Source organism: Bufo gargarizans, chromosome 1, assembly GCF_014858855.1.
Source record: "Bufo gargarizans isolate SCDJY-AF-19 chromosome 1, ASM1485885v1, whole genome shotgun sequence".
Taxonomy (NCBI): Eukaryota; Metazoa; Chordata; class Amphibia; order Anura; family Bufonidae; genus Bufo; species Bufo gargarizans.
Window position 1 is genome coordinate 22,534,396 of NC_058080.1, and position 72,089 is coordinate 22,606,484.

The 72,089-nt window shown below is 45.2% G+C and overlaps 1 protein-coding gene across 1 annotated transcript; it reads left to right on the forward strand.

Moving 5' to 3' along the window:
• Positions 1-20,498: 20,498 nt before the first annotated feature.
• Positions 20,499-54,324, forward strand: LOC122922228 (vomeronasal type-2 receptor 26-like). Its single transcript, XM_044272817.1, has 2 exons — positions 20,499-20,594; positions 53,590-54,324. Exons 1-2 carry the CDS (start codon positions 20,499-20,501, stop codon positions 54,322-54,324), a joined length of 831 nt encoding a protein of 276 aa, XP_044128752.1.
• Positions 54,325-72,089: the final 17,765 nt, after the last annotated feature.

The following is a 72,089-nucleotide window of genomic DNA, read 5'->3' on the forward strand; positions in this document are numbered from 1 at the left end:
GACTGGGTGGGAGATAATGTGAACGTGCTGGATCCACTGTCGGCCACCCAATTGACTAATGCCTGTACCTGCTCAGGCCTTACCATCCTTAGAACGGCATTGGGCCCCACCAAATATCGCTGTAAATTATGGCGCCTACTGGGACCTGAGATAGTTGGTACACTAGGACGTGTGGCTGTGGCAGAACGGCCACGTCCTCTCCCAGCACCAGAGGGTCCACTAACACCACCACGACCATGTCCACCGTCCTTTACTAGATGTTTTCCTCATTGTTATCGTTCACCACAACAACAAAAATATCGGGGGGGGCGTGGCCGGATGCCGGGAGGAGAGGACGCTTAGAGCTTGAGCTCCGTCCGTGGATCCCCATACAGCGGCCTAAAGCGAACGAAGCAAGCAATTATTTTTACACTTACCTGTCCCTGGACGCTCCTTGTCCCCTGCAGATCGTCTGATGATGACGAGAGGGAAGAAAAAGGGAACGCAGCCACAGAAAATGACTGCGTTTTTTCACCCTGCTCCTGGCTCGTTCCAAAATGGCGCCGATTCCCGCCACACAGAGGGAGAGCTCCGTGTATCTCCGGCAGCGACGCCGGACCAGCGTTCTTCAGGGACTCCCTCCTCAGCAGGCTCCAGTCCTTCAGCTTCACAGGAGCCTAAAAAACAAAAAATGGTGAGTGAGCAACATTCATTTATTCCTCCCCTTGATACTTACCCTGCTTCACCAGGCATAGATCCTGGACTCACTGTCAATGCAATGCAAGACATGCTGGCAGACTTAAAAAGATCCATTCATGGAGATTTCAAAGAGACAATCTCGGTCATCCATGCAGATATAGTAGCTATAGGAGAAAGAACAGCACATTTAGAAGAAAAAATGGAAGAATTTGTTTCAGCGCACAATTCACTAGTGGACAATCACAGCGTGGTTGAGGATGATATAGCAGCCATTAAGCTTAAAATTGCTGATCTGGAAGACCGCTCCAGAAGAAACAACATCAGATTTAGAAATATCCCTGAAAACGTTTCAGATTCTCAGCTGCAAGAATTTATTTCGGATCTTATTATATCATATCTTCCAGATACCCCAGAGTCAGAGCTAATCATTGACCGGGTACACCGGGTTCCTAAGCCCAAAGCTCTCCCTGCCTCTGTTCCCAGGGACGTCCTTGCTAGGATCCACTTTTACCACTTGAAAGATTCCCTGATGAGGGAAGCTCAAAGAAAGAAGAAAGATATTCCTGATAGATTCAGTAATGTCCTCCTATTCACAGATTTATCCCCAGCGACACTAAGCAGAAGACGGGAGTTTCAAATTTACACCAAAGCGCTAAGGGATAACAATATCCCCTACAAATGGGGCTTTCCTGTCAAACTTATTGTGAGACATCAAAACTCATCACATGTTCTAGCTTCTCCTCAGGAAGCATCAGAAGCTTTTTCCAAATGGAACATTATTTTGCCACCAGAGGGCACCAAAGACAAAGACAAAGCCATGACCGCTTCTCCTACTAAACCACCTGCGGATAAGAGTCATCTCAACTTAACTCCAGAATGGACAAGAGTAGGAAGAACCCCACCATGACTTCATCCCGGGACAGTAAATATAGCTGCTTTTCCTTTTGTCTAAATTGCTTGTTCTACAAGCCTTGTGGGGATCCACACCCTGCTGCTCTATTTCTCAGGACACTTTTTCCATCTAAGTGTTCACGATCCCTAATCCATTGTTCACTTTACGCCTCTTATACTAAGTGATAGACATCACTATTCATACGGTCACTGTTAGACCCTTACTATGTTATTGTTATTTATTATTTATGTTATGTTTTACATTTTGACTTATTGTTTTTTAAGGTTACAAATAGGGGGTCTATTCTCACCTCGTCACGAATATGAAAACAAAGAAATATTTCCATGCTCCCCTCAATCATCCAATGGTAACTTTGGGGTACTTTGCTTTGTATTACCTGTTCTTTTTCTTTCTTTTTCTTCTCTTCTGCAATTTCCTCAGGATACTGTTCTCAGCAGGATTACTTAATCTAAAGATCCAAGATGGCTAATAATGGCATAAAGTTCTTATCGGCAAATGTTAAAGGTTTGAATAGCCCCTATAAACGCTCCACATACTGGAATGAAGTGAGAAGACAGAGAGCTGACATTATTTGCATTCAGGAGTCTCACCTTAATGAGGAGGATTCCCGCAGATTCTGTCACCCCTCTTTCCCACACATATTTATGTCTCCAGCTACAAAAAAAAAGAGAGGTGTGATTATAGGTTTTAAAAATACTATCGCATTTCAGTGTCACAATATCTTATTAGATAAGGAGGGTAGATATATTATAATCATATGTGACATAAACAACTCCAGATACACGATAGTGAATCTATATGCTCCTAACTCTGATCAGATAAATTTTATCAAGCGCACTATTAGATTGGCTCAAGAATCTAAACAAGGTTCTCTGCTGGTCTGTGGGGACTTTAATATGTGCCCTGACTCTTCTATTGATAGGCTTCCTGTTCATTCCCCTTCCAATAAATCCTCTCGACTACAAGACTTTTTATTTCAAGAAGGTCTACATGATATTTGGAGAGTACATCATGCAAACGAAAAATACTTCTCGTTTTTTTCACATCCACATAATGCATACTCTAGAATTGATCTGTTTGTCTCAGATAAATGGCTCCTCCAAAAAGTATTAGAGGTATCCATCTCTAGTATAACATGGTCAGATCATGCATTTATAACCCTTATACTGGATGATATGTACAACAATAGAGTTTATTCCCCTTGGAGACTCAATAACTCACTTCTCCAGAATTCGAGTATTCGTGTGGATGTGGAAAATTCGCTTAAAGAATACTTTAGGACTAATGATAATAACCAGACATCAGACACCACACTTTGGAGTGCACACAAGGCGTTCATAAGAGGGATACTGTTAAAACACGCGGCCATCCAAAAAAGAAATAGAAAGAAAACCTTGGATAAACTTTTAACTGATATTAAATCCCTTGAGGATTCATTTAAATCCTCTCTAGACCCGAAAATCCTTAGCAAGTTAAAAACGGCCAGACACCACCTATATCTTTACTTACATGAGAAGCATGAATTCCACTTACGTAAAATCAAAGCAGACCATTACTCACAAGGCAACAGGGCTTCAAAAATCCTAGCAAAGAGAATAAAAAAGAGAGAAGTTAAAACTAGAATCCCCTTTTTGTATGACACTCAAGGCAAAAAATTATTTAACCCTAAACAAATAGCAGATGAATTTGCAAACTACTATGCAAATTTATACAACTTAGGAAACTCAACAGACAATCTTCAACCCACATCTAATTATATTAACGAGTTCCTTGACGGGGTTTCCCTCCCTTCATTATCATCAAGTCAAAATCAATCTCTAAATGCTGAAATTACGCATTCAGAAATCTCAGAAGCAATCCATTCCCTCAAAAACAACAAATCCCCTGGACCAGACGGCCTTACAAATGAGTATTATAAGACTCTTTCGCATATTTTAAACCCTTTCCTAAATAGAACCTTTAACTCAATAGCAGCACAAAAATCAATCCCAAAAGACATGTTGAGTGCTCTGATCATAACTTTACCAAAGCCTGGTAAACCAGCAGACACTCCAGCTAATTTCAGACCCATATCACTTTTAAACTCCGATATTAAGATTTTTGCGAAAATACTAGCGAAAAGGCTGTCCAATATCTTACCCTCATTAATCTCCAATGACCAGATAGGATTTGTTTCTAATAGGCAATCATCAGATGGTACTAGAAGATTTATATATTTACTGGATGTGGCACATTATACTCGAACCCCTTCTCTGCTTCTATCCTTGGATGCAGAGAAGGCATTTGACAGAATACACTGGGATTATATTTCCGCAACATTGAAAAAGTTTGGGTTTGGGGACTTTTACTTATCTGCAGTTATGTCTTTATACTCTAATCCAAGTGCCTCTATATACTCGTCTAGTTTTCTTTCCGCCCCTTTTAATATCAACAATGGAACCAGACAGGGATGCCCTATGTCACCCTTGATATTTGCGCTTGCAATGGAGCCTTTCGCAGAACATATTAGATCCTCTTCACTTATTAAAGGGATACAAGTAGGAGAAGTAGACCATCGCATTGGCCTCTTTGCAGATGATGTCTTAATTATCACATCAAACCCAACTATAGCTTTACCTGCCATCAATGACATCATCTCGAAATTTGGTAAAGCTTCCTTCTATAAGGTAAACGTAAATAAATCTCAAATTCTGGACTTGGGTTTACCCCCTTCTACTAAGCGTCTAATTTCCAGATTATATAAATTTCCCTGGGCACATGAGTCCTTGACATATCTGGGTATTCAACTTGCCTTTCCGACTAACAAACTATTTAAGGTCAATTTTTGGCCCTTATATGATAAAATTAATAGCTCCTTGAATAGCTTAAGGATGGAATCCATTTCTTGGCTAGGGAGAATAGCTGCTGTGAAAATGGTTATTCTTCCCAAAATTATCTATATGTTTCGTAATATCCCTATATCTATTCCCTCTGGATACATAATTAAGCTCCAATCACTAATTAATCGCCACATTTGGGGTAAACTTAGACCCAGAGTGAAAACCCTCATACTTAACAAGCCACTCAAAACAGGAGGCCTTAATGTACCTTCTATTAAGCATTATCATGCCTCATCTATACTTGACCAACTGAGATATCTGCTTAAGGATGACTCCACAAAAAAATGGGTAGCACTAGAAAAAACTATTATGGGTCCCTACAATATAAATCTGTGCCTTTCTGCCGTTGCGGCTTTTGGTATCAAACACAACTCCCCATTATTAACCTTGACAACAATACTAAACACCTGGTATTCTGTTGCTAGAATAGATAAATTAATTAGTACCTCTAACTTAGCAATGCCCCTGAAGGTTTGTGAGCTAGCCATCCCAGACATTAGACTAGACAATTGGGTGGGGTTGGGCATTACCGTAGTCAAATAGCTATGGAAGGATGATGTGTTTGTAGAGTTTGCCCAACTACGTAAAAACTTTAATATCCCCAACTCAGATTTCTACAAATATCTAAGGTTAAGACATTTAATGAAATCCCCAAAATGTTTTACACATAATACAAACAACCAAGCTTTCTTACAATGGATACACATGACCCAAACATTGGACAAAGGCATTACTAAAGGTTATACCTTATTGAAAGAGTCATACGCTAATCCCTTACAGCATATCTTAGACCTCTGGAATCAGGAATTGGGTTCTTCCCTATCGGACTCAGAGTGGTCTGAAGCCTTCACCTCTGTTTCCAAGCTGTCTAAATGCTCCGATCATTTAGAAGGGGCAAGAAAAATACTCTATAGATGGTATAGAACACCTGTATATCTTAACAAAATCTTTCCTGATTCATCCCCAGAGTGTTGGAGATGCGGTCATATTCCAGGTAGTTTCTTACATATGTGGTGGGATTGCCCGACTGTTAAATTCCTATGGATCTCAATATTTAAATTCATATCATCACTAGCTTGCTACCCCATTGAACCTTCATCTAAGATGGCCTTGTTGTCTGTAGGGCTGATAGACCTTCCGTGTCACTTTAGATTCGTAACTAGTCACTTAATATTTATAACTCGCTTGAAAATTGCTGCTTGTTGGAAATCTGGGAACCTTCCCAACGTTAGTAGGATTTGCAGATCCCTAGACAATAGCTGCTTATATGAGGGTCTATGGGCATCTTCTAATAATACGAAAAATACATTTCTGAAGAGATAAGAAGTTTGGTTGAATCACAAAAGATGTAATTTACCTCCTAATGCCTCCATTAGAATGTAAGGTTTTTTGGTCCCATGCTTATGTTAGCTATAGCTTTACCGAGTAATTACTCCTTTTCATTGTCTTCTCTCTTCGCTCGCCTTTATTTGTACCCGTATATTTTTTCTACCTTTTCCAAGCTCAATACTTGCAACCGTATGCTTTGAAAATAATGTATCTATATATTAGCTACATATATGCCATAATGTTACCTATTATTTGATGCACATGTGAATGCTTTTCACTTGCTTTGTAACCTATTGTTTTAAAACTCCTTAATAAAAATTATTGTTAAAAAAAATAATATATATATCATTTGGCCCAATGTATTGAATTCAAATTCAGGCCTTTTTTTAAAGACACCTAACACTATCTGGCCATCTATTTAGGTACCGTTTTACACTAATACAGGCACAGCAGTAACCACAGATTTAGCTGACTATAAATTTGAGGCCTATTATTTAGGCGCTGGGTGACAGGTTTAGGTTTACAGACAGAATTAGACTGGGATATGCACAGTAGCGTGTGTGAAGTTATTGAGAATGACCCTATCTGCACCTTGAATCTAATATACCCTTTTAGGGATAAATTTAAAGTAGGTCTGATACAGCAGAAACCACTAATTTAGAGAATTGCTAAATTGGGAATTGTATTTCAACCCAGAACAAAAACTGTGCTTTGACGGACACTAAATAACTTGACCAGCTACAGCAATAATGACAGATTTGGATGAATATAAATTTGAGGCCTATTATTTAGGCGCTGGGTGACAGTTATACGTTTACAGTCATAATTAGACTGGGATATGGCCAAAAAATAACCACACTATTGATGGTTAAATGCACTTGGTGTGACAGCTTTACCCTGATGTAGGATATAGCCAAAAAAACAACCACACTATTGAGGGTTAAATGCACTTGGTGACAGCTTGCCCCTGATGTAGTATATGGCCAAAAAATAACCACACTATTGATGGTTAAATGCACTTGGTGTGACAGCTTGACCCTGATGTAGGATATAGCCAAAAAACAACCACACTATTGAGGGTTAAATGCACTTGGTGACAGCTTGCCCCTGATGTAGTATATGGCCAAAAAATAACGAGACTATTGATGGTTAAATGCACTTGGTGTGACAGCTTCACCCTGATGTAGGATATAGCCAAAAAACAACCACACTATTGAGGGTTAAATGCACTTGGTGGCAGCTTGTGCTGGCGCACCACAAGACACAAAATGGCCACCGACCACCCCAGAAAAAAGTGACTGAAAAACGCTCTGGGCAGCCTAAAAACAGTGAGCAATTCAATAGCAGCAGTTCAATCATCCACAGCTGCAGATCGATCTCTGAATGAAGTCTTTTAGAGGAGTTAATCACTGCCTAATCTTGCCCTAACGTCGCGGCTGCAACCTCTCCCTATACTGATCAGAGCAGAGTGACGTGCGGCGCTACGTGACTCCAGCTTAAATAGAGGCTGGGTCACATGCTGCACTGGCCAATCACAGCCATGCCAATAGTAGGCATGGCTGTGACGGCCTCTTGGGGCAAGTAGTATGACGCTTGTTGATTGGCTGCTTTGCAGCCTTTCAAAAAGCGCCAAGAAAGCGACGAACACCGAACTTTTACGAAAATGTCCGGGTTCAGGTCCGTGTCACGGACACCCCTATACAGTTCGGGTTCGCTCATCCCTACTCATAACCAATGGTGGTCCGAAATATTTTCTGTGGCAAACAGTATATGTTGTACCTCCATCCAGCCCTCACCCCAACTGGTCTTACTGTCCATCTATCAGGGAACGACTCCTTCACGACTCCCCTTTGTCTTCACTCAAATGCTACTAGCTGCTCGCCTCATACTCCCTAACTACTGGTTGCAAACCCAAACCCCCTCTTTAGAAAAGTGGATACTAAAAGTGGATCAGGGTAATCTCCCCATGTCCAGCTCCCTAAGCTCCCTGGGCAAGGCCAAAATGTTACTAGTCACACTCGCCTTGGTCTTCTCATCGAGATTTCTACCCCATCCATTGACTACCACCCTATCATAACGTTAGGCCTCTCACATACCATACCTCCCACTAGTCGACCACTAAGCTTCACTTCGTAACCTGTGGCCTACGGTTGTGACCCACATCCACTACCCCCCCTCAAGTCACCACCCATCTCACAGGATGCTATACCCACTCCTAAACCGCCGGTATAACCGGCTACCCTCAATATATATGTCTAAATATGCCATGTACTTGATTGTATTTGTACCTTTTTTGTACCTGCTTGCATGGCCTGCGTGCCTGTACCTGTAACCCTGTTACTTCCTGTTCTTTATTGAAAACCAATAAAAAAGTTAAATAAAAAAAAAAAAAAACAGCGTCTAATATACCTGTTAGGGGTTAAAGAAATCGCATCTCTAGCCTGCCAGCGAACGATCGCCGCTGGCAGGCTGGAGATCCCCTCGCTTACCTTCAGTTCTTGTGAACACGCGCGCCTGTGTGCGCGCGTTCACAGGAAATCTCGCCTCTCGCGAGATGACGCACGGATGCGTCCAGGAGGAATGAATCGACCGCCTCCAGGACGCATCCGTGCGTTAGGTGGTCCTGGAGCGGATATACAGACACCTTCTTATACCAGCGTCTGTTGCGTCGGGAAACTAAATACGGAGCCAACATCTGGTCATTGAAGTCCACCCCTCCCATGTGAAGGTTATAGTCGTGGACTGAGAGGGGCTTTTCAATGACACTGGTTGCTCGCTCAATTTGGATTGTCGTGTCTGCGTGAATGGAGGAGAGCATGTAAACGTCACGCTTGTCTCTCCATTTCACCGCGAGCAGTTCTTGGTTACACAAGGCAGCCCTCTCCCCCCTTGCAAGACGGGTGGTAACGAGCCGTTGGGAGAAGCCCGCGCGACTAGTTCGCGCGGTGCCACAGCAGCCAATCTGTTCCAAAAACAAATGCCTGAAGAGGGCCACACTTGTGTAGAAATTGTCCACATAAAGATGATACCCCTTGCCAAATAAGGGTGACATCAAGTCCTAGACTGTCTTCCCACTGCTCCCCAGGTAGTCAGGGCAACCGACCGGCTCCAGGGTCTGATCTTTTCCCTCATAGATCCGAAATTTGTGGGTATAACCTGTGGCCCTTTCCAGAGCTTATACAATTTGACCCCATACTGGGCGCGCTTGCTTGGGATGTATTGTTAGAAGCCAAGGCGCCCGGTAAAATGTATTAGGGACTCGTCTACGCAGATGTTTTGCTCAGGGGTATACAAATTTGCAAATTTCTGATTGAAGTGGTCTATGAGGGGCCGAATTTTGTGGAGCCGGTCAAAAGCTGGGTGGCCTCTGGGACGGGAGGTGGTGTTGTCGCTAAAGTGCAGGAAATGCAGGATGGTCTCAAATCGTGTCCTGGACATAGCAGCAGAGAACATGGGCATGTGATGAATCGGGTTCGTGGACCAATATGACCGCAATTCATGCTATTTGGTTAGACCAATGTTGAGGAGAAGGCCCAGAAAAATTTTAATTTCGGAAACTTGGACTAGTTTCCACCGGAAAGGTTGGGCATAAAAGCTTTCCGGGTTGGCGGATATAAATTGTGTGGCATACCGATTTGTTTCTGCCACAACTAAGTCCAAGAGCTCGGCAGTCAAGAACAGCTCAAAAAATCCCAGGGCCGAACCGATCTGAGCTGTCTCAACCCGAACTCCAGACTGGGCGGTGAAAGGGGGAACTACAGGTGCGGCTGAAGTTGGGGACTGCCAATCAGGGTTTGCCCTCATCTCAGGGATTCTAGGGGCTCTACGGGCATGTCTGTGCGGTGGCTGCGATGGGGTAACTACTGCACGTGCCACCATACCAGCTTCAACTGCCCTTCTGGTGCTCGCCACTTCACCATGTTGTACGGCAGTGCTGGTACTAGGTCCAGGATGGGCTGCGCTGCTGGTGTATGCCTCACCACGTAATCCGACAGCGCCAGCCCCACTCTGCTGCCCTTGAAGCGGATCCTGCACAACCTGTGGTCTAGCGACACAGGGCCGGGTACGCCTGGTGCTATCAGGGACCTCAACCTCCTCGTCCGAACTTTGAGTCAGACTGCCACTGCTTTCTACAGGTTCATATTCTGACCCGCTAGATTCATCAGATGAGGGTTCCCATTCCTCATCCGACTTGGTCAGAAGCCTATAGGACTCTTCAGAAGAATACCCCCTGTTTGACATTTGGGCTACAAAATTTTGGGGTATTCCCTGAGACTACCCAAGAAAAAAAGCAAGCGCTTGTAAAGTGATTGTGCAGTGATCAAAAAAAATAATATTTTTGTCACTGCGGCGGGGCGGGCATGGGTGAATGCACGTGTGGGTGACTGATCAGGCCTGATCGGGCAAACACTGCATTTTGGGTGGAGGGCGAGCTAAGGTGACACTAATACTATTATAGATCTGGCTGTGATCAGTTTTGATCACTTACAGATACTATAAAAGTACAAATGCTGATTAGCGATACGCTAATCAGCGAATCAGTGACTGCGGTGCGGTGGGCTGGGTGCTAAACGATCGCTAAACTACCTAACCAAGGGGCCTAAACTATCCCTAAAACCTGACAGTCAATACCAGTGAAAAAAAAAGTGACAGTTTACACTGATCACTTTTTTCCCTTTCACTAGTGATTGACAGGGGCAAGAAGGGGTGATCAAGGGGTTAATTGGGGTGCAGGGGGGTGATCTGCGGGCTAACTGTGGTGTTGGTGCTACTCACTGTGATGCCTGCTCCTCTGCTGAGACCAACCGACCAAAAGGACCAGCAGAGGAGCAGGGAAGCCATTTAACACATTATATTTACTAATATAATGTGTTAACTGGCTTCTGATTTGTGATTTTAAAAATTGCCAGCCTGCCAGCCACGATCATTGGCTGGCAGGCTGGTGACGAAATGGTGCTTGTAATTTTGCCGGCCCGCGATGCGCATGCGCGGGCCGGCTCAGTCCAAAATCTGGCGTCTCGCGAGATGACGCACGGATGCGTCCAGGAGGAATAAATCGACCGCCTCCCGGACGCATCCGTGCGTTATGCAGTCCGGAGGAGGTTAAATGCTTTATTTTTGTCAATTATTGGTTTCGTTACATTACTATTTATCTACATTGGTTTCTTCTAGTTTCTCAACCCTTTATTAGTATAAGGCATGTACCTCTCACAATTAGATTTTAGGATACTTTAAAAAATATCCCATTTTGTGGTGGTATTTTTATATTTGTCCCAGTTAGTTACGCCTATGGCGTAAGCTAAATTTAGCTTTTTTGAAGTTTGGTATTTTTGTTCCTCCTGTAGAAACTGCTCTTTTGAATGATAATTGGAAGGTTATTACTTTGTGGTCACTATTTCCCAGGTGTCCCCCAACCTGCACGTCTGTTGTTCTGTCAGGCCTATTGGTTAATACTAAGTCCAGTATGGCCGTCCCTCTAGTCGGGTCCTGAACCAGTTGGGAAAGGTAATTGGTATATTAGGTGGCTTATAGTAAACTCCTATTAGTAATTTATTACTGTTTTTGCCTCCATGTATCTCTACCCACAGTGACTCCACATGTTCATGTCCATCACTTATATCTTCGCGGAGTGTGGGCTTTAGACAGGACTTTACATAAAGGCAGACCCCTCCCCCTCTCCGGTTTTGACGATCCTTTCTAAACAGACTGTAACCCTGTACATTAACTGCCCAGTCATAGCTATCATCCAGCCATGTCTCAGTTATTCCCACTATGTCATAGTCCTCCTCACACATCACTAATTCCAGTTCCTCAGTTTTATTAGTCAGGCTTCTGGCATTAGTATACATACATTTGAGAGGTTTATGTATACTTTTTACCCTACACCTTTCCTTCTGAACTGTTCTAGTCCCTCCTTCCATTCCTCCCCCAGTCCCACTACCTTGCCCCCAGTCTCTATCTGCACTATCCTCCCCTCCTATAACGTAATTACCCTCCCCCCCAATCGCTAGTTTAAACACTCCTCCAACCTTCTAGCCATCTTCTCCCCCAACACAGCTGCCCCTTCCCTTTTGAGGAGGTAATTTGCTCACATTTTGAACAATGATATACACCCTCAAACGACTGTTCTAGGACTGCATACATCAGACAAGATGCGCACTGGACTGCGCTGTCAATAATGGAACACATACTATTGGGGATTACACAATGAAAGCAAAAAATACAATATAATGCAGTAATAAGAAACTGATTTACTGCAGTCCCCCACTGAAGTCCCTGAATCTGAAGTCACTTAATCTAAAGTCGCACACTTATACAAACACACGACACGCAAACTCGCGTTATATACCTGCTTATATAAATGGAGCTCTCAGAACGAGCCTGTTTTGTTTCCTCTGGATACAAAGGACTGGCTTTTACCTTCTCCTAATTAGACAGCCACACCCTAATTGCACACCCTGGAGAAGAGAAAAAAAAATGTAATCACAGTATTTTCTCTGCTGCTTTACAGAGAACCTTGCAGCAGAAGCAAGTCACAGTGTACAATAAAGTCAGATACAGACACTCAGCAATGCACACAAATAATTTAGCTCTCAGATACTCCCTCAATAACCTAAAGAAGCACACTTATACAAACACACACTTAAATCAAACCCACAACGCTGCAAACTCGTGTTATATGCCTGCTTACATAAATGGAGCTCTCCAAACCAGCCTGTCCTCTGGATATCATTTTATGTTTCCATGTGTCGCAAAAAAAAAAAAACTGTTTCCCCATAACAGTGATCTCTATAGTAGCTGCCACTTTAAGTAACCTCCACAGTGCCTGCCCCTTTAACAGTGACCTCCACAGTGCCTGCCCCTTTAGCATTGACCACCCCTTTAACAGTGACCTTCATAGTGGCTGCCCCTTTATCAGTGACCTCTACAGTGCCCACCCTTTTAACAGTGACCTCCACAGTCCATGTCCCTTTAATAGTGACCACATCTTTAACAGTGACTTGCACAGTGCCTTCCCCTTTAACAGTGACCTACACAGTGCTCGCCCCTTTAACAGTGAACTCCACAGTGCTTACCCCTTTAACAGTGACCTCCACAGTGCACGCCCCTTTAACAGTGACCTCCACAGTGCACGCCCCTTTAACAGTGACCTCCACAGTACTTGCCCCTTTAATGTTGACCTCCACAGTGCACGCCCCTTTAACATTGACCACCCCTTTAACAGTGACCTTCACAGTGCCCTTCACAGTGCCCACCCCTTTAACATTGACCATTCCTATAACATTGACCTTCATAGTGGCTACTCCTTTAACATTGACCTTCACAGTGCCCGCCCATTTAACAGTGACCTCCAGATTGTCTACCTCTTTAACATTGACCACCCCTTTAACAGTGACCTTCATAGTGACCGCCCCTTTAACAGTAACCTCAGCAGTACCCGCCCCTTTAACAGTGACTTCCACAGTGCCCGCCTCTTTAACAATGACCCCTGCCCCCCATGCATGTAGCAGTGTAGTTGTGCCGTCATACGACATATGACTGAATATTTAAGGACCTTCAAACTGCTAAAACCTGTGATCAGATGTTATGGAAACCTAGAGTAGGACCTACAAGCTTCTCTTGGCTAATAAGGGACATGTGACCGTGTAAATGGCAGTTTGGATTTAAGTAAAAGGCTTGCTGGCTTCTATTGGCTAAAGCAGGACATAGCAGGGTTAGCACTCCCGCTCTTAACTCAAATTTATTAACTCATCACGTTATCTTGAGACAAAAGCCATTGAAAAGCAATTGAAGGTGTTTGCTTAGTTTAGATAACACAACTCAGAAATCTCAGAAAGCAGGAGTGCTAACTCTACTACATCCGTATCTCAGGAACGGTAAGTCCTAGAGAGCTGAGACCCGGTCTAAAACCTCCCCGGACACTTGATGTACATGTGTGCCAAATTTGGTGAAGATCTGTCCAGTTGTTTGGTCACGCATGAAGAACATCCAGACAGACAGACAGATGTCTGGACAGACAGAAACTCATTTTTATATATATAAGAGACTAGCAGTAGGACCCGGCTTTGCACGGATATATTGCATCAATTTGATTTAATGTTTCTATGTGTTGTTAAAAGATATTGACAGTTTCCCCCATAACAGTGACCTCTACAGCACCCGCCCCACTGTCTTATGAGCTGTGTATCTAATCCTATCCTGTGTGATACTGTCTGCTGAGCTGTGTATCTAATCCTATCCTGTGTGATACTGTCTGCTGAGCTGTGTATCTAATCCTGTCCTGTGTGATACTGTCTGCTGAGCTGTGTATCTAATCCTATCCTGTGTGATACTGTCTGCTGAGCTGTGTATCAAATCCTATCCTGTGTGATACTGTCTGCTGAGCTGTGTATTTAATCCTATCCATGTGATACTTCATGTTGAGCTGTGTATCTAATCCTATCCTGTGTGATACTGTCTGCTGAGCTGTATATCTAATCTTATGTTGTATAAAACTGTCTGCTGAGCTGTGTATCTAATCTTATGTTGTGTGATACTGTCTGCTGAGCTGTGTATCTAATCTTATACTGTGTGATATTGTCTGCCGAATTGTGTATCTAATCCTTGCTAAGCCGTGTATCTATTCCTATCCTGTGTGATACTGTCTGTGGAGCTATGTATCTAATCCAATACTGTGTGATACTGCCTGATAAGCTGTGTATCTAATCCTATCCTGTGTGATACTGTCTGCTGAGCTGTGTATCTAATCCTTGCTGAGCTGTGTATCTAATCCTATACTTTGTGATATTGTCTGCCGAGCTGTGTATCTAATCCTTGCTGAGCAGTGTATCTAATCCTATCCTGTGTGATACTGTCTGCTGAGCTGTGTATCTATTCCTATCCTGTGTGATACTGTCTGCTGAGCTGTGTATCTAATCCTATCATGTGTGATATTGTCTACTGAGCTGTGTATCTAAGCATATCCTGTGTGATACTGTCTGCTGAGCTTTGTGTCTAATCATATCCTGTGTGATACTGTTTGCTGAGCTGTGTATGTAATCCTATCCTGTGTGATACTGTCTGCTGAGCTGTGTATCTAATCCTATCCTGTGTGATACTGTCTGCTGAGCTGTGTATCTAATCCTATCCTGTTTGATACTGTCTGCTGAGCTGTGTATCTAATGTTATGTTGTGTGATACTGTTGGCTGAGCTGTGTATCTAATCCTATCCTGTTTGATACAGTCTGCTGAGCTGTGTATCTAATCCTTTCTTGTTTGATATTGTCTGCTGAGCTGTGTATCTAATCCTTGCTGAGCTGTGTATCTAATATTATCTTGTGTGATACTGTCTGCTGAGCTGTGTATCTAATCTTATCCTGTGTGATACTGTCTGCTGAGCTGTGTCTCTAATCCTATTCTTATACTGCCTGCTGAGCTGTGTATCTAATCCTATCCTGTCTGATACTGTATGTGGAGCTGTGTATCTAATCTGATCCTGTGTGATACTGTCTGCTGAGCTGTGTATCTAATCCTATCCTGTTTGATACTGTCTGCTAAGCTGTGTATCTAATCCTATCCTGTGTGATACTGTATGCTGAGCTGTGTATCTAATATCCTACCCTGTGTGATACTGCCTGCTGAGCTATGTATCTAATCATATCATGTGTGATACCGTCTGTTGAGCTGTGTATTTAATTATATCATGTGTGATACTGTCTGCTATGTATCTAAGTCTATTGTGTGATACTGTCTGCTGAGCTGTGTATCTATTCCTATCATGTGTGATACTGTCTGCTGTGTATCTAAGTCTATTGTGTGATACTGTCTGCGGAGCTGTGCATGTCGTTGTGTAGCCCTAGCCTAAAGCTGACTTATAGCAGTGAAGAAAAATGGCTGGGTTGTTTTGTATTGGCTAATGCAGGTATTTTTTTGGGAATATCTCAGGAACGGTGCGTCCTAGAGAGCTGAGACACAGTCTAGAACCTTCCCTGACACCTGATGCACCTGTGTGACAAATTTGGTGAAGATCGGTCCAGTTGTTTGGTCGCGCATAAAGAACATCCAAACAGACATACAGATAGACAGAAACTTATTTTTATAATATAAGAGATATAAGCTATCTAATGTAATGAGTCTGACAGCAAACCACAGCAATGACACTGCTCTCTCTCTCTCTCACAACTGCAAAAAACAGCAGGAAATGGCTGTTGGGGAGGATCTTATATAGTAAGGGGCAGGCAACTTTCCTATTGGTTGCTAGGGATGTTGCTAAGCTCTGACAAAGACATTGCAGCCTTCTTATTGGCCCACAAGCTAGAAGCAGGGAGGGATCATGTGTGCTGGTTAATATGACTGCCTAATTTCTGTGCCTGGGCAGTCAACATGGGCCGTCCAGTGGCTTACTCTCTTAGATGCCTCTATCAGTCGTCCATGGGTGCCCCATGGTAGGATTGTGGGCACCAACGAGTTACCATGGCAGCAGAGGGCACAACAGAGGCAGATCTATTAGTTTTACTGTCAGTGATACTTCTGTTTCTGCAGGCAAAAATACCCCTCTCATATTTAGCCATGGAAGAGTATATTATTTCTGATAGCTCATTGTAATATTATATAGATTGATTAAATGAAAGGGGTGATCAACTGCTGACAACCCCACTGATCACATGAATTGAGCCCCTTTCTCAATATATCTCCACACGTAACCTCAGATCTTCACAGGACCTCCTTCTCAGTTATCCTCTCATTTGTTCTTCCCACATTCGAATACAAGATTTCTCACGTGCCTCTCCCCTACTCTAGAACTCACTACACCGACATATCGGGCTCTCCCCCCAACAAGCAAACCTTCAAGAGTAACCTGATAACCCACCTTTTCAGGAAAGTCTACTATCTGCAATGAGCATGCTGCCACCACACAGCCACTTGAGCAGCCAAGCTCTTGCTTGCAGGGTCCTCTACCCTCAGTACCAGTCTGTTAATAGTTTCTTGTTTACTGTATTTTATATTTGTGTAACAGCCTCTTGATGTACAGCGCCTTGAATGTAATGGTGCTTTAAAATAAATTAAAAATAAAATAAAAATAATAATAATATTTATAATAACAACTAAGGTTTATGCACCTAAACTCTGTTGTAAACAGCCTCAACATTTGGCACAATTTGGCACATTCAGCCCATGAGAAATTCTCTGCACCATTTTGGACATGTGGGGGTGGTTTTCCTGAAAGAAGGTGTGGTTTCCTGTGAAAGAGAGTGTGGTCTAAGGTGGGTGCTCCATAATGTCGGAGTATCATTCCATCTCATTCAAGCCATGTGATAGATGGCATGGAGTTAGATGAAAGTGTCTATCCCTGCACCACATTTATCATCCAGCGTGAGGCACTGTGATAAATCTGGTGTAGGTCTAGACATCCTGTCTACATTTACGACATCTATAGGATTAGAAAATCTGCCCGACAGTGTCTAATGTCCTTAATCAAATGGATTGTCAGTCGCGCATGAACACCATCTTTGTGTTTAAAGTCAATGGATCTGCAGAAGATACAGTAGCTGAGAGTATTTCTGCCTGATTCAGGAACAGTGTGCATGCTCGAACACTATTCCATTAGAAGGGGGGGGCATGGGATGTTTTTTCATTAATGGTGGGGCCCCAGTGGTTGGAGACTGGATATCGGATAACATATTGCTACCAGAATCCCGCTTTGTTACGACCATTTTGTTTATAAGCTTCAGAAATTGAAACTGCATTTATAGGTGTCCATGTTGTTTTCACAAATATTTTCATAAAGGTATTAATGAATGAATGTCATTATCACTTTTTAAAGTTAACCCATTACATCAAACGACTTTATTCTCAAAATGATGAGTATGTGAATATGCCTTTTAATGAGAAAGGAGAATGGTTACCACCTCTGTTTATTGCAAACTGGGTAAGAAATCTGCAAGGATCGGATGAGATTGCAATGAGTATACCTGTCGGAATGTTTGATTTATTATCTCCAGTTCAGCTGAATATCACACCAGCAATGATAACATGGAAACAGAACTCGGTAGGTTAACCTGATCCTGAACGATAATGTCTATGATTTATGTGCTGAAATTATGTGACTACCGTACATATTTAAAGAGGACTTTTCATAGGCTTATATGTTAGAAACCGATATGCTTACCAGATAGTGCAGTCCCTACAGATGCCAGCACTTTTTTCTTTTTCTAAAGCACCCCTCCGTTCCGGCAATGTAGCGCGGTCCAATTGCAGCTGAGCGCCACAGCCGGGGAGAAAAAACTGTTCACCTTCCCTCTGGCTGTGACACGCTCCACTGTGATTGGACCGTGCTACAGCTAGGGAGAAGGAGACACGCACTGAAAAACCCAGCCATCTCTTCATCCCTGTACCCAGGGGCGTAACTACCATAGCGGCAGACCATGCGACTGCTATGGGGCCCAGGGCAAGAGGGGGCCCAGTCTTAGTTGGGATCATCTCCTCTTCTACTGGAGGGGAAAAATTGGTCCGGACTCTAACCTCTAAAGGAACAACTTTTAGCAAATGAGGCAGTAGAACAATGGCCCAAGGTTCACTGAAAAAGGTTTAGGCAGAAACCCTTCTGTTCTGTGTGGGGGCCCTGGTTTGATCCTTGCTATGGGGCCCTTACTTCTCTATGTACACCACTGCCTGTACCGATACTCTAAATTAACATACTGGGCATGAAAAACAGCGAGGGACACAACGCCAGAACGGAGTTTAAAAAAATAAAAATAAAAGTGCTGGCATCTCTAGGGACTGCCCTATCTGGTAAGCATTACCAGTTTCTAACACATAAACCCATGAAAGGTCCTCTTTAACCTGGACATGAGCCATAGGCCAGTGAATACTGGGAGAGCAGGCTTCAGCTTTATACTTGCACTAATTCAAAACAGCCTGTGGGAAAGTGTTGTTGCATTAGATTTGTTTTTGCTTTTGGCCATGGCAAGGTGCAACTGCGCACTAGGTTGTGCTGACTAACCCCCATTTTTTTACTTGCAGTCTGCATTGGTGGTGTGGCTGACTCCATCGGTCGTGCACCCCTAACCAGCCTGTCTGTCCCATATGCTGATTTTAATTAGTGCAAGTATGAAGCTGTAGCATGCTCTCGCTGAATTTATTGGAGGCCATTTGGCAACAGGAGAGGTAAAATAGAGAGTGGGGTCAGCATGCATGTGGAGTCTGCATTCCCTGAATTTAATGGAGTCCACTTAGACACCAAGAGAGGTAAAATACAGAGTGGGCTCAGCACATGCATGTGGAGTCTCCATTGTCTGGTACCAAACAAGGTAGTATTTACTGTAGGTTCCTGTCCTATAGAGATAACCTTGTCGGGGTGGACAGGCACAAATGATTTTTTTTTTTAAATAAAATGTATTTGCCAAGAATCTCACATTTATATAATTAGCATAGCATTAGCAGTAGTCCATTTTCTATAGTAGGTATAGCACTATTGTACTGTATTTATTTTATTATGTGTGTTTGCAGATTGCTTTTCCATTGTGTTTGTTTTTACTTTTTGTGCTTTCGGTTACGATGACATGCTCCTGCGCATTGGGATGTGCTGACTAACCCCCTTTTTTATTTGCATTCTAAAAGGCATTTTGGATTTATGATCCTTGGGATAGGTCATCAACATCAGAGGGGGCCTTACTGTTGGCAACCGCACTGATCATCTTTATGAAGAAAGTGCAGCACTCATTCGAGCTCTATGTACACCAGCAAACAGCGGCGAGCCCATTCACTTCGATGGTAGGCTTGGTCCTATTCACTTGAACAGGATGGAGACATCTCATTGAAGAGAATAGGGCGGTGGAGCTGTAATTACACCTGCACACCGCTGTGATGTAGACGGTAAGCAGGTAAACAGAGAAGAGAACACAGTTCATGCACAAGTGCTATGTTCTCAACACAGCTAATCGGTGGGGGTGCCGGCAGTGGGGCTTCCGCCAATCTGATATTGAGGACTTATCCTGGGAACAGGTCATCAATATAGAATAAGCCAACAACTCATTTGAGACTGCCTGTCAATATCTTGTCCCGTTTTATGTGTTTTCCTGTTGAAAGTTTGTCCCTGCTATCTCCCTGTAGTCAGGCTCCAATGTAATCAAGCCCTCCCTTCTTCCTGAGCCTGGCTGCAATTTATAGATTACAAAAGGATAAAGGATAAGAAGGCACACTCTTATTTGGGTACAATGTATTGATTTATTTATATTCTAGTGTTCGTGGGGTCTGGTGGATGGAAAAACGTGTATAAAAATAGTCCCTTTTAATAAATGAAAAAATGAAAAATGAAAATTGGAGAAGTATTGAAGTGATAATTAATCACCACTGGATGAAAGGTGATGGATGTCCTGGAAAAAATTGTCCTAGGAAAACTGGTGGATAATAAAATGTATAGGATACCTAGATAAAGAGTAAAATGTCTAGATATAAATCTAGATAAAAAACTTATTATATATATTCATAAAGTCTTACATATAGTGGTCACTGATCAGGAGTAAAATCAAGTAAAGATGTATGGGATAGTCATTCAGAGTCGCTGTAAAGAGGATTTTTGTCCAATAATGCCCCTTTATGCAACAGAGTAGGAGAAACACTGTGAAGGCGCTTGAAAGAAAGTCCGTGATCACGTGACCACCTACGTCACTCTCTAGACGCGCGAACCACGCCCCCCGGCGTCCTTGGCAACACGAGGCATGCCGCTGACTCCTGAGAACCGGACTGGATCGCAACAGCCTCCCAGGAACAGTAGACTACCATCAGAGGACCCAAGAGATCAAGCGCCGGGAAGGGTAAGTGATCTCTGTAGCCAGAGACAGTGCGGGACGCCGCAGCTTAGGCACAGAGCCCCCCTTTCCTCCACAGCACAACATATGGAACATAACTACCACCAGCCATAAATTGTTACATTTGTAAACTACACTTTGAAAAGGCGCACCATTGATCCTCTGCAGAGCAGCAATTTGTTATCTACACTATATCCCAATTGCACAAAGGGGCATTATTGGACAAAAATCCTCTTTACAGCGACTCTGAATGACTATCCCATACATCTTTACTTGATTTTACTCCTGATCAGTGACCACTATATGTAAGACTTTATGAATATATTTTTTCTAGGTATTTTTATCTGCTTTTGAAAGACTCTATGAACATTATTTTCCAAAGTTTTTTATCTAGATTTATATCTAGACATTTTACTCTTTATCTAGGTATCCTATACATTTTATTATCCACCAGTTTTCCTAGGACAATTTTTTCCAGGACATCCATCACCTCTGATTAATTACCACTTCAATACTCCAATTTTCATTTTTCATTTTTTCATTTATTAAAAGGGACTACTTTTATAAAAAATTTTCCATCCACCAGATCCCACGAACACTAGAATATAAAAAAATCAATACCTTGTACCCAAATAAGAGTGTGCCTGCTTATCCTTTATCCTTTATCCTGGGTGAGTCAGATCAAGCAGCTTTGCACCTCTACCATTTACCTGAGCAGTAGAGCCGTCTATTCCACTTCTTTACTTTGATAATTTATAGATTATGCTTCAAATACTGATTTAATAGCTTGGAATTAATGATCATTTGGATTAATAAATTTCTAATCAATGAAGATGAATGTCGGACAGTTATCAGGTGAAGTTGGTCAATAGAGGCAACCATCGACATATTTTCTCACACGTTATCCTAGGTATAAAAGATGATTTGAAGAGACTGCCAGATACGTGTAAACCTAGTTTACAGTTTCAGCAGATATACAGCCTTAGACAATAGCAATGTCTATACTGTGTCGGAAGGGATCATCAGTGTGTGTTGTGCGGAAGCAGCTGCAGCTCAAATACAACACATACTGTATACTTCTACCAAATTCTCAGCCTCAACTTCTGTTATATCTATGCTGTCTGTGTCATGGATGAAGGAAACGCTGCACAGTCTTTAAAGGGGCTCTGTCAGCATGATCAACTCTATTAAACCAGGCATACTGCCTGGTAGGACTTTTCATGCTATATAAAAATATACCTTTCTTGTATCTGTATGCTAAACAGACATATCTGTTTTTATTTATATGTGAATGAACAAGTTTGAGCACCAGGGAATGGGGCTGAATCCTTTGAGCAATGCTTTGTAAACCCCTGTGTGATCTGCACATTACCCCCCCCCCCTTGACAGTGCTAGATATCAGCATGCTGAGGGTTGAGCTGAGTCCCAGAATCTACATGTCATATACACTATGTTATATTCACAAGCACAATATATGATTATAATGAAACCAGTAATATCTGTTAGATTCTAAGCATAGAAAAAATACAAATCTGAGGAGTCAGCTGTAGCATTTTAAGTTTGCATAGGGCTTAATAAAATCTGTAAAAAGGAGATAAAATTAGCAAAAATACAAAATGAACAGCAGGTGGCAAAAGAGCTAAACAAATCCTCCCAAAAAATGTATATATATAAATGCTAAAAAACTAAGGTCTGAGCAGGTAGGTCCCCTAAATAATGGTAAAGGGGGGTTAGTCACTGAAGATAAGGAAAAGGCAGAGTTACAAAATGTTGTGGTTTTTTTTTAGCTCTGTTTATACAAAAGAAGAGAAAGGAGCTGATATCTGTGGTGCTGGGGCTGTTAGTACATCCAGCAATATACTCAATTGGCTAACTGTAGATATGGTCCAAGATAAGTTAAATAAGGTATATCTGAACAAGGCTCTGAGTCCCCATGGATTACACCCAAGTGTGTTTAAAGAGCTCAGTTCAGTCATTACTATGCCCCTGTTTTTAATTTTTAAAGATTCTCTAGGTACTGGTACAATGCCAAGTGATTGGCACAAGGCAAATGTGGTGCCCATATTAAAAAAAACTATTTAGGTCCTTCACAGGTAATTACAGACCAATTAGTCTAACTTCTGTTATGGTAAAAATGTTTGAAGGAATCTTAGACTACTTTCACAATAGCGGCATGGACCTCCAGCAGACTGTTCCGTTGGGTTAACAGCCTGGTCGGATCCGTCCTGCCACTAGTGAACGTGTGCCTCCAGACTGCCGCTCTGTCCTTATTGACTATAATGTGGGCGGGGCGGAGTTCCGGCGGAGGCACAGCAGCCAACGGCAAGAGGCTGCTATAAAAAATGTCGTACATGTCGTAGTTTTATTCCGGCAGCCTCTCGCCGTGCTCTGCTGTGCCTCTGCCGGAATTCCCCCCCCCCCCCGCCCCTATTATAGTCAATGGGGACAGAGCGGCAGTCCAGGGGCACATTTTTACTAGCGTCAGGACGGATCCGACAGGCTGTTCACCCGATGAAACAGCCTGCCAGGGGTCCTGTCACCACCAGATCTTTGAAAAGTTCTGATAGACATTCTTCAGTACTTCCTGCATGAGCTTCTTTTGTTTTGCTTTCATTTTGACATCTCTCCTCCCTCTCCCAGCTGTCATCTATTAGCAGTGATTGCCTCCCTATATATCTTCTCCCCATACTGCCTCACCTTGCGGTTTATACAACTTCCTGGACTGTGCTGATGCTAGAAGCTGCTACTCCTGCATCCACAAAATAGGTCTTTTCCTTTATTTCTGTTTTCCTGTGGTCTTGATCCTAGGTGACCCTGACTCTCTCCGTATTTAGTGTAGGGAGCCGGTGGTCGTGTCCCCTCACTATTATAGGGTGTTCAGGTGTCATACAGTCGAGGAACGAGGGTATGCAATTATCTACCATAGAGATTTTTGCATAGGCTGAGCAGTAAGGGAGAGTGCTAGGGCTGTTACAGGGCTTACCCTCTTGTTCCTTAGTTTTGGATCAAGTCAGTCGGATCTTCATTTGTGTCTTCAAGTTTTCTGCAACACCATCCGTGACAGGTCCATGCTGCTAGTGTGAAAGTAGCTTTAAGGGACTATATACAGGAGTATGTGACTGTAAATAATATTATAAGTTATAACCAACATGGGTTTACCAAGGACAGATATTGTCAAACTAACCTGATTTGTTTTATGAGAAAGTAGTAGCCTGGACAGAGGGGTGGCTGTGGATGTAGTGTTTCTGTATTTTGCAAAGGCTTTTAAAACTGTCCCTCACAGACGTTTAATAGGTAAAGTAAGGTCTATAGGCGTGGAAAGTATAGTTTGTAATTGGATTGAAAACTGGCTGAAGGACCGTGTCCAGAGAGTTGTGGTCAATGATTCCAAGTCAGAATGGTCCCAAGGTTCAGTGCTGGGTCCTCTATTATTTAATTTATTTATTAATGATATCAAGGACAGGATTAGTAGCACCATGTCTATTTTTTCAGATGACACTAAGCTACAGTTGCAAGTAAAAGTATGTGAACCCTTTGGCATGATATGTATTTCTGCACAAATTGGTCATAAAATGTGATCTGATCTTCATCTAAGTCACAACAATAGACAATCACAGTCTGCTTAAACTAATAACACACAAAGAATAAAATGTCACAATGTTTTTATTGAACACACCATGTAAACATTCACAGTGCAAGTGGAAAAAGTATGTGAACCCTTGGATTTAATAACTGGTTGTGCCTCCTTTGGCAGCAATAACTTCAACCAAACGTTTCCTGTAGTTGCAGATCAGACGTGCACAACGGTCAGTAGAAATTCTTGACCATTCCTCTTTACAGAACTGTTCAGTTTAGCAATATTCTTGGGATGTCTGGTGTGAATCGTTTTCTTGAGGTCATGCCACAGCATCTCAATTGGGTTGAGGTCAGGACTCTGACTGGGCCACTCCAGAAGGCGTATTTTCTTTTGTTTAAGCAATTCTGTTGTTGATTTACTTCTATGCTTTGTTTTGTTGTCCTGCAACACCCATCTTCTGTTGAGCTTCAGCTGGTGGACAGATGGCCTTAAGTTCTCCTGCAAAATGTCTTGATAAACTTGGGAATTCATTTTTCCTTTGATGATAGCAATCCATCCAGGCCAATACGCAGCACAGCAGCCCCAAACCATGATGCCCCCACCACCTTTACTTCACAGTTGGGATGAGGTTTTGATGTTGGTGTGCTGTGCCTCTTATTCTACACACATAGTGTTGTGTGTTTCTTCCAAACAACTAAACTTTGGTTTCATCTGTCCACAGAATATTTTGCCAGTACTGCTGTGGAACATCCAGGTGCTCTTCTGCAAACTGTAAATGTGCAACACTGTTTTTTTTTAACAGCAGTGGCTTCCTCTGTGGTATCCTCCCATGAAATCCATTCTTGTTTAGTGTTTTACGTATCGTAGATTTGCTAACAGGGATGTTAGCATATGCCAGAGACTTTTGTAAGTCATTAGCTGACACTCTAGGATTCTTCTTCACCTCATTGAGCAGTCTGCGCTGTGCTCTTGCAGTCATCTTTACAGGACGGCCACTCTTAAGGAGAGTAGCAGCAGTGCTGAACTTTCTCCATTTATCGACAATTTGTCTTACCGTGGACTGATGAACAGCAAGGTTTTTAGAGATACTTTTATAACCCTTTCCAGCTTTATGCAAGTCAACAATTCTTAATCGTAGGTCTTCTGAGAGCTCTTTTGTGCGAGGCATCATTCACATCAGGCAATGCTTCTTGTGAAAACCAAACCCAGAACTGGTGTGTGTTTTTTATAGGGCAGGGCAGCTGTAACAAACATCTCCAATCTCATCTCATTGATTGGACTCCAGTTGGCTGACACCTCACTCCAATTAGCTCTTGGAGATGTCATTAGTCTAGGGGTTCACATACTTTTTCCACCTGCACTGTGAATGTTTACATGGTGTGTTCAATAAAAACATGGTAACATTTAATTCTTTGTGTGTTATTAGTTTAAACAGACTGTGATTGTCTATTGTTGTGACTTAGATGAAGATCAGATTAAATTTTATGACCAATTTGTGCAGAGATCCATATCATTCCAAGGGGTTCACATACTTTTTCTTGCTACTGTATGTAGTACTGTACATTCTATAGATGTCCATAAATTACAAGCTGATGCATCAACTTGGCAAATGAGGTTGAATGTGGATAAATATAAAGTTATTAGTGTTGGGCGCGTGTGCTTGAGCGCGATGCTGGATTCTCCTCCCCGCACGTTTGTTGGCTGCTACGCAGGTACTGGCACTCACTGTAATGCCGTAGCCATGTTAGCTACTGGCAATACAGTGATTGGCTGACCGGAACGCGTCATCAGGTGCTATATAGCACCCGATGACATATGGTCGGGCTCAGTCTTAGTCAGGGAAAGCTGCAGCAGAAGGGACAGATAGTGTAGGGACAGAAATTGGTTTGTTTTTTAGGCAGGGTCTACTGGTGAAAGGTGTTAGAGACCGAAAAGTCCTTTTAAAGACTATTGTTTTATCTGGCTCCCATATATAAACCTCTGCTACATCTGTCGTGTTACATTTGCGCTGTGAAATTTAGCACAATTGTTTGGCCGCTGGTGACAGTGACATTACCTGCGCTACATCTCCTGTATAATGTTTGCCCATCCTAAATATCAGAGGCATGCAGTCTAATTTTTTCGCTGCTTGTGACAGCGACATTAGCTGTGCTACATGTCCTGTATAATGATAGTGCATTTTAAATATCAGTGACATTCAGTGTAAATTTTTTGCTGCTGGTGACAGCAACATTACATGCGCTACATCTCCTGTATAACGTTTGGCCATCCTAAATAATAGTGACATTCAGTGTAATCGATTTGTGCATACACTTACAAAATCGGTGCTGCTGTACGTGTGACATACTTTCAAGCATATATACCATTTAATATGCTGAAGGCGAGCAGTGACAGGGAAGTGGCCGTGATGCTGATGCTGCACGCAGAGGCCGTGGACCTGTGTGCGGTGAAACTGTGCCTGCTGCCAGAGCACAAGACACACACTCATCCACGATACCTAGCTTCATGTCCCAGTTTCAGGGCGGCGAAGGACAGCACTATCAATGTTACACCAGTGCGACCTGGTGTTTGGTTGGATTGCAGCAAATAATGCTTCCAGTCGGTTAAGCACCACCCTGTCTTCCACAAAGTCCAGTCTCAGTAGCCAAGAGTCTGGTCAACAGAATTCTCACCCTGATCCTCCTTCCTCCCGCCATGGAGAGTCTAGGCAAACAAGTGATCCCACACTCGGATATTCTGAGGAGCTCTTTTCATCGCTATTCCTTGATTTGGGCCTCTCGCCAAGCCCGCTTGAAGAGGGACATGAGGAGATCTTGTGCACTGATTCCCAAACTCTTGAGCATCCACAGTCAGAAGAAGATGACAGTGGAGAACTGCAATTAGTTGTCACGCCCTGCCCTGTGGGTTGCTACACGTGATTTGATCTGACAGTTTGTTTTGTTTTGGGTTTGAACAGAATCCCACCTCCTATCAGGTGTGGTTCGTTTGGTCATTGGGGAGGTGTCACGGCTGAGGATGGGGGAAATCCTCAGCCGTGTGTTGATAGAGGATGTCCGGTTGCTGCTTGGCCAGGACCACAGCATTAGGGAGCAGGTCACCTCCTATTGCGTCCCTAACGCTGACCCTGTCTCCTGTCAGTATGAGCCGACCTTGATGGTAGGAGGGCTCATACGCTGGAACCTAATAGTCCCTACAAGCCCTCAAGTCGGCCCTGACCTAGGAAACAGAGTAGGACAACCCACTCCTCCAAGACAGGGAGGAGCAGGAGTCCCAATGGCCAAGCAGTAGGGAAAAGGGGAACACGAATGCAAACCAATGTATATGGCAGGTGCTGCACTAGTTCCAGCCACCTGCCACAGCCCTGCTGACTGGATCCGTGTGCAGGAAATCTGAAGTCCACAAATACAAACTGAAGTCAGCACAAACTCATCCACACACCGGAACCCAGATACATGGCAGCACAGAAATATACCAGAAAACATAAACCGAACATCACACAGACAAAGACAAACTGAACTTAAACATATGACCACAGTGGTGGCTCTCACAGGCAGATCAAATACACAGGAGGCTGCTCCAGCTAGCAGGGCTGAAGCAACCTACTGAAGCCTGCAAGAGACTCAGGCTATATAGGCCAAAAAGCCACACCCACCGGTCAACCACACCCAGTGACATCACACACACTGGGAAGGAAGTTAACCCTTCCAGCACACCGAAGGGAAAACACACATATAAGGGGAAGTGCACACAAAACATAATACACCGTGCACACAACACACACACCTAACAAAAAGGGAGTCAGGTGGGACCGCATGCTACTGCAGCACGCTGCCTAGCCACGCTCAGACTGCTGCTGCACATACACATGAGCCAACGGGTTGCCCGCGGCAACCACAAGTTAGGCCACACACCAGCGGCCCTCACCTGTGGTTTTAACCCACACGAAACCGCAGGCAACCGCATGCGGATAGAGAGTCACGGTCATAGCCATGGCCGTGACACTACCACCCCTCAAAGCCCCCCCACCGAAAAAAAAACGAAACTGGTGAGGAACTCACACAAGGGGATGGGAGAAGGGGACATCCACTCTCAGCCGGTTCCAAAAAAGGGTCGCTGTCAGCTGCATCCTCTCCCGGCTCACACTAGCCAGTCCGACGAGGACTGCAGCCCGCACCAGCGACAAAGGGGAAAGAACCACTGAGAGATGGGCGAGGGGACTCTCCACTCACGTCCCCACTCCAGTCGCTGTCAGCAGACACTCCTAACCAGCATGCAGCCGGACCACTCCGGGAGTGCTGCCAGCAAACGACCAGAGATGGGAACATGGAGAGGGACGAGGGACCACCAACACGGACACGGAAGGTAGGGTGGCGGGGAATAAGCCACCAACCGTGCCGTAAACGGTGATCCCCCCGGGACGTTCTCCCTCCGGAGAACGCGCATGCAGGCCACAAGGGTATGGCACTGCATGCTGCACCCTCTTCCGAAGGTGTGCAAAAGCACACACCAAATAACACCACGTGCACCCACCACGTGGAATAAAATCAGGGGGACGCCAAACGAGGCAACGGTGAAGGGAAGGCGGGGAAACGCCACTCACCGCGCTGTCAGAGGCGAAACCCCCAGAACGCTCTCCTCCGAGGAGCGCGCATGCACCCCATCCATAGACGGCGGTGCATGCTCTACCCTCTTTCGAGGGAATCGCCACATGAGATGCCGCTGTGGTCATACTGTCACGGCTGAGGATGGGGGAAATCCTCAGCCGTGTGTTGATAGAGGATGTCCGGTTGCTGCTTGGCCAGGACCACAGCATTAGGGAGCAGGTCACCTCCTATTGCGTCCCTAACGCTGACCCTGTCTCCTGTCAGTATGAGCCGACCTTGATGGTAGGAGGGCTCATACGCTGGAACCTAATAGTCCCTACAAGCCCTCAAGTCGGCCCTGACCTAGGAAACAGAGTAGGACAACCCACTCCTCCAAGACAGGGAGGAGCAGGAGTCCCAATGGCCAAGCAGTAGGGAAAAGGGGAACACGAATGCAAACCAATGTATATGGCAGGTGCTGCACTAGTTCCAGCCACCTGCCACAGCCCTGCTGACTGGATCCGTGTGCAGGAAATCTGAAGTCCACAAATAGCAAACTGAAGTCAGCACAAACTCATCCACACACCGGAACCCAGATACATGGCAGCACAGAAATATACCAGAAAACATAAACCGAACATCACACAGACAAAGACAAACTGAACTTAAACATATGACCACAGTGGTGGCTCTCACAGGCAGATCAAATACACAGGAGGCTGCTCCAGCTAGCAGGGCTGAAGCAACCTACTGAAGCCTGCAAGAGACTCAGGCTATATAGGCCAAAAAGCCACACCCACCGGTCAACCACACCCAGTGACATCACACACACTGGGAAGGAAGTTAACCCTTCCAGCACACAGAAGGGAAAACACACATATAAGGGGAAGTGCACACAAAACATAATACACCGTGCACACAACACACACACCTAACAAAAAGGGAGTCAGGTGGGACCGCATGCTACTGCAGCACGCTGCCTAGCCACGCTCAGACTGCTGCTGCACATACACATGAGCCAACGGGTTGCCCGCGGCAACCACAAGTTAGGCCACACACCAGCGGCCCTCACCTGTGGTTTTAACCCACACGAAACCGCAGGCAACCGCATGCGGATAGAGAGTCACGGTCATAGCCATGGCCGTGACAGGAGGCTATTTATTCCTCCCTCTCCCTATAGCCTTTGCGGGTTATACTTCTTCCTTGTTTGCGTGCTGGAAGTTTTGGTGTATTGTCCGCTCCAACTGATCTAAAGATAAGTCCTTTTCCCTTTTTCCTTCTGTGTCTGTTTTTACTAGGCCCCTAGAGTGATGCTAGCTCCTTCGGTGGTTGAAGGAGCTGGTAGTCTCTTTCCCTTTTCCCTACTGCTGAGGGTTTGGTCCAGTGTGTTGCAGCTTAGGTACGTGGGCATGTGCATATCTACCATCGAGATATGCACATGGGCATAGCAGCGTAGGGAAAGTATTTTAGGGATTGCAAGGAGGTGACCAATTTGTTCCCTAGCTTTTGGGGCCTACTCAGTTGTTTTGTTTGCTTTGCTGTTTCCTGTTTCCTACCCTTATCTTACCTACCGTGACACTACCGTGACATTATAACCCGCCATACCGTCCTTTTTTGCAAAATGGAGACTATTGATGCCTTGGTTGATCGCAAGCAGGGATTGTCTCTTGGAGGTAGCTGACCTCTGCAATTCGGTTGCACAGTGTCAAAGTTCTTAGGCGCCTGGTGCTGCCAGAGGAAACCAGGTCTGCCTGGAACCTAAGGTTGCTCTCCCTCATAGGTTTTCCGAGGGAAGTGATAACTTTGTCCGGTTCAGGGAGTCCTGTCAATTGTATTTTTTTCTGTGTCCAATTTCATCTGGAGACGAAAACCAGAGAGTTGGGATTATTATTTCTCTATTAAAAGGTTACACTCAGTCCTGGGCTTTTTCTCTGCTGACCAGTTCTCAGTCCCTCTGGTCAGTGGATGAATTTTTCAGAGCCCTGGGTCTGATTTATGATGACCCTGACCGGGTCTCCATGGCTGAATCTGCGCAGCTTGTGCCAGGGAGAACTTACTGCTGATTCGTATTCTGCTGAATTTAGAAGATGAGCGACTGACTCGGAGTGGAATGATCCTGCACTCTGTAGTCAGTTCTGTCAGGGGCTATCTGAGAGATTAAAAGATGCCCTTGCATTTCATTAAAAACCTGATTCCTTGGAGGCGTCCATGTCTTTGACCATACGGATTGATGAATTAGGGGCTGGAGAGGAGCCTATGCAATTGGGTTAGGTTACTTCTTGCTCTGGTAATAGGAATTTTAGGAGGCTGAATAGACTATGTTTCTTCTGTGTTAAAGAAGGTCATTTGCTTAATGTGTGCCCTTTTATTAAACCTGGAAGTGGAAATGAAAAGCAAATAGGGGATCCTTCAAAAGAAATAAACAACGAAAAAACGTACTCTTGGTAGTGTGAATGGGGAGTCAGAGCAGGCATATTTGTATCCTACCTGCAGTACCTGATTCCTCCTGCCAGCTATGGTGGCACTAGACTCTGGAATTTTTTAGTTAAAGGTATTTGGTGACAGTGGTGCAGGGGTTAATCTTATTGATTTTCAGTTTGTTCAGAGTCATGGTTTTAAAACTGTAAAAACACAAAATGCAATCGCACACTTCAACCAGCACTCTGCCTTGCCTTTATGCTGGATGTTGAATAAGGCATTGGTGTACATTTTGGCCAAAGCGTAATAAGCCACTCACCGCGTCAAGGTTGCCAGAGTGCTGGTTGCAGTGTGCGATTGCATTTTGTGTTTTTACATTTATATTTCTATTTCGCCATAGCAATCTGCACCTGCTAGGGGTTGTGCGGGCTGAAATTTTCCATATTTTTCTCTTTGTAGTACGCATTGGAGGCGTGGCGATCTCCAAGCAGTCAAGCACACCTGTCCAGAATCTGCCCCCTGGAGGCTGGTTTTAAAGTCAGTATAAAACTGAGTCTGCTTATACAGCACCTACCAGTAACCATTAGGTTCCAGGAGAAGTATAAAGTGGGCTCAGCATGCATGTGAGTACTTGCATCCCTGGATCCGATGAAAGCTGTAATGGCACCGGACGGGGTTAAAAGCAGAGTGTGCTTGGCATGCATGCTGTACCTGCGCTCCCTGGACTTTATGTGGCTGTCATGGCCCATAAAAGGTAGGAACTAGTGTTAGGGACCACTCATGAAGGCAACCTTGACGCGGTGAGTGGCTTATTACGCTTTGGCCAAAATGTACACCAATGCCTTATTCAACATCCAGCATAAAGGCAAGGCAGAGTGCTGGTTGCAGTGTGCGATTGCATTTTGTGTTTTTACATTTATATTTCTATTTCGCCATAGCAATCTGCACCTGCTAGGGGTTGTGCGGGCTGAAATTTTCCATGGTTTTAAAACTACCGCATTAAGCAAAGAGATACCTGTGTTTGCAATAGATTCCGCCCCCTCTCTCAAAGATGTCTAGCTCATATTGTTCAGGATATTCATTTGAGGGCGGGTGATTCTCGTGTTGAGTTCATTTCTTGTTTTGTTCTGAAAGGTTTGCCTGCTCCGATGGTTCTGGGTTTACCATGGTTGATAAAACATAACCCTACCACTGACTGGCAAACAAGACAAATCAGGAATTGGAGTGAATTTTGTATGGACAACTATCTTAGTGCCTCTATTTCGGGGGTGGTCACTAAGGTGTTGCCTCAGTTTCTTCCCGATTTTTCAGACGTATTCTCGGAGGGCGGAGCTCAGGAGTTGGTCCCCTCACCGGGAGTATACAGGTCCTTCTAAAAAAAATTAGCATATTGTGATAAAGTTCATTATTTTCTGTAATGTACTGATAAACATTAGACTTTCATATATTTTAGATTCATTACACACCAACTGAAGTAGTTCAAGCCTTTTATTGTTTTAATATTGATGATTTTGGCATACAGCTCATGAAAACCCAAAATTCCTATCTAAAAAAATTAGCATATTTCATCCGACCAATAAAAGAAAAGTGTTTTTAATACAAAAAAAGTCAACCTTCAAATAATTATGTTCAGTTATGCACTCAATACTTGGTCGGGAATCCTTTTGCAGAAATGACTGCTTCAATGCGGCAGTGGCATGGAGGCAATCAGCCTGTGGCACTGCTGAGGTGTTATGGAGGCCCAGGATGCTTCGATAGCGGCCTTAAGCTCATCCAGAGTGTTGGGTCTTGCGTCTCTCAACTTTCTCTTCCCAATATCCCACAGATTCTCTATGGGGTTCAGGTCAGGAGAGTTGGCAGGCCAATTGAGCACAGTAATACCATGGTCAGTAAACCATTTACCAGTGGTTTTGGCACTGTGAGCAGGTGCCATGTCGTGCTGAAAAATGAAATCTTCATCTCCATAAAGCTTTTCAGCAGATGGAAGCATGAAGGTGCTCCAAAATCTCCTGATAGCTAGCTGCATTGACCCTGCCCTTGATAAAACACAGTGGACCAACACCAGCAGCTGACATGGCACCCCAGACCATCACTGACTGTGGGTACTTGACACTGGACTTCAGGCATTTTGGCATTTCCCTCTCCCCAGTCTTCCTCCAGACTCTGGCACCTTGATTTCCGAATGACATGCAAAATTTGCTATTCATCCGAAAAAAGTACTTTGGACCACTGAGCAACAGTCCAGTGCTGCTTCTCTGTAGCCCAGGTCAGGCGCTTCTGCCGCTGTTTCTGGTTCAAAAGTGGCTTGACCTGGGGAATGCGGCACCTGTAGCCCATTTCCTGCACACGCCTGTACACGGTGGCTCTGGATGTTTCTACTCCAGACTCAGTCCACTGCTTCCGCAGGTCCCCCAAGGTCTGGAATCGGTCCTTCTCCACAATCTTCCTCAGGGTCCGGTCACCTCTTCTCGTTGTGCAGCGTTTTCTGCCACACTTTTTCCTTCCCACAGACTTCCCACTGAGGTGCCTTGATACAGCACTCTGGGAACAGCCTATTCGTTCAGAAATTTCTTTCTGTGTCTTACCCTCTTGCTTGAGGGTGTCAATGATGGCCTTCTGGACAGCAGTCAGGTCGGCAGTCTTACCCATGATTGCGGTTTGGAGTAATGAACCAGGCTGGGAGTTTTTAAAAGCCTCAGGAATCTTTTGCAGGTGTTTAGAGTTAATTAGTTGATTCAGATGATTAGGTTAATAGCTCGTTTAGAGAACCTTTTCATGATATGCTAATTTTTTGAGATAGGAATTTTGGGTTTTCATGAGCTGTATGCCAAAATCATCAATATTAAAACAATAAAAGGCTTGAACTACTTCAGTTGGTGTGTAATGAATCTAAAATATATGAAAGTCTAATGTTTATCAGTACATTACAGAAAATAATGAACTTTATCACAATATGCTAATTTTTTGAGAAGGACCTGTAATTGTCCGGTCAATCTTATCCCCGGAGCTAAATTGACAAAATCTTGGTCATATAATCTTTGTCAACCCGAAAGAGTAGCTATGCGGGAGTACATTGCCGAGAGTTTGGCAAAGAGACATAATAGACCATCTAAGTCTCCTATGGCCGCTGGCTTCTTTTTCATAAAGAAGAAGGACGGATCCCTTAGACCGTGCCTAGATTTCCGGGAACTGAATCTCATTACAGTCTGTGATCCTTATCCCCTTCCCTTGATTCCGGATCTTTTTGATCAGATTGTTGGTGCTAAGGTGTTTTCTAAGTTGGATTTAAGAGGAGCTTATAATCTGATCAGAATCAAGGAAGGAGATGAGTGGAAAATGGCCTTCAATATCCATCAGGGTCAGTTTGAGAACCTAGTCATGCCTGTTATGGAAGCTGGTGTGGACCCACTGTGCCACTTACTGGGTATACTCCGGAGGGGCGTTACTAAGCAGCTACCTGGTATTCACTAGAGCCCCTGATGGTGGGGATAGGCTTGGGCCGTAGGGTAGCTGCCAGGTGCCACTCCAGAGTATTCCCCAAGTCTGTGGCAGCTGACCAGGGGGTCAGAGTACTCGGTCCAAGCACCGAGGGGACGTACGAGGCCTGGAGGTAAGGGTCAGGACAGGCGGCAATCAAGCAAAATCAGCAAACAAGATCAGAGGTCAGGGGCAGGGGGCAAACAGGCAAAGTCCATAAACAAAGTCCAAGGTCAGAGGCAGGTGGCAGAAAGCAAAGTCCAGGAGTATAAAAGCAGCATTCGGTACACAGGAAGGCAGACAAGATAAACACCTTTGCACAGGGACTAGACAGGCTAGACACTAAGGTTGCTCAGACAACTTCCTGTAGTAGGAAGTGCCTTTAAATACATGCTGCAATCCGGCCATTGGCTGCTGAGATGTGTATGTGTTGCCACATAGGAAAGAGAGACACACCCATGCAAGCTTCAGCAGTAGGGATGAGCAAACTCGAACTGTATAGTTCGGGTTCGTACTGAATTTTGGGGTGTCCGTGACACGGACCCGAACCCGGACATTTTCGTAAAAGTCCGGGTTCGGGTTCGGTGTTCGTCGCTTTCTTGGCGCTTTTGTGACGCTTTCTTGGCGCTTTTTGAAAGGCTGCAAAGCAGCCAATCAACAAGCGTCATACTACTTGCCCCAAGAGGCCGTCACAGCCATGCCTACTATTGGCATGGCTGTGATTGGCCAGAGCACCATGTGACCCAGCCTCTATTTAAGCTGGAGTCACATAGCGCCGCCCGTCACTCTGCTCTGATTAGCGTAGGGAGAGGTTGCGGCTGCGACAGTAGGGCGAGATTAGGCAGATTAACTCCTCCAAAGGACTTGATTAATCAATCGATCTGCAGCTGTGGATCATTGAGCTGCTGAAATTCAATTGCTCACTGTTTTTAGGCTGCCCAGACCGTTTGTCAGTCACTTTTTTCTGGGGTGATCGGCGGCCATTTTGTGTCTTGTGGTCCGCCAGCACAAGCTGCGACCAAGTGCATTTAACCCTCAATGGTGTGGTTGTTTTTTGGCTAAAGCCTACATCAGGGTGAAGCTGTCACACCAAGTGCATTTAACCAGCAATAGTCTGTTTATTTTTTGGCCATATACTACATCAGGGGCAAGCTGCGCCCGTCACCAAGTGCATTTAACCCTCAATGGTGTGGTTGTTTTTTGGCTAAAGCCTACATCAGGGTGAAGCTGTCACACCAAGTGCATTTAACCAGCAATAGTCTGTTTATTTTTTGGCCATATACTACATTAGGGGCAAGCTGCGCCTGTCACCAAGTGCATTTAACCCTCAATGGTGTGGTTGTTTTTGGCTAAAGCCTACATCAGGGTGAAGCTGTCACACCAAGTGCATTTAACCAGCAATAGTCTGTTCATTTTTTGGCCATATACTACATCAGGGGCAAGCTGCGCCCGTCACCAAGTGCATTTAACCCTCAGTAGTGTGGTAGGTCAAGCTGTCACACCAAGTGCATTTAACCAGCAATAGTCTGTTCATTTTTTGGCCATATACTACATCAGGGGCAAGCTGCGCCCGTCACCAAGTGCATTTAACCCTCAGTAGTGTGGTTGGTCAAGCTGTCACACCAAGTGCATTTAACCAGCAATAGTCTGTTCATTTTTTAGCCATATACTACATCAGGGGCAAGTTGCGCCTGTCACCAAGTGCATTTAACCCTCAGTAGTGTGGTTGGTCAAGCTGTCACACCAAGTGCATTTAACCAGCAATAGTGTGGTTATTTTTTGGCCATATCCCAGTCTAATTCTGTCAGTAAATCCATACCGGTCACCCAGCGCTTAAATACTAGGCCTCAAATTTATATCCCGCTAAATCTGTCGTTACCGCTGTACTGTTCTGGCTGGGCAAGTTATTTAGTGTCCGTCAAAGCACATTTTTTGTTCTGGGTTGAAATACAATTCCCAATTTAGCAATTTCCTAATTTAGTGGTTTCTGCTGTATCAGAGCTATTTGAAATCTATCCCTAAAAGGGTATATAATATTCAAGGTGCACATAGGGTCATTCAGAATAACTTCACACACACGCTACTGTGCATTTCCAAGTCTAATTCTGTCAGTAAATCTATACCTGTCACCCAGCGCCTAAATACTAGGCCTCAAATTTATATTCAGCTGAATTTGAATACAATACATTGGGCCAAATAATATTTGTGTTGTTGTGGTGAACGATAACAATGAGGAAAACATCTAGTAAGGGACGCGGACGTGGACATGGTCGTGGTGGTGTTAGTGGACCCTCTGGTGCTGGGAGAGGACGTGGCCGTTCTGCCACATCCACACGTCCTAGTGTACCAACTACCTCAGGTCCCAGTAGCCGCCAGAATTTACAGCGATATATGGTGGGGCCCAATGCCGTTCTAAGGATGGTAAGGCCTGAGCAGGTACAGGCATTAGTCAATTGGGTGGCCGACAGTGGATCCAGCACGTTCACATTATCTCCCACCCAGTCTTCTGCAGAAAGCGCACAGATGGCGCCTGAAAACCAACCCCATCAGTCTGTCACATCACCCCCATGCATACCAGGGAAACTGTCTCAGCCTCAAGTTATGCAGCAGTCTCTTATGCTGTTTGAAGACTCTGCTGGCAGGGTTTCCCAAGGGCATCCACCTAGCCCTTCCCCAGCGGTGAAAGACATAGAATGCACTGACGCACAACCACTTATGTTTCCTGATGATAAGGACATGGGAATACCACCTCAGCATGTCTCTGATGATGACGAAACACAGGTGCCAACTGCTGCGTCTTTCTGCAGTGTGCAGACTGAACAGGAGGTCAGGGATCAAGACTGGGTGGAAGACGATGCAGGGGACGATGAGTTTCTAGACCCCACATGGAATGAAGGTCGTGCCACTGACTTTCACAGTTCGGAGGAAGAGGCAGTGGTGAGACCAAGCCAACAGCGTAGCAAAAGAGGGAGCAGTGGGCAAAAGCAGAACACCCGCCGCCAAGAGACTCCGCCTGCTACTGACCGCCGCCATCTGGGACCGAGCACCCCAAAGGCAGCTTCAAGGAGTTCCCTGGCATGGCACTTCTTCAAACAATGTGCTGACGACAAGACCCGAGTGGTTTGCACGCTGTGTCATCAGAACCTGAAGCGAGGCATTAACGTTCTGAACCTGAGCACAACCTGCATGACCAGGCACCTGCATGCAAAGCATGAACTGCAGTGGAGTAAACACCTTAAAACCAAGGAAGTCACTCAGGCTCCCCCTGCTACCTCTTCTGCTGCTGCCGCCTCGGCCTCTTCCTCCGCCTCTGGAGGAATGTTGGCACCTGCCGCCCAGCAAACAGGGGATGTACCACCAACACCACCACCACCTCCGTCACCAAGCATCTCAACCATGTCACACGGCAGCGTTCAGCTCTCCATCTCACAAACATTTGAGAGAAAGCGTAAATTCCCACCAAGCCACCCTCGATCCCTGGCCCTGAATGCCAGCATTTCTAAACTACTGGCCTATGAAATGCTGTCATTTAGGCTGGTGGACACAGACAGCTTCGAACAGCTCATGTCGCTTGCTGTCCCACAGTATGTTGTTCCCAGCCGGCACTACTTCTCCAAGAGAGCCGTACCTTCCCTGCACAACCAAGTATCCGATAAAATCAAGTGTGCACTGCGCAACGCCATCTGTGGCAAGGTCCACCTAACCACAGATACGTGGACCAGTAAGCACGGCCAGGGACGCTATATCTCCCTAACTGCACACTGGGTAAATAAAGTGGCAGCTGGGCCCCAGACGGAGAGCTGTTTGGCGCACGTCCTTCCGCCGCCAAGGATCACAGGGCAACATTCTTTGCCTCATGTTGCCACCTCCTCCTACTCGACTTCCTCCTCCTCTTCTTCCACCTGCTCATCTAGTCAGCCACACACCTTCACCACCAACTTCAGCACAGCCCGGGGTAAACGTCAGCAGGCCATTCTGAAACTCATATGTTTGGGGGACAGGCCCCACACCGCACAGGAGTTGTGGCAGGGTATAGAACAACAGACCGACGAGTGGTTGCTGCCGGTGAGCCTCAAGCCCGGCCTGGTGGTGTGTGATAATGGGCGAAATCTCGTTGCAGCTCTGGGACTAGCCAGTTTGACGCACATCCCTTGCTTGGCGCATGTGCTGAATTTGGTGGTGCAGAAGTTCATTCACAACTACCCCGACATGTCAGAGCTGCTGCATAAAGTGTGGGCCGTCTGTTCGCGCTTCCGGTGTTCACATCCTGCCGCTGCTCGCCTGTCTGCGCTACAGCGTAACTTCGGCCTTCCCGCTCACCGCCTCATATGCGACGTGCCCACCAGGTGGAACTCCACCTTGCACATGCTGGACAGACTGTGCGAGCAGCAGCAGGCCATAGTGGAGTTTCAGCTGCAGCACGCACGGGTCAGTCGCACTACAGAACAGCACCACTTCACCACCAATGACTGGGCCTCCATGCGAGACCTGTGTGCCCTGTTGCGCTGTTTCGAGTACTCCACCAACATGGCCAGTGGCGATGACGCCGTTATCAGCGTTACAATACCACTTCTATGTCTCCTTGAGAAAACACTTAGGGCGATGATGGAAGAGGAGGTGGCCCAGGAGGAGGAGGAGGAAGAGGGGTCATTTTTAGCACTTTCAGGCCAGTCTCTTCGAAGTGACTCAGAGGGAGGTTTTTGGCAACAGCAGAGGCCAGGTACAAATGTGGCCAGCCAGGGCCCACTACTGGAGGACGAGGAGGACGAGGATGAGGAGGAGGTGGAGGAGGATGAGGATGAAGCATGGTCACAGCGGGGTGGCACCCAACGCAGCTCGGGTCCATCACTGGTGCGTGGCTGGGGGGAAAGGCAGGACGATGACGATACGCCTCCCACAGAGGACAGCTTGTCCTTACCCCTGGGCAGCCTGGCACACATGAGCGACTACATGCTGCAGTGCCTGCGCAACGACAGCAGAGTTGCCCACATTTTAACCTGTGCGGACTACTGGGTTGCCACCCTGCTGGATCCACGCTACAAAGACAATGTGCCCACCTTACTTCCTGCACTGGAGCGTGATAGGAAGATGCGCGAGTACAAGCGCACGTTGGTAGACGCGCTACTGAGAGAATTCCCAAATGTCACAGGGGAACAAGTGGAAGCCCAAGGCCAAGGTTTTGTCAACACGCCACAGCTAACTGCACCACCACCTGATACGCAACGTGTTAGCAGGAGGCAACATTTCACTAACATGGTGGAACAGTACGTGTGCACACCCCTCCACGTACTGACTGATGGTTCGGCCCCATTCAACTACTGGGTCTCTAAATTGTCCACGTGGCCAGAGCTAGCCTTTTATGCCTTGGAGGTGCTGGCCTGCCCGGCGGCCAGCGTTTTGTCTGAACGTGTATTCAGCACGGCAGGGGGTGTCATTACAGACAAATGCAGCCGCCTGTCTACAGCCAATGTGGACAAGCTGACGTTCATAAAATGAACCAGGCATGGATCCCACAAGACCTGTCCGTCCCTTGTCCAGATTAGACATTAACTACCTCCCCTTAACCATATATTATTGTACTCCAGGGCACTTCCTCATTCAATCCTATTTTTATTTTCATTTTACCATTATATTGCGAGGCTACCCAAATTTGAATGAACCTCTCCTCTGTCTGGGTGCCGGGGCCTAAATATATGCCAATGGACTGTTCCAATGTTGGGTGACGTGAAGCCTGATTCTCTGCTATGACATGCAGACTAATTCTCTGCTGACATGAAGCCAGATTGTCTGTTACGGGACCTCTCTCCTCTGCCTGGGTGCTGGGCCTAAATATCTGACAATGGACTGTTGCATTGGTGGCTGACGTGAAGCCTGATTCTCTGCTATGATATGAAGACTGATTCTCTGCTGACATGAAGCCAGATTGTCTGTTACGGGACCTCTCTCCTCTGCCTGGGTGCTGGGCCTAAATTTATGAAAATGGACTCTTACAGTGGTGGGTAACGTGAAGCCTGATTCTCTGCTATGACATGCAGACTGATTCTCTGCTGACATGAAGCCAGATTGTCTGTTACGGGACCTCTCTCCTCTGCCTGGGTGCTGGGCCTAAATATATGCCAATGGACTGTTGCACTGGTGGCTGACGTGAAGCCTGATTGTCTGTTACGGGACCTCTCTCCTCTGCCTGGGTGCTTGGCCTAAATTTATGAAAATGGACTCTTACAGTGGTGGGTGACGTGAAGCCTGATTCTCTGCTATGATATGAAGACTGATTCTCTTCTGACATGAAGCCAGATTGTCTGTTACGGGACCTCTCTCCTCTGATTGGGTGCTGGGCCTAAATATCTGACAATCGACTGTTGCAGTGGTGGGTGACGTGAAGCCTGATTCTCTGCTATGATATGAAGACTGATTCTCTGCTGACATGAAGCCTGATTGTCTGTTACGGGACCTCTCTCCTCTGCCTGGGAGCTGGGCCTAAACATCTGACAATGGACTGTTGCATTGGTGGCTGACGTGAAGCCTGATTCTCTGCTATGATATGAAGACTGATTCTCTGCTGACATAAAGCCTGATTGTCTGTTACGGGACCTCTCTCCTCTGCTTGGGTGCTGGGCCTAAATATCTGACAATGGACTGTTGCATTGGTGGCTGACGTGAAGCCTGATTCTCTGCTATGATATGAAGACTGATTCTCTGCTGACATGAAGCCAGATTGTCTGTTACGGGACCTCTCTCCTCTGCCTGGGTGCTGGGCCTAAATTTATGAAAATGGACTCTTACAGTGGTGGGTGACGTGAAGCCTGATTCTCTGCTATGACATGCAGACTGATTCTCTGCTGACATGAAGCCAGATTGTCTGTTACGGGACCTCTCTCCTCTGCCTGGGTGCTGGGCCTAAATATATGCCAATGGACTGTTGCACTGGTGGCTGACGTGAAGCCTGATTGTCTGTTATGGGACCTCTCTCCTCTGCCTGGGTGCTGGGCCTAAATATCTGACAATGGACTGTTGCATTGGTGGCTGACGTGAATCCTGATTCTCTGCTATGATATGAAGACTGATTCTCTGCTGACATGAAGCCAGATTGTCTGTTACGGGACCTCTCTCCTCTGCCTGGGTGCTGGGCCTAAATTTATGAAAATGGACTCTTACAGTGGTGGGTGACGTGAAGCCTGATTCTCTGCTATGATATGAAGACTAATTCTCTGCTGACATGAAGCCAGATTGTCTGTTACGGGACCTCTCTCCTCTGCCTGGGTGCTTGGCCTAAATTTATGAAAATGGACTGTTGCAGTGGTGGCTGACGTGAAGCCTGATTCTCTGCTATGACATGCAGACTGATTCTCTGCTGACATGAAGCCAGATTGTCTGTTACGGGACCTCTCTCCTCTGCCTGGATGCTGGGCCTAAGTATATGCCAATGGACTGTTGCACTGGTGGCTGACGTGAAGCCTGATTGTCTGTTACGAGACCTCTCTCCTCTGCCTGGGTGCTTGGCCTAAATTTATGAAAATGGACTCTTACAGTGGTGGGTGACGTGAAGCCTGATTCTCTGCTATGATATGAAGACTGATTCTCTGCTGACATGAAGCCAGATTGTCTGTTACGGGACCTCTCTCCTCTGCCTGGGTGCTGGGCCTAAATTTATGAAAATGGACTCTTACAGTGGTGGGTAACGTGAAGCCTGATTCTCTGCTATGACATGCAGACTGATTCTCTGCTGACATGAAGCCAGATTGTCTGTTACGGGACCTCTCTCCTCTGCCTGGGTGCTGGGCCTAAATATATGCCAATGGACTGTTGCACTGGTGGCTGACGTGAAGCCTGATTGTCTGTTACGGGACCTCTCTCCTCTGCCTGGGTGCTTGGCCTAAATTTATGAAAATGGACTCTTACAGTGGTGGGTGACGTGAAGCCTGATTCTCTGCTATGATATGAAGACTGATTCTCTTCTGACATGAAGCCAGATTGTCTGTTACGGACCTCTCTCCTCTGCCTGGGTGCTGGGCCTAAATATCTGACAATGGACTGTTGCATTGGTGGCTGACGTGAAGCCTGATTCTCTGCTATGATATGAAGACTGATTCTCTGCTGACATGACTCCAGATTGTCTGTTTCGGGACCTCTCTCCTCTGCCTGGGTGCTGGGCCTAAATTTATGAAAATGGACTCTTACAGTGGTGGGTGACGTGAAGCCTGATTCTCTGCTATGATATGAAGACTGATTCTCTGCTGACATGAAGCCAGATTGTCTGTTACGGGACCTCTCTCCTCTGCCTGGGTGCTGGGCCTAAATGTATGAAAATGGACTCTTACAGTGGTGGGTGACGTGAAGCCTGATTCTCTGCTATGACATGCAGACTGATTCTCTGCTGACATGAAGCCAGATTCTCTGTTACGGGACCTCTCTCCTCTGCCTGGGTGCTGGGCCTAAATATATGCCAATGGACTGTTGCACTGGTAGCTGACGTGAAGCCTGATTGTCTGTTACGGGACCTCTCTCCTCTGCCTGGGTGCTGGGCCTAAATATCTGACAATGGACTGTTGCATTGGTGGCTGACGTGAAGCCTGATTCTCTGCTATGATATGAAGACTGATTCTCTGCTGACATGAAGCCAGATTGTCTGTTACGGGACCTCTCTCCTCTGCCTGGGTGCTGGGCCTAAATTTATGAAAATGGACTCTTACAGTGGTGGGTGACGTGAAGCCTGATTCTCTGCTATGATATGAAGACTGATTCTCTGCTGACATGAAGCCAGATTGTCTGTTACGGGACCTCTCTCCTCTGCCTGGGTGCTTGGCCTAAATTTATGAAAATGGACTGTTGCAGTGGTGGCTGACGTGAAGCCTGATTCTCTGCTATGACATGCAGACTGATTCTCTGCTGACATGAAGCCAGATTGTCTGCTACGGGACCTCTCTCCTCTGCCTGGGTGCTGGGCCTAAATATATGCCAATGGACTGTTGCACTGGTGGCTGACGTGAAGCCTGCTTGTCTGTTACGGGACCTCTCTCCTCTGCCTGGGTGCTGGGCCTAAATTTATGACAATGGACTGTTGCAGTGGTGGCTGACGTGAAGCCTGATTCTCTGCTATGACATGCAGACTGATTCTCTGCTGACATGAAGCCAGATCCTCTGTTACGGGACCTCTCTCCTCTGCCTGGGTGCTGGGCCTAAATATCTGACAATGGACTGTTGCAGTGGTGGCTGACGTGAAGCCTGATTCTCTGCTATGGGACCTCTCTCCAATTGATATTGGATAATTTTTATTTATTTTATTTTAATTTTAATTAATTTCCCTATCCACATTTGTTTGCAGGGGATTTACCTACATGTTGCTGCCTTTTGCAGCCTTCTAGCCCTTTCCTGGGCTGTTTTACAGCCTTTTTAGTGCCGAAAAGTTCGGGTCCCCATCGACTTCAATGGGGTTCGGGTTCGGGACGAAGTTCGGATCGGGTTCGGATCCCGAACCTGAACATTTCCGGGAAGTTCGGCCGAACTTCTCGAACCCGAACATCCAGGTGTCCGCTCAACTCTAGTCCTGATATCTTCGATCTGCTTCAATCTGGTTTGATCTGGCTTAATTTTTTTCTTAGGAGAGAATCGGCCAGTCGTCAGTTTATTCAACGACGTGGAGAGTGTTGCGATGGAGAAAGCATTCCAAAAAAACAATTCCTCCACACCTGGAGCTGAATCCTGTCAAGACTGATGCAAGTGTATTGGCTGCTTATCCAGCAAGATACTTCTAAGGGAACCTGCCTGGCATGCTTAGGCCTCTACTAGCGACAGACAATGAGAAGAAGACAAATCTTGTTACTTTTCTGTACATTGAATTAATAGTTTTTGGGGCCTGCACTCCACTGGCCTGCAGTAAAATTGATATCTAATGACCATCTAATGTACCTCCAGCCACATAATTACTTGATGTTTTCTGTTCGGTGAATGCCTAATGTTTGGGGCCAGTACTCTTTTCTCACAAGCCCGGCAAAGCACAGGTAAGCCCTTATCTGTGCCTGTGCCACGAGCCAGTCTTAAAAAAATGCGGTCAGTGGGAGCAGGCAGTTCCGAGAACAGCCCGATGAAGGCCCCGGCGGCTGTTCTCGGAACTGCCTGCTCCCGGTGACCGCCTTTGATTTCAGACTGGCTCGCGCACAGGTAAGGGCTTACCTGTGCCACCCCGGACTTGTGAGAAAAGATGCCAGCCCGCAAGTGTTCACGGGCGAACAATGCGAACTGGCCATCACTACTCCCGTGGCCTAAAATAAAAAACTTCTAAGCTCCAGCAGGGCAAATTTTTGAGAGTTTAAGTTTAAGATGCATAAAAATGGCCCCTGATTAAAATTCATATTTTTTGTGTGAATTTGTGCCATTGATCCCCCTCTGGTATGTCACTGTCCATGTTGTGGGACGATTTATGCACTTCTTGTAAGTATTTGGTGGCTGCAAATATGAGCTGAAGGTTTTTCCGGTTTGCCTGCTATTAAAGCTAATAGTGCCCGCCATAAACTTGCGGTTCGCGAACATTTGATCGCGTTCACGCTATCTCATTCGCGAACCGTCCCGGCCGATGTTCGTCCATCATTCTCTGTCACTAGGCCACTCTGTGGTTTCCTCATGCTGCTGCCACCTCAGCACTCTGTTACTGGGTCACTTTGCGGTCTCCTCATGCTGCTTTCAACTCAACAAACTGTCACTTGGCCACTCTGTGGTATCCTCAAGCTGCTGCCACCTAACCACTCTGGTCTCCTCATGCTGCTGCCAGCCCACCATTCTGTGGTCTCCTTGTGCTGCCGCCAACACAACACTCTGTCACTAGGCCACTCTTTGGTCTCCTCATGCTGCTGCCACCTTACCAGACTGTGGTCTCCCCACGCTGCTGCCACCTCACCACTATGTCACAGGCCACTCTGTTGTCTCCTCATGCTGCTGACACCTCACCACTATCTCACTGGGCCGCTCTGTTGTCTAATCATGCTGCTGCCACTTCACCACACTGTCACTGGGACACTCTGTGTTCTCCTCATGCTGCTACCAACTCTACACTCTGTCAATGGGCCACAGTGTGGTTTCCTCATGTTGCTGCCACCTCACCACTATGTCACTGGGCCACTTTGTGGTCTTTTCATGCTGCTGCCACCTCATCACTCTGTCAAAGAGGTACTCTGTGATCATGTCATGCTGGTGCCAACTCAACACTCTGTCACTGGGCCACTCTGTGCTCATATTATGCTGCTGCCTACGCAACACTATGTCACTGGGCCACTCGGAGGTCTCCTTATGCTGCTACCACCTCACCAGTATGTCACTGGGCAACTCTGTGGTCTCCTGATGCTGCTGCCACCTCTCTATTCTCTGGTCTCCTCATGCTACTGCCAACTCAACACTTTATGGTCTCCTTATGCTGCTGCAACCTTAACACTCTGTCACTGGGCCACTCTGTGGTATCCTCATGCTGCTGCCACCTAACGACTCTGGTCTCCTCATGCTGCTGTCAGCTCACCTCTCTGTGGTCTCCTCATGCTGCTGCCAGCTCTCCACTCTGTGGTCTCTTTATGCTGCTGCCACCAAAACACTCTGTTACTGGCCCACTCTGCGGTCTTCTCATGCTGCTTTCAACTCAACACTCTGTCATTGGGCCACTCTGTGGTCTCCTCATGCTGCTTCCATCTCACTATTCTGTGGTCTCCTCATGCTGCTGCCAACTCAGCACTTTGTGATCTCCTCATGCTGCTGCCACCTCAACACTCTGTCATTGGGCCACTCTGTGGTCTCCTCATGCTGATGCCATGTCTGTCACAATGCAACTGTTTGGTCTCCTCATGCTGCTGCCAGCTCACCACTCTGTGGTCTCCTGATGCTGCTGCCACCTTACCACTCTGTGGTCTCCTCACGCTGGTGCCACCTCACCACTATGTCACTGGGTCACTCTGTTGACTCTTCATGCTGCTGCCTCCTCACCACTATGTCACTGGGCCAATCTGTAGTCTAATCATGCTGCTTCCACTTCACCACTATGTCACTGGGCCACTCTGTGTTCTCCTCATGCTGCTGCCAACTCAACACTCAGTCACTGGGCCACTCTGTGGTCTCCTCATGTTGCTGCCACCTCACCACTATGTCACTGGGCCACTCTGTGATCTTTTCATGCTGCTGCCACCTTATCAGTCTGTCAAAGGGCCACTCTGTCATGTCATGCTGGTGCCAACTCAACACTCTGTCACTGAACCACTCTGTGGTCTTTTATGCTGCTGCCAACTCAACACCATGTCACTGGGCAACTCAGTGGTCTCCTCATGCTGCTTCCACCTCCCTACTCTATGGTCTCCTTATGCTGCTTCCAACTCAATACTCTGTGGTCTCCTCATGCTACTGCCAACTCAACACTTTGTGGGCTCCTCATGCTGCTGCCACCTCAATACTCTGTCACTGGACCACCCTGTGTTCTTTTCATGCTGCTGCTAACTGAACACTTTATAACTGGGCCACTCTGTGGTCTCTTCATGCTGCTGCCACCTCACCACTCTGTGGTCTCTTCATGCTGCTGCCACCTCACCACTCTGTGCTCTCCTCATGCTGCTGCAACCTTACCACTCTGTGGTCTCCTCATGCTGCTGCCAACTCAACACTCTGTCACTGGGCCACTCTGTGGTCTCCTCATGCTGTTGCCATCTCACCACTCTGTGATCTCCTCATGCTACTGCCAACTCAACACTCTGTCACTGGGCCACTCTGTGGTCTGATCATACTACTGTCACCTCACCACTCTGTGGTCTCATGCTGCTGCCAACTTTCCACTCTTTGGTCTTCTCATGCCGCTGCCAACTCAACACTCTGTCACTTCGCCACTCTGTGGTCCCTATTTTGCAGCTGAGTTGGCTTATAATTTGGTAGCAAAAAGCAGCAGTGGGTACAAAACACACAAGACATGCAAATATTTAATTCACTTATCATCTCTTATCATTTTTTTGGGCCTTAGCAATACTGATGGTCACTGGGCCACTCTGTTCTCTCCTCATGCTGCTGCCACCTCATCACTGTGCCAATCTGTTGTCTAATCATGCTGCTGGCACTTTGCCACTATGTCACTGGGCCACTCTGTTATATTTTCATGCTGCTGCCACCTCAACACTCTGTCACTGGACCACTCTATTGTGTCCTCATGCTGCTAACACAGCACCACTCTTTCATTTGACTACTGTGTGGTCTCCTTATGCTGCTGCCACCTCATCACTCTGTCATTTGACCACTCTGTGGTCTCCTTATGCTGCTGCCAACTCAACACTCTGTCACTGGACCACTCTGTTTTCTCTTCATGCTGCAACCATACCACTCTGTTGTCTCTTCATGCTGCCGCCAACTCAACACTCTGTCATTGGGCCACTCTGTGATCTTCTCATGCTTTTCCCACTCTCCCCAACTTCAAGACTGGCCCACTATGTTGCCTTTTTATCCTGGATGACATCAACATTTATTTGACCCTTCTTCTTATCTGTAAGAAGTAAGGAAGAAAAAATGAGACACACAACAGATAATGTATATGTACCAGCTGTAAGGCCTGTATGACATGGTCCCTATTTTGTAGCTGAGTTGGCTTATAATTTGGTAGCGAAAAGCAGGAGGGGTTAAAAACAGACAAGACATACAAATATGTCATTAACTTATCATCTCTGTTTTGGATCCACTGTTTTGGCCTTAGCAATACTGATGGATTACTTAACATGCGAAGATGGATGGTTTTGTTCTGATGGATCATAGGAAGGGCAAAAAATTCTGTGATGTCAACACAAACTTACTGCTGACACCCACTCTGTCAGGGGGGCTCTACTAATATAAGTGTTTAATAGAACAGGTGTAAAAGGAGTGCGCTCTTTCACTTTACAGTAGAATCTTGGGCCACTGCAGGGTTCTTTATACCTGGCACTAACATTGACCTGTAAAGCTTAGTTCTCACTTGAGTTATTTGGCCCCATAAGTGCCCAAATAAGTGACGTATGAAGTGATTCTAAGAGCAATGCCTGTGATCTGCTTGTCATACTAACTCACAGTACTGTTTCACTACCAAAGCAGACTCCCTATGCATGTTTCTGCAAGGAACTGTGTTCTACACCACTATACAGGCTCTCTGCAGCCAGGAAATAGCGGTTTTTTTTTACGCCATTTGTCACAAATAAATTTGGTTCAAATCTTTTTGGCAAATTCGGCGAAGCGATCAAATAAATTTTTGAGAAATTCACTCATATGTAATCATCACCTTCGTCCTTTTCCAGTGCTGAATCCTTATCCTCTTCCATCATTTTCTCGTCCAAGGGGCTTTGTCCGTATTGGTCCCAACAGTTATAGGGTAGACAACAAAATTTGTCAGCTGCTCTTCTTCTGCCTTCCCTTGTTGCAGTAGTATGAGAATTTGCTATAATATAAATATTTGTAGGATTACAACATTGATGCCACAGTTTTCCCTATTTATAAATCTGGTGGCCTTTTTAAACTGCCTGAGTATGTGACACATACTTCTGTCACATACTGATGATCTGCCACCGCCTGAGCTGAAAGCAACACATGCCCCCTGCTGTGGCGATGCTCTTTACGCTGCTCATGCAGATGCTCTAGCGAGTTGGAACTTGGTTCAATGGCAGACAATTCTGTTACTGGAGGGAGAGAGAGAGTTCCTTGCCACATAAGATTGTCTGAAATTCTAGGCCGGTCTCCTCAACATGGCCAGCCCCTTTCACAGTCCATACTTTTTCCCTAAAATGGATTGTACCACTAAATTGATCATGTGTGACATGCAAGTGAGCCATGTGACTTCTCCTGCCCAGGACCATACATTTTCACACAACATGGCAATGCTTCACTTTACACATATTCTAGGATTGAGGGGGAGTGGAGTCAACACTCTGCCCTGTTTCTGTTTGGGACAGGAGGATTTCCATCGTGAATGATGTGGAGAAAGCATGTAAGAGCCTCGTGTGAGAACCAGACTAACACAAAGGTGGAATTGTTACTAGGACCTGGCCTCATTGCGTCATATTATTAATGTATATATTTACCAGGTTTTGTAATTTATTTAAGAAATAAAGGGAGCCATGATTAGATATGATGGCATTGTACCTTTCTTTTGATGTATGTTTTGTGCTCTCCAATAATAATCAAGGGGGGTTCATTTGAATTAGTTATGTTTGTTGAGCAATCCTTTCAATAAAAATGACATAAACCCTGATCAAACCCAGGGTTGACATTTCAACACAAATATAAGCAGAACCTCAAGATTTTAATACTGTGAATTTTGGATTCTTTGATGAATGCAGATGATAAGCAAAACATGCATATGTGATTCTTAGTAGTTATAGATTGATTTAAAAAAAAAATATTTATTGCATAACAAAAAATTTTGTAGTATAAATTATTCACAATAATAGATCCCAAAAGGTCGATGTAGTGAACTATGTCCTCCAGGAACCAGAAAGATTCTCAAGGAAGGATATCATATGTGCTGTTATGACTGCGTCCCATGCTCAGAAGGAGAGTTTACAAATTTTACAGGTAACATTTTAGAATTATAAAATACTAAAAAGTTTTTTGTTTTTTTTAACATAATAGTCACCTCATTTACCCCCACTATTCTAGTTCTGATGGTTCCTGAGTCCTCTATTGGTGTCTACTTCCTGGTTCCTCTGGGCACAGAAAATATGGACACTTACACTGACCTCATTGGTGAATAACCTTAATGACTGATTGGCAAAGTGTTAATATTTTTGTGTTGAGAGGGACCGGGTTATATAGACCTACGGAGGATCAAAAAGCATCGTCAACCATTTTATTTTGTCCTGATAGCTAATGGGGGAGATTTATAAAGACTGGCATTTTTAGCTTCTTGATCTTCAGTGCAGTGGTGCAAGATGTGCTAAAATTATTAAAAAGTCCACACCACTTAATAATTCTGATGCATCTCGGCTGGTCATTGCAGAACCTGAAAGATATGCCAACTAGGAACTAGCATATGATTCAGGCATTACTTGGGCCAGCTCTACATAACCACTTAAGCCCTCCCTTTCCTACCCATGCAATACCCACTTTCAGCAAAACCTAAGAGAAGGGACAAAAAAATGTTTTGCCCAATAATTCTGGCATATGTGCATGTTAATTGTCTCACATGTTTTACTATGTTCATGAGAAAATTATTTAAGATATTGTTCTGCTTCACGTTATTGAACTGTTGTATAAAAGTAGTCAGACAGTCTAACAATAATGCAGAAGTCAAGAAACGTGAGACATCAGATCTGTCTGTATTCTTTGTTCTGAATAACTTTGTAAAACTACAACATAAGCACAAACAAAACATATGTGTCAGCACATAAACCATAATACAGCAGCTTCACTCCATCAGTGAGAGTACTCATGGACAATTCCATCATAAGTCCAGGAATACCTCTGAGGTCCACTGTATGCTGCTTGCTAGATCCAGAAGCAATCCCGAAATAGGTTAAAGGTTACTGTCTATGTGAAAATTACCACTTCCTGTTAAGTCCTTATTTAACTAGGCAAATTAATAACTAACTCTGACCACTAGATGGCAGCAACATCAAAATAACATTGCAGTATAATCCATTACAGTACATTGCATACATTTACTTTTAACAATATGGGCAGAACAGGTATGCTGCACTTTTTTATCAAATTATCTGTATGTAACAGTTTTTCTTTCTGACCTGACTAGAGATGAGTTAATTGAAGCGTAGAACTCAAACACGGGGCCACCTCTCAAGAGGCTTCTCCCTCCCACTCGATTGACAGTGCTGGACATCTAATCTGGCTCTTTCAATCTTGTGTCTGTATCGCTGCTTCAGGTAGCAGGGTAAGCACACAGGCCCCGCTGTTGCTACTGGAGCAGTGACTGTGCATGCGCTGCTACACTTTTGAACCCATCATCAGGTGTCTGCTTTATTATACAGGTGGGACAAGCTCATCATATAAGCATGCTCCATACATCCTCTGAACACTATTGCCATACATATACTGCATGATGGCTATTAATCCAATCCCCAAGCCAGACCCCTAAATTACTGTAAATCAACCCTTTAATCCAGTCTTAAGACTAGACTTCCAAATTAATGAAGCTTTTCTAGTTTGTTTCGAATGAATCACATAAAATGGCTTAAAGCACCATTTTACTGTGCATGTTGGTGATCAAAACCACAATGGAGGAAGAAGGATGGTCACATGACACTCGGAGGAAGTGGAGACAAGTCCTCACCCTGATTGGATTAGCGGCTGACAGTCAAATCTGAAAGGGGAGGGGGGGGCAGCAGACAGGGAGTTAACAGGGAGTTGACTGTGTAGAATGAATAGAACGTAATTTGCATTTTACTTGCGACTAGAGATGAGCGAACTATTGAAAAATTTGATTCGGCTGCTTCTTGAATTTTACAAAAATTTTGCTTTGTGACAAATTACTTTTTCACAAAGTGTATTTCTTTGTAAGTAGTGGGTGCCACTTTATACTGTATTATTGCTGTCAGATTCCGCAATCAGCTATGAACACGGCATCTGAGCGGTACAATGACAGGGAGCGGCGATTACACATCTCCCCTGATTGTGGCATCTGACAGCAATAATACAGTGATGACGTAATCAAGATGCCAACGGCCGGCTTTTCATGATCAAATGGAGGAGGTTAGTATGATTATTTCAAATTTTTACCACCATTCAGGGAAAATAGATTCGCTACCACAAAGCACAAGGAAATTTGGCTTCACAGTCAATCAAATTTTCATTAAAATTCAGATCACTTTGTTTCACTCAACACTATTGTAATGGATCTACTGGCACCCCGACTGGGTACCTCCGTTGATGGATGCTCTTAGTGCTTCCCGAGGGCTCCAAGCACTCCACTTGACACTGTAAGCACTACCGACCCCACAAACTGCTGCAGCTTGGTTGGGGTCTCGCCGTCTTCTACCCACCCTGGACCTACGAAAAGGCTCCCAGGTTCCAGCGGGTGAACCTCTCTTCCTTCAGAGAGCGATACAGGAACAAAAGAGTTCAGTGATTATATCTAGGGGAGCATATAGCGTATAGCATTCCCCAGTGTAGATACAGCCTTTTCCCCCACACATATGAGACAAGGCTCTATGTTGAGGGTATGTAGCCCCTGTTTAATGGGGCTACATGTCAGCCTTTTATGCAGGTCTTACAGCAAGAGACACTCCCCTGGAGACCTTATGGAAGACTGAGACAGTTTATACATTAGCCAATCACATGCATTTTCAGAATAGAAACACTCCTAGCAAATGCACATAACCCCCCCCCCCCCACCCCACTCTGCCTGTGATGCAATTAATAAACATAATGGTCTCTGCCTGTGATACAATTAACAAACACAATTGGCTCTGTCTATGATACAATTAACAAACACAATGGCCTCTGCCTGTGATACAATTAACATATGTGGCAAAAATAACCTCGCCACTGGGTTTTGGAGGGGCATGGTTGCCAGCCTTTTGCCTCAGGATTATGGCCCATAAATTAAAACTTTGTTTTCGCTCAGTAAAAAGGCTTGTTTGTATCTTTTTACTATGTGGTTGTTAATTGTATCACAGGCAGAGCCCATTGTGTTTGTTAATTGTATCACAACTATATATAATGAGGGAAAGAATACATATATGATTTGCAGTAAAACAAATTGATAACAAACTATGGATTAAAATCTCCAACCATGGATGAATGAAGAGCTGTTTAATTTGTGTTTAACTTTTCCACAGACAATGGAAATTGCCAGAGATGTCCTGATCATGAATGGCCCATCGAGTCTAAAAACAAATGTGTCGTCAGAGATGATGAGTTTTTCTCCTATGAGACTGATGCTCTTGCTTTAGTCTTTTCCATTATCTCCATATTACTTGCTCTTATAACTTTATTTATAATTGGAATATTCACTTTATTCCAGAACTCTCCTATTGTTAGAGCCAATAACCAGAACCTAAGCTTCATTCTACTGACCTCTCTCATGTTCAGCTTACTCTGTGTGTTTCTATTCATCGGTCGTCCAGTGGATATAACCTGCATGATACGACAAATCTGCTTTGGGATCTTCTTCACAGTAGCTGTGTCTTCTGTCCTGGCCAAGACCGTCATAGTCTGCATAGCATTCAAGGCCACCAGACCTGACAGCTCCTGGAGAAAGTGTATGGGAGTTAAGCTTCCTTATTCTGTAGTGTTGATCTGTTCATCTATTCAGGTTCTGAATGCAGTTATCTGGTTGTCAGTTTCTCCTCCATATCAAGAACTTAAGTTGAATTATCCTGGGAAGATCATCCTCCAGTGTAATGAAGGCTCTGTCTTGGCTTTTTACCTCATGTTGGGTTATATGGGGTTTCTGGCGGCTTTGAGTTTTGTTCTGGCTTTTATGGTGAGGACTTTACCTGACATCTATAATGAAGCCAAGTACATCACCTTCAGCATGCTGATGTTCTGCAGTGTCTGGATCTGTGCCATCCCAGCCTATCTGAGCAGTACAGGGAAGCACATGGTCATCGTAGAGATCTTTGCCATATTGTCCTCAGGAGGTGGAATATTGAGCTGCATGTTTTTACCTAAATGTTATAATATCCTGATACAACCTGAACTGAGCAGTAAAGGGAATTCTTTACAGAAAATTGTTAGAAAAAAACTAAATCAGTAATGGTCTACATTCAATAAATGGTTAATTAAAATGCAGTAATTTTTTTAATTTTATGACTATTAAAAACAGAATGCCTTGTATCTTATTTATTCAGAATTTCAAATAAAGAATAAATTAATTCTATGTATAAGTACTGTATTTTTCAGACTATAAGACACCTCTGGTTCGGACAAACTTAGAAATTAAATATTTTCTACTTACTGTACGACAAATTTCCCTTGATAGTTTAATGAAGCAGAGGTTCGATAACATATAAGTTTGCAATTTTGCAGTTTTACAGTAGAAAAAGGATTATTATTTTTTTCATGCTTTTTTAAAAGCAAATAACATAGTAGTAAAATCTCACACCAATAAAGTGCATTACTGGATCCGTGCCACAGAAACCGTCTAAGAGAAAAAGATAGGAGAACATTTCTTATCACCAGCTTTGCCATCTTGCGACCCCCATATTCATCTGTGGTCTCCACCTGCCGGCTATTTCTTTTTCTCTTAACATGCACCAATCATCCGTGGGTGTGGGCTCTTTCCTTGATAATAGTCCTTTCCTGGTTAGTCTCGGACAAAAGAGTATAAAAGAGTGACGTACTGCCTACACAGTTACCTACCTAGATTTTTTATTTACTCACAAGATTCCAAATTGCTGCTTGTACATATAAATATAAAATCTCTTGTCCACAATCACTCAACTGGGTTTCGCTCAATTTGATTAATCAGGAGTGGAAACATACTCCATGAGACAGAGGAGGGCACTATTTATCCCTCTCCACCCCTTTTATATAAAAAAACATTCACTATAAAGGACAGACATTAATACCACAACATTATTATGTTAATTCTAAATCAGGTTTCCAATGAAACCATTTAATTTCTTTTTAAAAACACGATATAGCCACCCTAACCTGTTTTCATTCATAAAACTCGGTCATTGGAGTCTTCTGATGTGCGCACATAGGAAACATCATCGACCCATTTTTCATTCATAAAGAGATCACATGATTGCCGTAGCATATAGACAATCAGGACGCTAATGACGTTTCCCTCCTGCCTCCCTATCTGGCCAATCAAATTTTAATATTTACTTCATTCATTATGATCTAATGATTTTTGTATCCAATCAGCTTCTGCGCTGAAATTTCCAACTGGTTAGAGCACTTACTACATGACTCTGCTGACCAGTTCGTCCTAAGAAAGTATAAAGTGAGATGTATCTTGTGTACAGTAACAAACTACCCTACATCAAGTCCATCTTTGAGATATGGATATAGTAAACACTCACTTGATTACCCTCGATCTGTCAGCTTTGTTATGACTTAGCTATGCCGATGTTCATTTTCCCTTTTGCTTTCTGCCAGTTTATTCCCAATCTTAAATTATTTAATTCTGATCATTTGTCGTAACATTGGTGTCCACATCTATGTTGAGGTCTTTCGGTTGAAGTGTGTTTAGGTTGTAAATCAATTCTACTTTCATGGTGATGTTTCGAATGGGATTCATCACCACACCCCTTGTTTTCAACCAATTCAATTGCTGCAAAAATGAGGACCTTTAGGGTTTTTGCCATGATGTGGATTGGTATACTATGTATTTCAAGACCCTTTTTTATGTTTCTTATATGTTCCTGGATCCTTGTTTTTGGTTTCCTCATTGTCCTGCCTACGTACTCCAGTATGTAAGTTACTCCCATATGTTCACAGGGTAATGTTTCCCCGGATCTGAAAATCCTGTTTCCTTTGCTAGGTGTGAAAGGTTATCAAGAAGAGGACCTAACAAAATGGATGGAGGAAGTAGGAAATTTAAAATAAGGTAAAAAAGATCCTTAAGAAGAACTGGAAACTTATAAAGAATGATCCTACATTAGGACCAATGCTACGCTCATCTTTAAGATGGCTCTAACATATAGGAATAAACTGGTACATAGTAGTGTGAGGTATGAGTAAATTGACAAAAAGGTTAATTTGCGTGGTGCAGTTTTTGCGTAGCCTGCAGGACAACAATTAGAAATATCCTTGTCTCAAAGATGGACTTGAAATATGGTAGTTCATTACTGAATGCAAGATGCTTTCACTTAATACTTTCTTAGGACGGACTGGTCAGAAGAGTCATGCAGTAAATGTATGAATGAGAGAAGTGCTCTAACCAGTCGGAAATTTCAGCGCAGAAGCTGATTGGGTACAAAAATCTTGGGGTCATAATGAATGAAGGGACAGCACTGATGGCTCAGTGGTTAGCTCTGTGGTCTTGCAGCACTGAGGTCCTAGGTTCAAATCTGACCAAGGACATCTGCATGATGTTTGTATGTTCTCTCCATGTTTGCTTGGGTTTCGTCTGGGTACTCCGGTTTCCTCCCACACTCCAAAGACAAACTGATAGGGACCTTAGATTGTGAGCCCCATTGGGGACAGTTCGATGCTAATGTCTGTAAAGCGCTGCAGAATATAGTAGTGCTATATAATATAAAATAATAAAGGAAGTAGTCAAATTTGATTGGCCAGATAGGCAGGAGGAAAACTTCATTAGGGTCCTGATTCTCTATTGGCTACAGTGATCTCTTTATGAATGAAAAATGGGTCAATGATGTTTCCCATGTGGAATACAATGAGGATACGTCAGAGGACCCATGTTGTCTTATTGGCTGTACTAGTCAAATGACTGGTTTTATGAATGAAAACTGGTTAGTGTGGTTTCATCATGTTTTCAAGAACAAGTTAAAGGCTTTTATTGGAAACGTAATTTAGAATTAACCTAATAATGCAGGGGTATTAATGTCATTTTATAGTGAATGACTTTTTATATAAAAAATATCTGGACTTTTTTTATTTATACCTGTAAGTGATAGAGAGGGAGAAATAGCACCCTCCCCATTTCATGGAGTATGTTTTTGCCCCTGGTGCGAAAACCAGGTTGAGCGATTTTGGACAAGAGTTTTTATATGTATTATAACTGTTCCATAATTAGTGTGACTGTGTATTAAACGCATGACTTTTCATTACGGAAATTTATGAGTTTACTAATTGGACACCTCCTTTTTTCTAAGAAGAGGCAACAAAACCCCACCATGCCCAATGCAGCGGGTGCCTCCCCCCAGTGCCCTTTAGGAGAAGTGATGCCAATTGCAATTAAGCAACAAGGGTACTGGGCCCCTTTTAGTGATATTGTGGTTGGTACCCAGGTGTAGGAATGCCAGACTGGTATAGGTTGGCCTTAATGTCCCTTAATGTTGATGCAGGTGTCATGGTGCTCCTACCTGGGTATGCTGGACCCCAGGCGTTGGCTCCGAAGCAATGAAAGGGGGTTGTTGATGGAGGGGGTGATGAAATAAAATGAGTCCAGAGCTTGTGATGAAGTTGAATAACAGCTTTACTTTCAATAAATGTTTCTCCAACTGTTTAATTGCCATCACATTATACTTCTCCCCCTCAGAATCCTCGTTTGCTCCATAGTCAGCCATTAATGACAGAGTCCATGGCCAGCAAACAACTTTACACATCCAACAATCCGAGGGTGCACAAGTTTAATTCTCACCTGGCCAAGTTGCTGGCAGTACAGTTGCTGATGAACTATTTAGTAGAGTCTGCTGCCTTTAGGGAGCTGATGGTGTGTGCTCAGCCTCGCTGGAAGATACTTAGCCATGATTGTTTCCCCAAAAGCCATCCATGCATTATATTATCATGTGGAGGAAAATGCAGGTCACTTCTTGTTATTGTGGCTGTAACGGCAAGCTGCACATCTTGGTGGACATCTGGAGAAGCTGTTATGGGCAGGGACAGTACATGTCTTTCATGGACCACTAGGTTGATGTTTTTTTCTACAGTGGTGAAGCAACACTCCAGCAACAAGTCTAGGTCCTTTGGTCCTCTCCATGTTTGTGTCAGTCTGCCTCCCACACCAGGTAATTATCTGCCTCCTCCATGTACATCCTTCTTTCCCCAGTAACAGCAGGGCTCTTTCTCCTATCACGTGTCAAGTCAAGCGTTTTTGTGCTACTGTATGTTGGAGCTAAGGAGTCTAGGCAAGAGTAGCCATAACAGCTGATCATTTGTAAGAGTGCATAAAGCAGCAAATATCCCACTGGCTCTCTTACCACCAAATCCAACTGTGAAAGGTGGTCAGCAACAATGGCCGCAACATAACTTCTTGTTAAAATCCTCCACCCACTTATTTGTTTTGATAACCTTCAGGATATGATGCTATCTTTGCACAAGTTCATCAGTTGCTTGTTCTCCTCCAGGAAGACCATCTCTTCCTTATAAGAGTTCACCGCACCGCAGTCACTGATTCGCTGATTAGCGTATGGCTAATCAGCATTGGTACTTTTATAGTATCTGTAAGTGATCAGAACTGATCACAGTCAGATCTATAATAGTATTAGTGTCACCTTAGTTCGCCTTCCACCCAAAATGCAGTGTTTGCCCAATCAGGCCTGATCGGTCACCCACACGTGCGTTCACCCACGCCAGCCTCGCCGCAGTGACAAAAAATGTTTTATTTTTTTTGATCACTGCACAATCACTTTACAAGCGCTGCCGCGATAAAAAAAAATCAGTTTTGATATTTTTTATCAATCGCAGCGGCCTCCGATACTTTGCTAGCCTCCCATTTGTAAGACCATCTTGCTTTTTTTCTTGGGAAGTCTCAGGGAATACCCCATACATTTAGTTGACCAAATGGCAAATAAGGGGTATTCTTCTGAAGAGGCCTACAGGCTTCTGACCCAGTCGGATGAGGAATGGGAACCCTCAGCTGTCGAATCCAGAGGGTCAGAATACGAACCTGTAGAAAGCAGTGGCAGTCTGACCCAAAGTTCGGACGATGAGGTCCCTGATACCACCAGGCGTACCCGGCCCTGTGTTGCTAGACCACAGGTTGCGCAGGATCCGCTTCAAGGGCCGCAGAGTGGGGCTGGCGCTGTCGGATTACGTGGTGAGGCATACACCAGCAGCGTAGCCCATCCTGGACCTAGTACCAGCACTGCCGTACAACATGGTGAAGTGGCGAGCACCAGAAGGGCAGTTGAAGCTGGTACGGTGGCACGTGCAGTTGTTTTTTCTCCATTGCAGCCACCGCACAGACAGGCCCATAGAGCCCCTAGAGTCCCTGAGGTGCTGGCAAACCCTGATTGGCAGCCCCCAACTTCAGCCGCACCAGTAGTTCCCCCTTTCACCGCCCAGTCTGGAGTTCGGGTTGAGACACCTCAGATCGGATTGGCACTCGGGTTTTTTGAGCTGTTCTTGACTGCGGAGCTCTTGGACTTAGTCGTGGCAGAATGAAATCGGTATGCCACTCAATTTATAGCCGCCAACCCGGGAGCTTTTATGCCCAGTCTTCCCGGTGGAAACCCGTCCAAGTTTTCGAAATTAAAACTTTTCTGGGCCTTCTCCTCAACATGGGCCTAACAAAAAAGCATGAATTGCGGTCATATTGGTCCACGAACCCAATACATCACATGCCCATGTTCTCTGCTGACATGTCCAGGACACGATTTGAGACCATCCTGCGTTTTCTGCACTTTAGTGACAACAGCCCCTCTCGTCCCAGAGTTCACCCAGCTCTTGACCGGCTCCACAAAATTCGGCCCCTCATAGACCACTTTAACACCAAATTTGCAGATTTGTATACCCCTGAGCAAAACATCTGCATAGACGAGTCCCTTAAACATTTTACCAGGCGCTTTGGCTTCAAACAATACATCCCAAGCAAGCGTGCCCGGTATGGGGTCAAATTGTATAAGCGCTGTGAAAGGGCCACAGGCTATACGCACAAATTTTGTGTCTATGAGGGTAAAAATCAGACCCTGGAGGCGGTCGGTTGCCCTGACTACCTGGGGAGCAGTGGGAAGACAGTCTTGGACTTGGTGTCACCCTTATTTGGCAAGGGGGACCATCTTTATGTGGACAATTTTTACACAAGTGTGCCCCTCTTCAGGCATTTGTTTTTAGAACAGATTGGCTGCTGTGGCACCGCGCGACCTAGTCGCCGGGGCTTCCCCCAATGGCTCGTTATCACCCGTCTTGCAAGGGGGGAGAGGGCTGCCTTGTGTAACGAAGAGCTGCTCGCGGTGAAATGGAGAGACAAGCGTGACATTTACATGCTGTCCTCCATTCACACAGACCTGACAATACAAACTAAACGAACAACCAGTGTCATTGAAAAGCCCCTCTCCGTCCACGACTATAATTTGCTCATGGGAGGGGTGGACTTCAATGACCAGATGTTGGCTCCTTATTTAGTGTCCAGCCAGACGCTGGTATAAGAAGGTGTCTGTATATTTAATTCAATTCGCACTGTACAATAGTTTTGTTCTCTACAGTAAGGCTGGGAGAACAGGATCCTTCCTCAAATTTCAGGAAGAGATCATCGAGAACCGTGGCCCCATCCACCAGTGTAGTGAGCCATTTCCCCAATGTCGTTTCTGGTACCTCAACCCAAGCGCAACCCTGAAAAAGATGTCGTGTCTGTAGCAGGAGTGGAATAAGGCGTAACACCCGCTATTTCTGTCCTGACTGCCCTGACCACCCTGCCCTATGCTTAGGGGAGTGTTTCCGAAAGTGCCACACACAGGTACACTATTAGCATAGGGATTGCATCTCACAGGACAGGCACACAGGGCTCTTAGGGCCCTTTTACACAGAGCTGCTGCAAACCTCTCCTTTCACCTGGGACAAAGTGCATAATGTACTTCGCCACATCTCTGGGCGATTTGCACTTTGCACATTGTCCCATGGGTTTGTCCTATGAAAAGGTAAAAAAAAGCGAAACAAAAAAATGCTGGCCATACATGTAATGATTGCGGAGACCCTCAAATGCCAGGGCAATAGAAGACACCCTAAGGTATTCACTGATGGGCATAGTGAGTTCATAGAAGTTTTTAATTTTTGTCACAAGTTAGCGGAAAATGATGATTTTTTTGTTTTTGTTTTTGTTTTTTTCTTACAAAGTCTCATATTCCACTAACTTGGGACAAAAAATAAAAACTTCCATGAACTCACTATGCCCACCACGAAATACCTTGGGGTGTCTTATTTCCAAAATGGGGTCACATGTGGGGTATTTATACTGCCCTGGCATTTTAGGGGCCCTAAAGTGTGAGAAAAAGTCTGGAATCCAAATGTCTAAAAATGCCCTGTCTAAAAATTTGTGCCCCTTTGCCCACCTAGGCTGCAAAAAAGTGTCACATATGTGGTATCGCCGTGCTCAGAAGAAGTTAGGCAATGTGTTTTGGGGTGTCTTTTTACATATACCAATATCTCTCTAAAATGACAACTTTGTATTAAAAAAATTAGAAAAGTTTACCTTTAGAGAGATATTTCTCTCACCCAGCATGGGTATATGTAAAAATACACCCCAAAACACATTGTCCTACTTCTTCTGAGTACGGCAATACCACATGTGTGACACTTTTTTGCAGCCTAGGTGGGCAAAGGGGCACAAATTCTAAAGAGTACCTTTAGGATTTCACTGTGCATTTTTTACACATTTGGATTTCAAACTACTTCTCACACATTAGGGCCCCTAAAATGCCAAGGCAGCATAACTACCCCACAAGTGACCCCATTTTGGAAAGAAGACACCCCAAGGTATTTGTCAGGCTGTATATGCGATTTTTTTAACCCCTAAAAGGTATATTAGACGCTGTTTTGATAACAGCGTCTAATATACCTGATACCTGGTCCTCTGGTGGTCCCTGTTACTTGGATCGACCACCAGAGGATACAGGCAGATCTGTAAAGTTGCACCAAGCACCACTACACTACACCCCCCACCCCCTGTCACTTATTAACCCCTTATTAACCCCTGATCACCCCATATAGACTCCCTGATCACCCCCCTGTCATTGATCACCCCCCTATCATTGATCACCCCCCTGTAAGGCTCCATTCAGACGTCCGTATGTGTTTTACAGATCCATGGATCCATGGATTGGATCCGTAAAACACATACGGACGTCTGAATGGAGCCTTACAGGGGGGTGATCAATGACAGGGGGGTGATCACCCCATGCAGACTCCCTGATCACCCCCTGTCATTGATCACCCCCTGTCATTGATCACCCCCCTGTAAGGCTCCATTCAGACGTCCGTATGTGTTTTACGGATCCATGGATCGGATCCACAAAACACATACGGACGTCTGAATGAAGCTTTATAGGGGGGTGATCAATGACAGGGGGGTAATCACCCCATGTAGACTCCCTGATCACCCCCTGTCATTGATCACCCCCCTGTAAGGCTCCATTCAGACGTCCATATGTGTTTTACGGATCCACGGATCCATGGATCAGATCCGCAAAACACATATGGACGTCTGAATAGAGCCTTACAGGGGGGTGATCAATGACAGGGGGCGAACACCCCATATAGACTCCCTGACCACCCCCCTGTCATTGATCACACCCCTGTAAGGCTCCATTCAGACGTCCGTATGTGTTTTACGGATCCAAGGATCATGGATCGGATCTGCAAAACACATACGGACGTCTGAATGGAGCCTTACAGGGGGGTGATCAATGACAGGGGGGTGATCAGGGAGTCTATATGGGGTGATCACCCCCCTGTCATTGATCACCCCCCCTGTAAGGCTCCATTCAGACGTCCGTGTGTGTTTTGCGGATCCGCAAAACACGGACACCGCGGATCCGCAAAACACATACAGACGTCTGAATGGAGCCTTACAGGGGGTGATCAATGACAGGGTGGTGATCACCCCATATAGACTCTTTGATCACCCCCCTGTCATTGATCACCCCCCTGTAAGGCTCCATTTAGACATTTTTTTGGCACAAGTTAGCGGAAATTGTTTTTTTTGTTTTTGTTTTTTTTCTTACAAAATCTCATATTCCACTAACTTGTGTCAAAAAATAAAATCTCACATGAACTCACCATACCCCTCACGGAATCCAAATGCGTAAAAATTTTTAGACATTTATATTCCAGACTTCTTCAAACGCTTTAGGGCCCCTAAAATGCCATGGCAGTATAAATACCCCACATGTGACCCCATTTCGAAAAGAAGACACCCCAAGGTATTTGCTGAGGGGCATATTGAGTCCATGAAAGATTTAACTTTTTGTCCCAAGTTAGCGGAAAGAGAGACTTTGTGAGAAAAAAATAAATAAAAATTTCCGCTAACTTGTGCCCAAAACAAAAAAATATTCTATGAACTCGCCATGCCCCTCATTGAATATCTTGGGGTGTCTTCTTTCCAAAATGGGGTCACATGTGGGGTATTTATACTGCCCTGACATTTTAGGGGCCCTAAAGCGTGAGAAGAAGTCTGGAATCCAAATGTCTAAATGGAATTTGGGCCCCTTTGCGCATGTAGGCTGCAAAAAAGTGTCACACATGTGGTATCGCCGTACTCCGGAGAAGTAGGGCAATGTGTTTTGGGGTGTCTTTTTACATATACCCATGCTGGGTGAGATAAATCTCTTGGTCAAATGCCAACTTTGTATAAAAAAATGGGAAAAGTTGTCTTTTGCCGAGATATTTCTCTCACCCAGCATGGGTATATGTAAAATGACACCCCAAAACACATTGCCCAACTTCTCCTGAGTACGGCGATACCACATGTGTGACACTTTTTTGCAGCCTAGGTAGGCAAAGGGGCCCACATTCCAAAGAGCACCTTTAGGATTTCACAGGGCATTTTTTACACATTTTGATTTCAAACAACTTCTCACGCATTAGGGCCCCTAAAATGCCAGGGCAGTATAACTACCCCACAAGTGACCCCATTTTGGAAAGAAGACATCCCAAGGTATTCCGTGAGGGGCATGGCGAGTTCCGAGAATTTTTTATTTTTTGTCCCATGAGACCTTAGTATTTATTTTTTCTGTCCTTCTGATAGATAAGAAGTAAGTAAAAATAAACAGTGATGTCAACACAAACAAAAAGGAACAATAGTGGCCCCCCATGACAGAGTGGGGAAGGGGACTGTAGCAGTGACATACAGCACAAGATGGTGGCATATCACAGTAGTAGCAGAATCCAACAACAGCAGTGTTATAACTAGGCCCAGTGGCATGCATATCCTTTTAAAATTTTAACATGCACATATCAGTAGGCCAAAAAGCCCTATTGAAGGAATGGCAGGTGGGTGGCATTAAGTGGGGGCCAGCATCAGAATGGTGGCAGCAGCACGTGGCCAAATTGACCCTCATCCTCCTCCTCTGATAGTTCATCATCATCAGGGCTCAGGTGGTCGTGAAATGTAGGCGCCGCGTCATATGTCCCCTCGCCAATCAATTTGTCAGCATTCCCACCAGGACGTGAAGGAGTGTAAAGACATCATTCATCCCGTAGTTCTGCCAACTGACTAATAAAGTGGCCTCCTCAAAGGGCCTGAGCAAACAGCATGTTCCACGCATGATCTGCCACTGGCTAATGTGTACGTTACACCTGGGAGTAGATCTGTCTGTGTGCAGCATTAAGACGTTACATATCAGACGATGTTGGGGAACAGCATTTTGCCTTTGCAACTCACGGAGGGTGTTTTTTGCACAGTAGGAGCGGCTAAAGTGAATGCAAAGTTTCGAGGACATTTTTAACCATATAGTATGTCCAACAAAGAGGTGCCAGAGCCCTTCAAAGGAAATGGCAGTGGCAAAAATGTTGCTGGAGTCGGCAGAAGTAGCAGCAAAAGAAGGGTGGGGGGTAGTAGCAGCACCTACAGCAACAGAGCTGCCAGTGTCATCCAACAATTGTGTTTTGATGACAATCCTGCTGTCCTGGAATGGTTGACTCAGTCTTCAACATCACCTCAACTGACAAAAGACACCCATATCCAGAAGTTGGTGGGTTCCTCTGACACCACATTTAGTGGCGTGCAAGTAGTGATGATGAGAGTCACATGGGAGTATTTGTTGAGAGCGGTCAGGGATGAGACTGGTGAGGGTAACATAAGTGATGAGCAGACAGTAGTGGATGATGATGTAGCTAAACGCAAGTGGGAGCCAGGTGAAGAGGGGGCTTTATCATCATCATCAGGTGGGCAAGGGTGGCAACATGCCTGTGAGACAGCAGCAGGGTGGCAACGTGCTGATGAGCCAACAGGTAGGAAGCAGAGTGAAATCTAGATTAAAAGTCCCCGGGGTAGACGTCTGCTACTAAGGAGCCTACCTGTCCAGAAACAACTAGCTATGCACAGCTTTCTAGAATCAACAGCAGGCAGTCAGCTTGGAGTTGTGGGGGTAGAAGGCCATTCTAACTGGTGTTTAATCAGGTCACTTGAGGACAACAGCGTGGCCGTATGTAGGAACAGTAGGCAGAAGATGAAGGGCGGCCAGGGTACCAATGTTGGTATCACGTGCCTGCATCAACACATCAAGAGTCACCATAAAGGGTTGTAGTGTAAGCCGTGTACAGGGGTGGGTGGTCCAGGATACAGCGAAGTCACAAATGAGGATAGCAACTCTGACACTGAATTTTACTAACACGTGATAATAAACACAACCACAAATGCTGAGAACATAAAACAAGTTTACATGCACCCATCCCAAAGGCTGAGACCCCTGTGTTGCACAGCACGGCACCCCCTGATTGTTGCCAGCAGAAATTTTTACGGCAATTTACTTACTGGCGGGCACAACTAAAACTGCTTTGCCGTACCTAATATTACCCTGAAACAAACACAAACAATTTGTTGGGTGCTCAGTACGGGGCTGGCCTGCAGTGCAACACAACAGTACACGATCTTACCGTGCCCTATATTATTCCCCCTCCCATAACTAGGTGTATATCAACTCTCAAATGTGCAATGTCCCTTTTGAGTAATGTAATCCTTGTAGTAGCCTTCCTCTGGATCAACTTGCAGGATAACAGGCCGAACAGGGTGGATAAATGTATTTTTTCGGCCTTATGTACTATGTTACTAGTAGATAATGGGTTGCATCAAAAGGGCATAGATGCCCGTGATGAGAACATAGTCCTACCACTTTACAAATCGCTAGTCAGACCACACATGGAGTACTGTGTACAGTTCTGGGCTCCAGTGAACAAAGCAGACATAGCAGAGCTGGAGAGGGTCCAGAGGAGGGCAACTAAAGTAATAACTGGAATGGGGCAACTACAGTACCCTGAAAGATTATCAAAATTAGGGTTATTCACTTAAGAAAATAGACGACTGAGAGGAGATATAATTAATATGTATAAATATATCAGGGGTCAGTACAGAGATCTATCCCATCATCTATTCATTCCCAGGACTGTGACTGTGACGAGGGGACATCCTCTGCATCTGGAGGAAAGAAGGTTTGTACACAAACATAGAAAAGGATTCTTTACGGTAAGAGCAGTGAGACTATGGAACTCTCTGCCTGAGGAGGTGGTGATGGTGAGTACAATAAAGGAATTCAAGAGGGGCCTGGATGTATTTCTGGAGTGTAATAATATTACAGGCTATAGCTACTAGAGAGAGATCGTTGATCCAGGGAGTTATTCTGATTGCCTGATTGGAGTCGGGAAGGAATTTTTTATTCCTCTAAAGTGTTTTTTTTTTGCCTTCCTCTGGATCAACTTGCAGGGTGACAGGCCGAACTGGATGGACAAATGTCTTTTTTCGGCATTATGTACTATGTTACTATGTTACTAGTACAGTAGCAACACTTTAGGACCGACACAAAGCAGAGACCCTAACTATCTAGCTACAGGCCTGGTCTAAGTTTCTAGGCGCCAACACTGTAGTGCAACACGTGCACGATCTTATCGACCCGGGTCTGCTCTTTATCCTCTGAACCGAACAACCAGTCTCTCCAGAAAACATGAGATCTCACTGGGTATGCAGCTTGTTCCTTAGCTCTTGTCAGCCTTTCTGGAAACAATCCTCCTTCCCTCGGACAGGATCTGGGTCTTGGACAATAAACAGCTTCTCTCAGCTGCAGCTCTGGTCACTCTTACACCTGGATGCCATCAGATTCACTGCTCACACAGCTTCTCAGTCTCTGCTCCTTAAGATGGCTGCTGTGTCCTTCTTCATTATCTGAAAAACCACACCTCTCATGAATATGCATATATATATGCATTCAGCCAGCTGTGCTTAGGAAACAGTGGCCTCTGTGGCTAAACAGCAGAACGTCAGTCGAGAACATTTAATTTAATCCACACACAAACAGTGTTCAGACAAGGAGAGCTGCTTCTTAATCTCACAGGGGTCTGGGAAAACCATGGCACTTATGTAGTGGTACAGCCTGATGCATCTCCCTGCAGCCCGCACCTCTTCTCCAGCAGTCAGGGCTCCACCACCTTAGCAGAAGGGAGCTGTGTTTGCTTCCCATCATCTACTTGTCCTGATGCTCCTCTTCCTCTACCTCCTCCTCGTCACATGTTTCGCCAGCAATCGATCACCAAGGCGATTGTAAACAGACAGCAGTGTGTGTGCACCCAACTATCAATGCAGAAGCTGAACCGGCTCCTGGCCAAGTTGTTGATACTGCAGTCCTCTAATTCCATGTGGTTGACTCTGCCCATTTCAGAGAACTGATGGCTTGTGCCAATCCAAGGTGTAGAGCCCCAAGCCGTCACTTCATCTCCAAAAAAAGCTGTACCAGCTCTGCATACATACGTTGAGCGGAAGTTAGGCCAGTCCTTGAGCCTGTCTGTGTCAGCTAAAGTTCAAAGTGATGCCGACAGGTAGAGCTGAAACTATGGTCAAGGACAATATACTGTATGTCTTTTAAGGCCCACTGGGTAAATGTGGTTCCAGCCCAGACACACCAGCAACTTGGATAGGTGATGGCAATGCTGCCTCTGCATTCTCATGCTGTGATTGCAACACCAAAGTCCTCCTCTGCTTCCTCATCCTCCTCCTTGTGCTCAGCCTCCACTGTAGGCCCAGTTCTGAGTGGTCCTCCAGCATACCACCTATGCAGAGCACGGCCATGTCACTCTGTTCCGCACCTGGCCAGCCAGGGATAACAGAGTCACACCAGGCAGGAGCTGCTCAGAGTCATCAGCCAAGAAATTGAATCCTGGCAGTCTCCTCACCAGGTGAAGATTGGGACCATGGTCACTAATACTGGGAATAACATTCTATCCGTGCTACGTTAAGGAGAGCTGACCTATGCACCCTGCATGGAGCATGTCTTTAATCTAGTTGCTCAAGTCTTTCCCCCAACTGCAAGACATCCTTGATCTGAAAAGGCAGAATGATGTTCCCCAGCCTCATATACGACGTTTCCACGCATTGGAACTCAATGTTCCATGTGTTGGGCCGACTATATAAGCCAGTGGCCACTTACAGCTCATGTGTGACACCTGCCATTTGAAAAGGCCCTTGAGGAGGCCACTTTATTTGTCAGTCATCAGGAATTAGCCCTGGGGGCAGAAGTGGTAGAGGAGGAGGACATTAACACCAGGGAATTGTATACAGAAATAGGTGTTTTATCTGCCCAAGTGGCAGGAGAGAAACAGGAGGAGCATGAGGAGTTGGATGGCCATGAGGAAGACCAGGCAGATGACCCTGACAAACCGTGACAGTATGCAGTGGAGATGGAGGCAATGAGTCCCTCCGATTCCCTTGTGCAAATGGCCAGATACATGCTGAGTTTTTTGCGTAGTGACAGCTGCATTATCACTAGTGTTGGGCGAGCATGCTCGGCCGAACACCATTTTGACTCGAGCATTGCGATGCTCGGCACATTGCGGAGTTCATCCGAACACTGCGTGATGCTCGAGTCTCCTCCCCGCATGTTTGTTGGCTTCTACGCAGCCAATAAACGTGTTAGGAAGTGCTGGCACTCATTGCAATGCCATAGCCATGTTGGATACTGGCATTAAAGTGATTGGCAGGCCGGAAAGCATCATTGGGCGCTATATAGCACTCGATGACACGTGGTTCGGCTCAATCTTAGTCAGGGAGAGCTGCAGCAGAAGGCATAGATAGTGCAGGGAAAGGAATTATTATTATTTTTTTTTAGGCAGGGTTTAGTGTTGAACGGTGTTAGAGACACAAAAGTTTATCTGGCTGCAATATATATTATTAGCACAACCTGAGCTAAATTGCGTGCAATTGTTTGGCCGCTGCTGACAGTGACACAACCTCTGCTACATCTGTTGTGTTATATTTGCACATCCTAAATATCTGTGACATTCAGCCCAATTGTTTGGCTGCTGGTGACAGCAACATTACCTGTTCTACATCTCCTGTATAACGCTTGCGCATCCTAAATATCTGTGGCATTCAGTGTAATTTTCTCGCCGCTGGTGACAGCGACATTACCTGCGCTACATCTCCTGTATAACGTTTGCAGATCCTAAATATTTGCAACATTCAGTGTAATTTATTTGTGCATGCACTTACAAAACCTGTGCTACTGTACGTGTGACATACTTTCAAGCATATATACTATTTAATATGCTCAAGGCGAGCAGTAAGGAATGGGGAAGTAGCCGTGTTGCTGGTGGTGCACACAGAGGCCATGGCCCTGGCCGCAGTGAAACTGTGCGTGCTGCCAGAGCACAAGAAACACACTCATCCATGATACCTAGCTTCATGTCCCAGTTTGCAGGGCAGCGCAGGACACCACTCTCGAAGTTACACCAGTGTGACCAGGTGGTCGGTTGGATTGCAGCAGATAATGCTTCCAGTCGGTTAAACACACCTGTCTTCCACAAAGTCCAGTCTCAGTAGCAAAGAGTCTGGTCAACAGAATCCTCACCCTGATCCTCCTTCCTCCCACATTGGAGAGTCTTAGCAAACAAGTGATCCCACACTCGGATATTCCGAGGAGCTCTTTTCATCGCCATTCCTTGATTTGGGTCTCTCGCCAAGCCCGATTGAAGAGGGACATGAGGAGATCTTGTGCACTGATTCCCAAACTCTTGAGCATCCACAGTCAGAATAAGATGATGGTGGGGAACAGCAATTAATGTTTCACAAGGTGGATGATGATGAGACACAGTTGCCAATAAGTCAATGGCAATTAGTGTCCCAAGAAGTTAAAGGGAACCTGTCACTGGGATTTTGTGTATAGAGCTGAGGACATGGGTTGCTAGATGGCCGCTAGCCCATCCGCAATATCCAGTCCCCATAGCTCTGTGTGCTTTTATTGTGTAAAAAAACTGATTTGATACATATGCAAATGAACCTGAGATGAGTCCTGTATGTTAGATGAGTCAGGGACAGGACTCATCTCAGGTTCATTTGCATATGTATCAAATCAGTTTTTTTACACAATAAAAGCACACAGAGCTATGGGGACTGGGTATTGCGGACATGCTAGCGGCCATCTAGCAACCCATGTCCTCAGCTCTATACACAAAATCCCGGTGACAGGTTCCCTTTAATGATGAGGATGAGACACAGTTGTCAATAAGTGAGGTTCTTGTTAAGTACACAAGTCAGGAGGATGACCAGAGTGAGGAAGTGGAAGAGGAGGTGGACGATGAAATCACTGACCCAACCTGGGAAGGTGGCAAGCCAAGCGAGGACAGCAGTACAGAGGGGGAGGGATCTGCAGCAACGCAACAGGCTGGAAGAGGCAGTGGGGTGGCAAAAGGGAGAAGGCGGGCCACACCTAAAAGGCTCGCAACTGTTCCCCGGAGCACCCCTTTGCTACAATCTCCCTTGCCAAGGGGTAGGTGTTCCGCAGTCTGGAGCTTTTTCGAGGAAAGTGCGGACGATAAAAGAATTTTCATTTGCAACCTGTGCCGTACCAAAATAAGCAGGGGCTTGAACACTAGAAACCTCACCACCACCAGCATGATCCGCCACATGGCATCAAAGCACCTTAATACAGTAGGTGGGCCGAACGCCTGTGTCCACAATCAGTGTCTGTGAGTCACACCACTGTCTCCTCTTCCCCTGTGTTATGTGCTGGCCAATCCCCTGTCCAAGACATAGGTCCGGATGCCTCCCTCCCTGCACCTGGACCTTTGCAAGCACCATGTCACGGTGGAGAGTACAATGTATAATGTAAACTGATAAGAGATAGCTGCTAGGCTAAGAAGCCAGGAAAATGGAAGCAGGTCACCTCCTATAGCCTCCATAATCAGCTCCCTATCTCCTCACCGTATGAGCGGACCTAGATGGAAGGACCGCTCATACACTGGATACCTGAGGCCCTGAGTCGCGCTGAGAATCCCTCACAAAGAAGCTGAAAAGAGGCGCCCTGTTCTTCCGGGACACGGAAGAACAGGAGTCTCAAAAGGCCTAGTAGCAGGGAAAAGTAATGATCATACACAGCAAGAGGATCGGCAGGTAAGAACACAAGACAACACACTTACCTGCCGAAATCTCCAAGACTGGAACCCGTGCATACGTAGATGAGCCCTAACACCAAATAGGACGCCGTACCAGCAACTCACACAGGTATCCAGCACACCAGACTCCGCCAGGACCCCCATGCTGCAAGGTGCATGGCAGCCCCAGGCAGCACTGCATACAGGCTAGAAGTTCACCCCTCTGGGAAACCAAGCCCCTTCCGGAGGACACAACTCATGGGGAAAACGTCATACGGTACATGCAGGGACAAACACCAACAGCCTAGACATGTAACAACAATAAAGACATACAACACACCCTGAACATAAACCCACACCTAACATACAACAAGTGGTAGGGTAAGGCTACTTTCACACTTGCGTTCGGAGCGGATCCGTTTGGTGTCTGCACAGACGGATCCGCTCCAATAATGCAGACGATGGGATCCATTCAGAACGGATCCGTCTGCATTATATTTCAGAAAAAATTCTAAGTGTAAAAGTTAGTCAGACGGATCCGTCCAGACTTTACATTGAAAGTCAATGGGGGACGGATCCATTTGAAATTGAGCC

What these genes read in the sequence shown, in the direction of transcription:
- LOC122922228 (XM_044272817.1), top strand. Translation starts at nt 20,499, where the DNA reads ATGCCGCTGACTCCTGAGAACCGGACTGGATCGCAACAGCCTCCCAGG. An exon ending in GAGATCAAGCGCCGGGAAGG is followed by an intron (nt 20,595 to 53,589) that starts GTAAGTGATCTC and finishes ACTTTATTCCAG; the next exon opens with AACTCTCCTATTGTTAGAGC.